This window comes from Neolamprologus multifasciatus, chromosome 23, assembly GCF_963576455.1.
Source record: "Neolamprologus multifasciatus chromosome 23, fNeoMul1.2, whole genome shotgun sequence".
In the NCBI taxonomy this organism is placed as follows: Eukaryota; Metazoa; Chordata; class Actinopteri; order Cichliformes; family Cichlidae; genus Neolamprologus; species Neolamprologus multifasciatus.
In genome coordinates, this window is record NC_140460.1 from 32,428,063 (window position 1) to 32,500,151 (window position 72,089).

Consider the following 72,089-nt stretch of genomic DNA (forward strand, 5'->3'; position numbering starts at 1 on the left):
AGTAAGCCTTGAGCAGGAGTGTATGAGTGTCTTGCATATTTAGAATTGAAAAAAATAATAAAATGACTTTTCTTCTGTGCTGTACGGCACCAAACTGCAAAAACCGAGGCTCCAAACTGAAGCAGCATAAATTCAGAAAAACGATACATTTGATTTCCACAGCTTCAGTTTTAATGCATACACATTATTTTTACTGAGAAGGTTCAATCGTCAAGTATGCTTTCATTCTGTTTTCCATTTTTTTTCTTATTTTCTTCACTCTCTCGCCCTTGGTTTTGACCTTTTCCACATCCAATGCAATATTTTCTGGAGCTGAATGTCAGCGACCATCAAAAATGACTCCCCAGCTAAAACACCATCAATTTCAGCCTTGTTAGGTTTCCACGAACTTGTGCGCGCACGCAAACACACAAGCGGCGGCGGGCCAGCAGCACACAATGTAAACCAATCCTCCATTGCTGTCAGCGAACAAGTGGCTACCTGCTGGGTGCAAAAAGGGCACAGTGAAGAGTGCTCTCAATCACTTTCAATTATTCCCCCCTCCTCTGTGCTTGAAGGGACTTTAAAAGGACAGTTTTTCCATGGGGTGTGTGTTTTAAGGGGGCTCTTAGGCCACCTCCTGACTGTGATGGCACTTTGATATTGATTTATTATCCTCTTTAACAAACTCTATGGCTGGCAGACCTCGCACCAGACCTGCTGGCATCAGGGAGTCATTAGCTTGGAGTATTGGAAAAGACTGGAGTCTGCTTAAAAGCAGCCGGGGTGTGGGGTGTGTGGGTGGGGTGTGTGGGTGGGGTGTGTGGCGCATTTCAAATGTGTACAAATATTTGGATCATTTTCAGCCACAGTTTCCTCAATAATCTCTTTTCTATATCAAATTTGCCCCGTTGTGATCTCCAGACAGTTCTTATATCATGCTAATAGTGTGGATAATGATAATAAAAGAGAGCGTATGGGTGTATGTGTGGCGGCGTGCAAGATCAGGAGCGTCCCTGCTTGAAATGATTAGAAGGTTGGGGCCCATTATGAGCTCCTCTCTGCCTTTTGTATCTGCTGTAATGAATATTGAGGGGGGTATTTGGAGCACTTTGAGGAACTAACAGCCTTTTTAATCCTTTAATCCTGAGGAAAACCAATTTCACCCCTACACACACACACACACACACACACACACACACACACACACACACACACACACACACACACACACATGGTTTGAAAGGGGTTTCACTGAACCTACTGTGTGTGTTTAACCTGCTCTCGTTAATTTCCCGGCTCAGAGACCTGGTGATCCTGGAGATTAGGTTCATTAAAATCACATATTGTACGCACAGTGGCATGGTGTCTGTGTGTGTGTGTGTGTGTAGCATGTGTGTGTGGATCAAGGGAGCAGAAAGGTAAGGGCCACCGTTATTGGGGTTATCACCCCCTTGTAGGTCTACCACACACATTAACACAAATGCGCACATTCATGTGACCCCTCTGCCCCAAACTACCTCCACCCCACTCACCCTCTGTGCCTCATTTCAACCCCAAGAGACTGCAGTAAGCAGTATCTGTTACAGTGTGCCCCAGACATGCAAACAACCTGCTGAGATGAGTGCTGAAGAAACATTAAGGACGTTTTGTCCTGCCTCAGGTACACAGACCCTCTAGCAGAGATTTAGCAACACCTGCTGCAAACCAGTTGTGTAAAACATAAAAGAAGGTGTTACTGCAGCTGTATTTCCTTATTATGGCTCTGATCACTGTTTCTACAAATTATAGTGTTGAAAAAATTGCCACCTTAACATGGAAGACGGGTTTTTGTGCCCTTGTGATATTGGAAGCTGTGTGGTCTGATGCATCAGCCCCTGCTACGGTCTCCGAAGGCAAAATGGTACTAGATGAATCAGATGGATATGAGTTTAGTACCTTGCTAAGGACAGGAGCCGAATCTGCCAGGGCACTTCAACAGGCAGCGTCTGGTGGGTGACCTGCAGTTCTGGGGCTCTTCCAGGCACAACCTAAACTGTGCTTTGGATACACTACCAGGGTGAAGCATTGGAATTGGGTGTAGTCTCACGGAGTGTGTCTTTGCCTCCTTCTTTCTAAATCCCTTAGTATTGTTGCCATCAGGCAGTCAGTTTTTCTTTGCTCCAAACTGTAAAAGTATAGATTTCCTTCCAATATGAAGTCTCTTGGCTGTCTGGAATCTAGGTGACGTTGTCTGTAAACTTCACAGTACAGTTCAATAAATGTCTGGAGAAGCCGTGAGTGTACAGCAGAAACTGAAAGGAATTAGACTAGACTAGAGTGTCTGTGAAGGTTCTCAGTCATCCAGGTCATCGTAGTCAAAGGAGCTTGCAAAGAAAAGCGTCTGGACATCAGGGGGTCCTTTTGTCCCTCTGTGGGGGGACACTCCCACTAGGTTTATATCTGGGACTCTCCACCATTTGACCTTAGAACTGAAGAAGCTTCTCGGATGAGAGGTGAAACGTCTTCAAGTAACTTAAAGAAGTCCAGACGCTTTTCTTTGCAAGCTCCTTTGACTAGACTAGAGTGTACTTCATGAAAAAAAAGGACATATGCTGCTCACTTCCAACACATGAAGGTCTAAAGGTTTAGATGAAGTCAGCTACAAGTTTCTACACATTTACCTTTAGAGTATCCTTAACTTCCTGAACTGAACAAATTAAGTCGGCTCAGAAGTGCAGTTCCTCTAATGGCCACTTGAGGTTGGCTGCAAAATCAAATCATAAATCAAGTATAATTTATCCATGTGGATTTTGAAGAGGCTCAGAATTAGAATGCCATTAGAATGGCTACTTTAATTGACAAGTGAAATAAAAAAAAAAAGGGTAGCTTTTGCCAATCAGTGTCTACTAGGCCTAAAATATGCTGACTGGAGCTTTCCGTTGTGCTTGTGCTTTTGCTGTTGGTGTCTTTTGGAATTTTTCTAATGGAATTATCCAACCAATATTTAGGCCTGCTGTGAGGTACATACTGTCCGAGTTTGCTTTTCAAATTGCTGAGGGAAATTATAGTATTTTATCATCAATCCATCCATCCGTCCATCCCCAGTTCTTCTTGGTGTTTGTAAGCCGAAGTCTTTTCCATATTACCAGACTTCTTCATCTCTAGGAAAGCGCCCAGACACCCTACAGAGGAGATTAATTTCTGCCCCTTAATACCGTACACTTGAGTGCTTGAAAAGAAGACAGCTGGACTTGTTCCTGGATTGCAAAGACTTTTCTCTAACAGTTTTCTCCAGTTAGCTACTGAGAACCTACATCGACATTTTTAACTGTAGTCTCATTTCTTTGTCACTACTCAAAGCTCATTGCCATAGATGAAGTTAGGACCACCAAATATGCTTTTAGTGTTAGCTTGCTAGCATTAGCTGATCATGTAACATCTCATCTAATCCAATCAAGAGTCCCAACACCAGCATGGTGACATCATCATGAACACAGCCTTCTTTCATACAGTCTGTAGTTCACAGTTAAAGACATCATTCATTCATAACTATTATTTATTTTATTCTATTTTTTACACACAGTGTCTTAAAAACATGATATTGTAGACGGGATTTTTTTTATTTTCTGCAAAACGAAAGCATCAAAAATAACTGCAGTGTGTGGCCTGTTGTTATTGGTGTGAATAAGAATGAATAAAAAACATGCAGACAACCAGTACAGTCGTTACCAATCCTATTTTCTGATACATCACAGGCCGGCAGTATCATTATAAATATTCTATCAATGACTGCTGCATTCTCACACATTTGTGTGGGAGATGAGCACATGCAGCTCACGCACTGCACACTGAAAAAGCTCGATAAGGAAGCAGGGAGGAGTGAAAACTGCTTTATGTGCTTTTGTGTATACTGTTTGAATGTGCATGCCCTGATCCTTGCATGTGCATGACGATGGCAGTGAGTGTGTGTGTGTATGTTTTTGTTACTCCCAGCATCACCTCATATCATTGCTCCATAATGGAGAAGTGTCTGGGGAATTTTATCATCGAGCCTGGCTGTTCGGGGGACTTAGAGGCCGGGGGCCCCGCTCAAAGGGCCCCGGTGATGCTGAAAAGGTGATGGAATTGAAAAGAGGATAGGGAAAAGCTGCTCATCTCTATAGGTGGGTGAGAGAGGGTGTGCAAAAGTCAAGGGGGCAGGACACAGGAGAGCACCAGACAAGAATCGTCTTCCCAGCGTGCCACAGGGCTGCTTTTACTCCCTCCATAGGTGAGGAGCAACATAATTAAACAGATAAAAACCAGCACTGAATGTGGAAGCCCAGATAAGCTCTAATGAGAAGGAGATGGGACAGAGAAAGAGAAGGATACATCCAAAGAGGGGGACAGAGAGGGGAAGGGAAAAGAAGGTGGCGAAGCGATAGACATGAGGAAAAAAGCAGACGAGAGGAGAAAAAAGGAGGAAGATTCAGATCAGAGGAGGGTTATTAGTGTGAGATGACACACACAAGGAGTCCTGGACAGGGAGTCGGATCTCCCTGCTTTCTCTTCTTCCATGTGCATGGCTGCTTGCTGCAAAAAGTGTCCCTTAGTCATTTAATAATAAGTACTGAACACAATAAACAAGAAACAAGAAAGTGTGAAATAACTGTTTTAGATTCTTTAAAATAGCCGCCCTTTGCTTTCATTACTGCTTTGCACACTCTTGGCATTCTCTCGATGAGCTTCTTGAGATCGTTACCTGAAATGATTTTCCAACAGTCTTGAAGGAATTCCCAGAGATGTGGAGCACTTGTTGGCCTTTTTGCCTTCACTCTGCGGTCCATCTCATCCCAAACCATCTCAATTAGGTTTAGGTCAGGTGACTGTGGAGGCCAGGCCATCTTGTGAAGCACTCCTTCACTCTCCTTCTTGCTCAAATAGCCCTTACTCAGCCTGGAGGTGTGTTTGGGGTCAGTGTCCTGTTGAAAAATAAAAGGCCCAAATAAACCCAAACCGGATGGGATGGCATGTCGCTGCAGGATGCTGTGGTAGTGTCCCCAACAGTGTCACCAGCAAAGCACCCCCACACCATCACACCTCCTCCACCATGCTTCACGGTGGGAACCATGCACGTAGAGACCATCCGTTCACCTTTTCTGCATCGCACAAAGACACAGCCGGTTGAGCCAAAGATCTCTAATTTGTACTGATCAGACCAAAGCACAGATTTCCACTGGTCGAATGTTCATTCCTTGTGTTTTTTGGCCCAAACACTCTTCTGCTTGTTGCTTTTCCTTAGTTGTGTTTTTTTTTTAGCAGCTATTTGACCATACTGGCCTGATTCACCCTCCTCTGAACAGTTGATGTAGAGATGTGTCTGCTACTGGAACTCTGTCTGGTATGTATCTGGGCTCAAATCTGAGGTGCTGTTAACTAGTGATTTGTGAGGCTGGTGACTCGGATGAATTTATCATCAACAGCAGAGGTGACTCTTGGTCTTCTTTTCCTGGGTCGGTCCTCATGTGATCCAGTTTTGTCGTAACGCTTGATTGTTTTTGCGACTACATTTGGGGAGAAATTCAAAGTTTTTGCAATTTTCAGAACTGACTGACCTTCAGCTCTTAAAGTAATGATGGACTGTTGTTTCTCTTTACTTAGCTGATTGGTCCTTGCCATAATATGAATTTCAACAGTTGTCAAATAGGGCTGTCAGCTGTGTACCAACCTGACTTCTGCACAACACAACTGATGGTCCCAACCCCATTAAGAAGGCAAGAAACTCCACAAATAAACCCTGACAAGACACACCTGTGAAGTGAAAACCATTTCAGGTGACTGCATCATGAAACTCAATGAGAGGGTTTGCAGTGCTGTCAACCCTGAAAGTAGTAAAGGGCGGCTACTTTTAGGAATCTAAAATATAAGACACATTCAGAGTTATTTATTTTTTCTTTGCTACATAATTCCATATATCTTGCTTTATATATTTGATGTCTTCAGTATGTCTCTACAATGTAGAAAGTAGTAAAAATCAAGAAACAAACATGAAATAAATGATGAAATACGTTTTTTTTTCAAAAATGTTCCTCTAAACATAGATTTATTTATTTTTTTACAAACCTGAAATATTCACCTTGTAAAAATAAAACCATGAGATATTTTTTGCAGCGTTCCCCGTCTTTGTGTCTCTCTCTGACTATCTGATCTCTCCTGCTGCCACCAACCGCTCTGTGGCCATCTGGGTACAACATCCGCTCTCTGGGAGGCATCTCTGTTTATCTATATCATCCTGCAGCAGATTAGCTAACACCTCTCACCCCTCCTGCTATGACCTGCCCTGCTGTCTAACCCCCAACACACATTCTTCTACATTTCAATAGCTCCATTTGTGAATGCTCTGAAAGCTCAGTTTTGTTATTTTGCTTTATCATCTGAAAATAAACAGCGAGAGAAAAGAGGTTATTCATTTAGTCTACAGTGCAGTGACTTGTCTGTTATTTTTCTGGGTTTTATATTCATTACAGATCATTTGGCTGTGACCAAGTTGGCAGCAAAGACACAAACAGAAAGAAGGGCGTATCTTTGCAACACACAATCCAATCATGATCGGAATTGTTCAGTGGGCGATATGTCATCACTACCTGCTGTGTAATCTGATTGCTGCACCTTTGCTTGGCGTCTTTGTAAATTGCCAGATCTAGATAGGTTGCCCTTTCTGTTAGGATGGTAAAACCTGGTGATTGGAAAATAATACAGGGTCCCTCAGCCTATAATGACAACAAGGTAGGGGCAGGCTTAGGGTAGCATTTTAGAAACATGCCAAATAATCATGTTTTCAGAAACTAGAAGATGCTGTCTTTCAGACTAGCATGCATTTCTCCTCATAAGATTACTATTTTTGTATACCATACATATTAAAATCTCGTATAAAGGGGTAAATATGAATCTTACTAACCCTTCCAATAAACGTCCACAAGCCACAGATGGATTACATTACAGGTATTTAAAAATCGAAATCCTTTAGGGTTTTCTCTTTGCTTGGCAACTCAAAGATTCAGCTCCCTCAACAGATTTTCTATATGACTGATGTCTGGAGACGGTCCAGGCCACTCCATGACCTTTATTGTGCTTCTTTTATAGACACTCCTTTGTTGCAGTTTTGGGCCACTGTCATGCTGGAAGACCCATCCACGACCCATCTTCTGTTTTCTGACTGGGGTAAGAAGGTTCTCGTTCAAGGTTTTTTGGTTCGTGTCTCCATCCATTGACCCATCAATGCGGTAAAGTCACGATGCTTCCACCTCCATGCTTGACTGATGATCTGCCTTCAGATCATTAACTAGCGCCTCCTGTGTAGTTTGGGGCTGATCCTCACCTCACCCTCATGGGGTAAGGATGAGCTGGAGCTCCAGACTGAGGCTGACTTATTTTGTATTTCCTTTATTTCCAAATAATGTTAACAGCAGTTGTTAGTTTCTCACCAAACTTCTCACTGATGGTCTTGTAGCCAATTCCAGCCTTGTGCATGTCTGTCCCTGCATGTCCTTGGACAACTCTTTGGTCTTTCCCATCGTGGTGGAGAGGTTGGAATAGAAGAGACTGATTCTGTGGACAGGTATGCTTTATATGAACAATGAATTTGCATCAGGAATATCTGTATCAAATAATATTGTATCGCAGTATCAAATATAAAATACCAAATACCTGTTTCCTCACTGATTTGACGCAGAAGTATTTTTCCTTGCTGATCTACTCTATCAGAGTTCAAGAATAAAAATGTAGATAATATTGTCTCTCTATAACTGTCTGATATGGGAATTCTTCAACTTATGGCATAAGCTGTTGAATATACTTATTCTAACTGGAACCAATTCAGCTGCCGGTGCTTGATGTAAAATAGTCTCTGATGGTCTGAGATGTGTATTACCTGGTTTAACCATCAGACAACATTCCCACATCTAGATTTCTTTGACTCTATTTTGTTTATATGCCACTGTTTAATCCAAAAGAGGTAATGGTATTGATTAACACAAACCAAACTGGTTGAATACTCAGGAATAAGGTGATCAATCATATCTTTAGGAGTCCTGGGCCACATATTTTACCCCCTGCATTAATCCAATCCCCATTATCAGGCCTAAGGAGGAGGTCGTAATGGATTTGTGCACTCTAACAGAAAATGGCTTTTTGAACCAACACACAATTATCACAAAGAGTTTTGGCTAACCATACCCATATTATCAACATAATGGGAAATAAGCCTGCAGCTTTTTAAATGAGTTAGAAAACGGGGGGTTAATAATGTGTACAGAAAGTTTTCAACTTTAATTTATCATTTTAGGAGAGACCATTAATCAAAGCAACCACAAAGTGATGTTTTTTCCTATTGATTTCAATCTATTATTTAATCCCCTTAGTTAATTTCCACACAGACTACTGTGCTTTTAGTTTGCTGCTGGTAATAAATAGACCTGCTGCATTTCAAATGTGAAAAACAAATGGAATATGCTTGTATGCCAGTGGCTGGAGTCGGCTGATTACATTTTTAAACTTTTGAAGCAACTAGCAGGGGTGAAAAATATAGAAATATCGAGTGAAACACTGATGTGATGCACATGTACATCCTTCATCACAAGTCTTCTTAACATGGCAGAAGGAAATGTTATAGCAAATATGAGTCATTTAACAGTAAAAATGGCGTTGACTAAAGGTCTGCTTACTGGTCTGGAGAAAGCTGGTGAAGGTCAAAAATGAATTGGTTAAAGGATATGATATTTCTCATTTTAAGGTGGAAAACATGATCTGACATCTTTAGCAGCTGTATCTGTGAAAGGGTCTTTAAAAAGTATTACATTTATCCAACCACAGGTTTCCAACCCGTCCCAATTCAACCCAAGTAAATCCAGTTTTTTGCATACATGACAACGTTATGGTCTAAGCCAGCGGTCCCCAAGCCCCGGGCCGTGGACCGGTACCGGTCCGTGAGTTGTTTGGCACCGGGCCGTGAGAGTTGAGGCTCTAGTGTGAAATTTATGGTTTTCAGGGATTTTATCGTTAACTCGGCTTCCCTGGCTCTTTTCCCGTGTTGTAGTTGTGTCTTATTTTGAAAGAAATATTTACATGTTACCATAGCGATCAGAGAGCATTAAGGGGCAGAGAGGAGGATGTTACTCTCAATGTTGTTGGCACATTTCAGGAGGACGCTGCTAATAAAGTTACATAATTATACAGTGAATTCACATTTATTATCATATTTACAAAATCCCACAGTTTTTGTCTCGGCCGTATCATTTTATTCTGTTATATTTATCCGCCACATGTTAAAGGCCGGTCCGTGAAAATATTGTCTGTCATTAAACCGGTCTGTGGTGCAAAAGAGGTTGGGGACCGCTGCTCTAAGTGACATAAATTTCATCATCAGGCGGTTGTGCCAGCGGCAACCTCCAGGTTAAAAATTAAACACATGTATTAACACAAATAGTTCTTCGAATGGTCTCCAGTGTTGGGGAGTAACGGAATACATGTACCGCCGTTACGTATTTAAAATACAAAATATGAGTAACTGTATTCCGTTACAGTTACCGTTTAAAAAGGTGGTATTTAGAATACAGTTACTTTGTTGAAATAAATGGATTACACGGCGGTACTTTCCTGTTTTATATTGTGGCGGGTCAGGACTGTTTGGGTTTTGTTTGACAGCTACGTTCTGTTGTTCCAGGCGGCAGCGTTACGGTTGCCATGGTTACAGGGTGACGCTCTCTCTGCGTGTTTCCTGGGTGAGAGAGCGCCTGTTGTTGTTGTGCTAAGCTAATAGGCAGAATGCTACCGGTATAGCTCTAAAGAATGTAGCATCATAGGCAGTGTAGTCCGTGCTGCTGGGAGAATGGACTGCCATACACGTTATGTGTCTGTGAGCGAGGGAGGGAGAAAAAGGAAAAGTACGAGCTGTCATCGAGCAGAAACGGGAGCTGGAAGCTTGTAAATATAATAATAACCACTGCAGCCAAGAAGAGTGCCTGACGAGCCCAGTTGTAAGTAAGCTATTAAGACTTGACTGTACACCGTGTTCGTGTTTTCCTCCAAAAACAATAAGCTCCGTTGGAGCAGCCTTTCAACGCCTCTCTCTGTCTCTGCTAGCAAAGTTGACCCAGCCAACAAAGTAAAGCTATTTTTCGGCTACGAGCCCGACACAGAACCCACCGTATTAGCCAGAGGTCCCTTTACTACGATTCGGAGCCGCGGACCTTCAGTAACAGTAATAAATCACAGCAATAGTACAGTAGTTGTAAACAACATGATAATATATTAAGTAATCCAAAGTATTTAGAATACGTTACTCTCATTGAGTAACGTAACGGAATACGTTACAGAATACATTTTGGGGCATGTATTCTGTATTCTGTAATGGAATACATTTTAAAAGTAACCTTCCCAACACTGATGGTCTCTCAGGTTTATAGCCTGGTACAAAAACCAGTTTAGCTGACTTTCCCTTTCATAACCACTGTGCTGTTGAAAGGTCAGTGCAGGCCTCACCTCTGATAATTGACTCGGCTTTTAGTCTTTACTCAGTTTTCCAAGTTGAGCTCCATTGTGTCGTGCTCTGAATTAGAATTTGTCAACACACTCTTATTTCATTAGATTATTGAAATTTCTTGATCTCTTTTTATAACAAAGCTTCCCTGGGACGACTCATCGTCACATGATGCCTTCTGGTTTTGACGTTTGGAGCATAGATAAGCACTAGTTTACATCGGTGAACTATTAAAGCCATACATGTTTTGTTTTCTTTTGTTCATTATTTTATATTCATATCTACGCTTTATGTGTGTATGCATGTGTATGCATTACAATAGATGATATATATAAGAGATGGACAAAGCTTCCTGCTCTGAAATGTAACATCAGTGTAGAATTTAGTGGTGTACTGAGTGACTTCCCTGTTTCATAAAGATGTGCGGCTGTGTTGTGGCTGTGTATGAATGTGTCCCCTGTATCGGCAGCAGTGAGCATGTCCTTTAAGAGAGTGTAATCACGGCCTAGTTTGACTGGAGAACAAACAAAAATACACACATTTTCAAACTTTGGATAGAAATAACTGTTGATGTTGTATTTTATGAACCCATCATGGCAGTCTGTTATTCTAATAGAAGATTTAACTCATGAAAAGGTTTGCAGTACTGAAGTACTACAGTAGTACTTCTTTATATTTGTTTTTATCTTACCGCGTGGATGACTACATGTCTTTTGAAATGAGGATCAGAAACATGAAAAAATTTGGGTTCAAGGTTACTGAAGTAGACCAAGAAAGCAAAAGTCCCATAAAAGTGTAAGAGTAGAGGAAAACGCAGGCTAGTAGGGATTTTATGAATCATGATGACTTGTCTGTCGGGTAAACAAAGCTTCCTCGCCTGGTCGCCTAATACTCTGAAAAAGTGCCAAATCAGCCGGTGAGCATTCCGTTGTGTGTGGGGATTAAAGCTAAAACCTGCGAGTCCGTGGCACCCCTGTATGCAAACACAGTCCGCTACATTAACCCAGTTTGATATCACAATGCATAATCTCTGCTTTTTAGAAAACACACACACACACACAAACACACACAGGCGTAATCTCTTCTTCCTGCAACTGTTGGGGTGTAACCTCCATGGCCTGATGCCTGCTGAGTGACGGGCCGCTCATCTCTGCACAGCACGCTGTGTTAGGCACATGAACAACGCGTACACACACTATTGTACAGCCACAAATAACATCTAGTTATTTTGTGCGGTGGTGAATTCCAACCTACAACAAAACCAGACAACACTTTACTTTTTTTCCCTTTTTTACCTCAAATATTAGATTACTCTTTTTCTGATGTTTTTTTTTTTTTAATGTTAGTGACCTAAAGTGACCCCTCCCACTCTACCACTACCAATCTGCAGCCTCTGCAGGCAGAAAATGTGTTTCGAATACATTTAGAAACATCACACAGAGGCTTCTGTCCATATTCCAAGGGAAGTGGGTATCTTTTATGACACGCATGACTTAAAATGACTCGAATTTGTCACGTTATGGGATTTAAATCAGCAAAGACACCAAATCAAAGATTTTGAGTGCTGACTCCACCTATTTCTGAACCCAATCCTGATGTTGGGACAGTCTGTAAATGTCAATACAACAGAATGCAAAGATGCACAAATAAAAAACCCCGATATTTTATTCACAATAGAACATAAAAAAACATATCAAAAGGTTTAAAAATGAGAAAATACATCATTTTAATAGAGATCATTTTGAATTTGATGGTGGCAACATGTCTCAGAAAGTTGGTTTTACCACTGTGTAGCATCCATCTCTTCTTTTAACAGCAGTCTGAAAACATCTGGGGACAATATGTTCTATTGTGTATAAAATATGAGTTTATGAGATCTCCAGTGTTGCATTCTGGTTTTATTTACACTTTACTAAGAGTCCCAACATTTGCGGCATTGGGTTAATAGATTATTTAGAGGTAAACAGGCACAGTTGGGACAAAGAACAACGTTGGAGTTAACTAATAATTAAAATAAAAATGATGTACAGAACAGTGGTATACACTGTTTTTGTACCTTGTTTACATTTTTCAGTAAGTTACATTTCTTTGTTGTTCCTATCCAAATTCTCCAATCATTTGTGGACATGACCCTGCCCCCCGTCCATGGCTTTTTCTGCCTCTGAATGGGACTTTTGGAGGTTATTTTCTGTGTAAGCATAATTAGTCCACATATATAAAAATGATACATTTGTTTTACATTATTTAAGAAAACCTTTTCTGCCATTTCACGAATGCAACGGTTTTGGCTAAAACCTTTTTCTGGGGTACAAACAAATTTTTAAGCGGGAAAAACCCGACACGTGCAAATGAGTGCTAGTCAAGCTGAGAAGGTTGTGCTAATGTACTTCAAGCTGTTTTGTTCGGTCTGAAAATGTCAAAACAAGCACAAGTGTTCATCTATTAAAGTGTTTTAATATTCAAATGATTAGAACTAAAAAATAAATATTAAAGATTAAAATTTAGTGTGGACTTTTTTGGTGGTGAAGAACTGTCTCTTTTAAAACTGAATGTTTCATTGTAGCGATCAAATGAGCCAGAATGAATGGGGATTAGCTTTATTAGCTGAATGCTAGCATTTTATGAGCAAATTTACTTTGGTGTATTCATATTTTCTTATCTATCTATATCTATATTTTTTCGTCTAGAAGCAGATGCAAATAATTATTTTAGCACTTTGAGCGCTATTCACTCGTATAGATTGACTAGTTCACATGTGAACTTCAGATGCGAGTTTACTTACAAAAATGAATCCTCACATTGATGCTGGATGACGTGGCTTAAAAACTTCAGCAGCGTCATGAATTGTATGCTAACTGCAGAAAATGTCTCCTTTATCCTTCTCCATTACTGTGAGAAGACGACCTCGACAGCTCTCTAACTAAATAAACAAATCCTTATATTCCCTCTGCTGACTTGTCTCTGCAGTGCTTTGTGGTTTCTTAGATTATGGCTGCATTTTCAGTCTTTTAACAGCGTTAAAGAACAAAACGAGGCAGGAGCGGACGGATATAAGCTTGGACGCTTGTCAAATCCTTCCCATTTCCAGCAGTTCACCTTCACTCTAACCTGCAACCTTGACGTTCGCAACGCAACGGTTCAGCAACTTCCCCTTCATATCTGCACCTGGCACGCATCAGACCTGTGAAGTGACAGCAAACACCCGTTAGTTAATATTTACACAGCATTTACAAAGCCACTTTTCCAGTCAGTTATAGGTGCTCTGCAGATGTTTATCACTGTGGGCATTGATCCATGTCATTCCATGCAAAGGTTGGCCTCTGGAAAGGTTAATTGGAAAACAAGGCAGCAGAACAGTTGAAAGTTTGCAGATTTAGTGTGTTTTCTGGCGCTCTAGTGGACAATGAAGGTGAATAAGTTAGTACGTTCTATAAAATAAAAAAGTGGGTGTTTCACCGCATACTTAATCTCGACATGCACACGTTAAAACATTAACAGTAAAATCTTTAATTTTAGGGAAAGTTGTAAAAAAATTAGAATTTCTCACATCAGAACTGTCTATACACCTACCAGTCAAAGCTGCCACTCCCCTGATTTTAAGCCCTAACAAACAGAGTCTAACTGATAAACGGTTTTTAAAACCTATAATTGGATATATCGATTTTTTTTCTTACAGACACTTTTCACTTATCTGTCACTATAAATACTGATACTGGTATATATTATTAAAAAGTCTTATTTATACCTTAAAATTGGGCATTTTAACATAAGCATCTATGCAGACTGACTTCCTTATGAAGTAAGCCTCAAGTGGCCATTAGAGGAACTGCACCTTCTTGACAACATGTAGGAGAAGTTCTTGGTTTGGATTAAAATAGACCTCATGTGGCCGACCTTAACCACATCCTAAAAAAATCTAAATTTCTAAGTATGACATTTCCCACCCCAAGAACACACCTCATAGAGTTTCACAGCTTTTATCATTAAATACAAGGCTTGCTGAGAGACTTTTTATTTATTATCACTCCACTGTGATGATGATTGTATGTTTCTTGATTATGATAAGCAGAGGACTACGTGTGATATAGAAATGACACCTGATGTTCGTGTGACACATTCACACCTGATAATTGAAGTCTCTGTTTTACTCAGATTTATTTACATCTGTGGTCAACAGCTGTAAAGTCAGGGTTGATATTAATAGGCTGCCACGTTGTAACTGCTAAGCCTGTTTAAAAACAGCAAATACCAACACGTCCATGCATGTTCAGCACACTTTGAGATTTTTTTTTTTACTGCAGATGAACCTGAAGTTGTCCTTTCTATGAATAGATCTCCAGGCTGCGTAGCAGTGCAAGCCCTCTTGAATGCTTTCCTAAAAGTCTGCTGTAATTATCAAAGCAGAATCCATAAGTCTTGCACAGTGAAATGGCAGACAGGGCGAATAGGCCTCTTTGTTTGGCCATGACAGATTTGCACAGGATTGGCTTCACACACTACCAGTTATTCAAACTTGCTAGCAATAATTCCACATGAAGTGAGTGAAATATTTATTAGTAACAGATAAGAACGTGACAATCAGTTAGTTTGGGGATCTCTTGGATCACCATTTCAAACTGATATCCATTGACGTCAACATAACTTTCATGTGGTTGTCAGCCTTGGCACGGGACAGCTCGCTAGTGACTTCTGCATTTCCAAAATAGGCAAAACTTCAGAAACTAGAAAGTGTAACCTTTCAAATGATTTATCATATGTTCATTTTGAAATAAAATCTTTCTTTTTTTTAACAGCTTTTCCATTTCTAATTGGTGAAAATGTAGAGGTGGATGTTAACCTAACCCTAGATGGGTCACCATCTAGGGTTAGCGTTAGTGAGAGGGTTACTAGGGTTAGTGAGAGGTTGGTGAGAGGCTGACAACAACGTGAATGAAAAGTATTTAAAGTGACCTAAGAACAACTAATTAACTTTCATTTTGGTGCCACACTTGGCCTTGTCCTTCCATGGACAGCCAGCACTGGGCAATGCTGGCTGATTTCTATGGCTGACCGCTTGGCTGTCACAGCATGAAAAGTACTGCCACCCCTTTCTAAGTCAAGAACTGTCCCCAAACACTGCCGTTTCCATGTTTGTGTTTAATACTATACTGTGAGAAGCTGGTACTAAAGCCAAGCCGAGGATGTGCAAGGCCCTCGAGCTGAAGGGGAGACACTTTAAAAGCAATTCATCACCTCGCTGTGGCCTGTCTCTCCTCTTTCCCCTTATGTCTCTCTCCCATTTCCCTCTCTTTCCACTGCTCCTGCTCATTTAAAAAAAAGAAACTCTCTCTCTCTCTTTCTCTCTTGTTGTTCCGCTCGCCTATGTCCTTAAAAAAATCTCCTGCTCTCCCCTCGCCTCCAAACCCCTTCGCCCCCACCCACCCCTCCACTGTCGTCTCTCGGTCTCTGTCTAATCCCGGAGGTGAAAGCTTGGGTTCTGTTTTTGGCGTATGGGTATCTGACCTCAGCATCGCCTCTAATCCGGCTTAGTTCACTTAATGATGCCACTTGTGGTGCTGCGAACGCCACCGAGAAGTCTATAAAAGCCTTCCATTAAAATGCAAATCCGACCTGGCGGAGAGAAGCTAAGCGACACAAAAGTGGGAGAATTTGACCGCAGACCCCTTCTTTTTCGTCTCTCAGCTATGCAGCCGATGCAGCGTGCGCTCCCTCCAATAATAACTGATCCTGTGATTAGGACCTCTGCTGCATGTTGCTGATGAAATAGACTCCTGTGCTCCCGCAGAACAAAACAAGAATGAGAGGGAAAACTCAACCTATTCCATTTCAGAGAAGAGTCGTGTAATTTTTTTTTTTTTTGCGCTGTTGTTGTCAGGAAATGAACAAATGGTTATCAATGTTCGGAGGGGAAATCTCCCATCTCTTGGCCAGGTTTTCCCAGCTGATACTATTTTCTCCGTACAAGGCAGGAAATGAAATTTCTCTGTGCGCTGTATCACCTCTCGTCCCCCCTCCTCCTCCTCCTCATCTGCTCTACCTTTTTATCAGGAGCGAGAGGAAGGAGCCTCCTCTCCGTCTCCAAACAGAGAAGTTGTCTTCAGCAATAACATGCCGTACACATCAGAGCCGATACACGCAGCAATAGAGTAGTTTCAATTTACAGAATTATTTGGTGACGGATTTCCGACCTTTTTTTTTTATTTTTATTTTTTCTAAGGACGGATTATAGCATATATCATGTCCGCCATACTCCTGTGTGGTTGCAGGTTTCTCATAGTAATTAGTAAATCTAAATTTATTCTTTATTGCTATATTTTTTTATGAAAGATAATTGCCCTGATTTTGAAATATAAAGTCTAAAAAAAACATTTTTTTCAGGTGACTACTAAGCACATTTACTACTCTATGAAAGCTAGATCTGTAATTAGCCATGATGCTTAAATGCAAAACGTAGATCTCGATTTTATAGAATTTCTTTCCTTCAAATGCCTGAAAGTCCAAATGACATGATGAGAAATATGTCAAAGTATTATTGTAGTCATTTTTTCATTTTTAAGAAACTACGTGGATATAAAGGTCTTCTTTTATACTGAATTGTACAAATTGTAGCTCTAAAGAACACACACATAAAAACAACCTCAAATATTGCAGCATGAGCTTGTTTTAAGATCATTTATGAGACCATTGGGATTATTGCGCTCATATATTGCACATTTCAGAGGTTATACATAAGACATAAGTAAGGATTACGAGCGCATCTAAAAATGCGCAGGCTAATATAAAAACACTTTAATAAGAGGATAAAAGGATTAAAAGATTAAAATTAAATAGAAGATGAAAATGTACAGCAAGAGCACGATACAAGAAATACAAAGTTGTTTTTTTATAATACATTCAACGTACTCTTCACTATATAAATCTTTCATTTTTTTTCACACTATAGCACACACCTATCACTCAAAACAATAAATAAAAAAACACAGCAAAGGCAGACTGAGAGATTAAACCAGTACAATCAGGTATTAATAGTATTAATGGCACAAATACAACAATGTTGCGCTCTCAGTTTATGAATAATGGGTAATCTTAGTCCTCAGCTGCCAAACTGCTAACATTTTTATCAGGTCGGGTTATGTTTCTCATTCCAGGCAACACCTCGGAATGGAAATTCTTAAGACAAACATTGTTTTTGGCAGAGCGGGCTGATGAGCCAGAGCTGTTGGCTCCATGGTGAAAACAAGCCTACTGAGAGTGAGGAGAGTGAATTTTGGGTCGCTTCACTGCCCCGTCACTTGCCAGTGACTGGCCTCATTCCTGCCTCAGAAATGTGGTTTTTACACACACACACACACACACACACACACACGCACACACATACACACACACACACACACACACACACGCACACACACACACACACACACACACAGAGTGAATGGATCTTCTTATCTTTGATATAAAATTATGCCTAACACAGTAGTACAGTTGATGGATATGAAAAACACTTCCTTTTTGTAGCTGTTCTTACAATATACTGTTGCATAAACAATGTTTATAAATTTTGTGCAAACACACACTCAGTACTTTCTTTATATATATGTGTGTGTGTGCTTATTTGACAAATAAGCCCAAGAAATGAACCACTGATAGTCGTGGTTGTCTTTAAATTACCAAAAGGCTTTCTCATATATATATATTTATATATATATATATATATATATATATATATATATATATATATATATATATATATATATAAGATTTAAGATATTTAAGATATTTAATCTTAAATTGATATTTAAGATTAAATATCAATACTAGTTAATGGAAAGTAGCTCACAGATCAAGTTCACTATACACTATTTTAAAAAAAAAGATTATTTATACAACATAATAAATTACCGATTGGCAACAATATATAAAAGTGAATAATAATAATAATAATTAGCAATGGATGATAAAGGATATACTACTGTTTAAACTGTAAATAGTTTGGCAAACAGTTGCTACTATACAATAACCAATCTGGATGCTCATGAATGATGGTTAATGTACTTTATTTAAAGCCCTCATGAGTAGGCAGATTGCGCGGCAGTGTCCCGTACGTCTTTTCTCTCTCATTGTTTTTATTAGTTTGATTTTACTTCGTTTATGGAAAATGTGATCTGGGTTAAAATACAACAGCTTCTCTTCAGACCCGATATATGCGCAGGACTGATGCCAAAAAACCAAACAAAGTCCAGTTTAAAATAATATTTCATTACATGATCTATGTGATGATATTTAGATATATTAAAATATCACTATTTATTTTATTTATTCAGTTTTAATAGTAACTATATATTACAACAGCTGTTATGAAGTATACATGTTATCTCTCTCTCTCTCTCTCTCTCTCTCTCTATATATATATATATATCTATATATATCTATCTCTCTCTCTCTCTCTCTCTCTCTCTCTATATATATATATATATATATATATATATATATGTGTGTGTGTGTGTGTGTGTGTGTGTGTGTGTGTATACATATATATGAGTTTTGGTTCATAATATCCTGTTACTGCTGTCAAATAAATACCCAAATTAAATTCTGTGTTCAAAAACATGAACAAACAGTCTGTCGTCTAATTAAAAATTTTAAAATTCTTCAAAAGTTCCAACTTTTCCACAATTTTCCACTTTAAGACCAAGAGAATAAAAAAACAGTTGTTTACTACAGATGAGTGTTTAGATGAGTGTATTCCAGACAGAAGCTCCTGCAGTGACCATGAAGAGACTTGTTTTTGTTATTTTTATGGCATGCAAATCGAAAATTCACTGCAACTTGGGTTTAAAGTTGCACTTGTATACCATCACAATTAGTGTGGTTTCAGCAACTTTCTCCACTCAAGCTTACAAGAAGAGTCAATGTGATATGTAGACTGTGAAACAACAAATCTGAATCCAAATCACTCAAATGAACTGTTCCAAAGGACTGAAAATGTCCCATCTGTGCTCATTTAGCCTTCAAGTGCCCAGGGGGAATTAGGGGAAATTAACAAATGGCATTTACTCAAAATGGCACTGCAACAACAGCAACAACAAAAAACACATATCATAAGCACACACACACACACACACACACACACACACACACACACACACACACACACACACACACACACACACACACAAACATATATAACAATACATTAAAAAACAGTTTAAATGTAAAATAAATATTTGGTAAAAATGTAGCTCCCAGCTTTATACTATTGTACTGTAAAATCATTGTAACTGAACTTTTACCTCATAAGTCTGTAAGTCCACTTTAAATTGTAATCATCTACACAGCAGTGTTTAGGTAAATGAGCTGTGTGTCCCTTTGAAACAGCAGTGTTTAGGTAGTTGTGGGAAATAGAGGGTGTAAAGTGGGAAGGGTACGACTAGAGAGAGAGAGAAAGATGTGGGGAGCATCTGCCTGCGGTCATGCTTCATTCACTTTCGCTATGGCCTCTCAGCTCTTTGAAAATGCAAGACGGTGAAAGAAAAAGGGAAAGGCTGTAGGGTTAAGGGAAAGGGGGGGCTGTTTAGTAGAGAGCTGGCAAGGCACATCATTTCCCCCTGATTTTTATCTGCTACATTCACCCTGTAATTCTGACCGTCACTCCTACCTGTTTCTAAACCACTTTTTTTGTTGTTGCCAGAACCCAGGGTCTCAGCGGAAAGAAGTAAAAGCTGCACAAAGCTCAGGAACGATGACCGCTTGATCAGTTCGCCTTCACAACCCAGTGAAGTGTTTTCTCTTTAGTCTACTTCTGAACAGGCGTATTGGTGCAAAAAGATTGATGGTCCTCAGAGGAGTCCTCGGCGTAAACGTGTAATCTTGTTTTTATAATTTGGACACCTTAGAATAAACCAGGCTGTTCTTTATGTTCTTAAGAACATTTGTTCCAAGCTTGCTTGCACTATAAATCGTACTATAGAGGAACGGATGCTACAAAATGTAATTCCCATCAAAAGAGGGTCTATCACGAGTTGTCTGAGGCTCCCCTCTGCTTCTTGGATGAGCCCGAGGTTTTGGGTGCTAGAAGGGGCGGGGAATTGATTTGTGTCTACGAGGGCTGACAAAGGCAGCGCTTTTGCATGTTAAGAAAAGGCTGTTTTTTTGGGTGGGAGAAAGACGTGAGGTCATTGCTGTGCTGTTTCTGGGGCCATTGGCGCGATGCTGATAAGGCAACACAAGCGAGCATGTTAGACAGAGGAAGATGTATCTACTTGTGATATAGCGTCGCGCCCAGACGTGCCCCACCCTGCCCCACTCTTATCCAACCCCCTACCAACCTCAAATCTATAGCATCAGGAAGCAAACTGTCATTCTTCCAGCGCCATTCCAATGACACGTTGACCTCAAGGGCGTCAACGTTCCGAACTTTTCCGTGTAGATATCACAATGCGAGCGACGCTGTTAATACAAAAGTAAGTCGAACAACCAAATCAGGACGGTCAGAAGTCCTATTGTTCAAATTGCTCACCTCCTTTCCAGCCGACTTTCTTCTGTGTTCTACAAATGCACATTCAGCTATAATCCCTTTATGCTTCTCAGGAAAGCCTTACACATTCAAACGTGAGGTCTTTGTCAACGCTTGACGTATTCTCATGTCGCCAGTTTGGTGTTGGTTGTAATGCTAATAGCCGTCAATACAATGACAACATAACTGAATAGTTGAAATGAGTGATGATGTCGAAATGGGCAAGATGCTGAATACGGACGAAAACTTGATGAGGGAAAGACATTTTCGCACCCTGGACAATTTCTATTATGTCAAAGATTTTTGGCAAATTTGATTCTCATTTATCTACAAATCAAATGTACAATGTGTCGTTTATGTATTCTTTAATTGGTTCATTGAAACCAATCCTGGATAATTTTAGCTTTATGCGGAACTTAAATCAACACAAAGGACAAAACAACATCGGTCTTACTTTTGGACTTTTCGAGCCAAACTCTCATGAAGGCCATCTTTCTTTCTCTGACTTCTCTCTGTTGGCTACGCTCTTTCATTTGTGAGTCCTTTTGTCCTTTTGCGTGCCTCCGTTTTGTCCCATTAACTCAGACGTGTCAAGGCATGCCCATTGCTAGCTGTGCCCAAGCCTGAGCATGGCAAAGCAGGACAGATGGTTGCTAGGGAGGTTGCCAGGGCGGATCAGTGGGCCTGTGTGTGTGCCTGTGTGTGTGTTCAGTATCTCAAAGCCACGCTTCACCGTTGGACAATAGCATGGTCGGCCCACACCGGGGTTGGCTGGTGGCACCAAGCCGCGACCCAATAATGCCGGTGCCGCTGAGGGTTGCGACCTGGAAACGGGGGCCGACTGTGATAACAGCTTGGCCGAACGGCAGGGTGGACACCTTGTCAGTGTCGCCACGTCGTAATGCGTGAATGTCACTGTCCTGCTTGCCCGCCTGCCCTCCACCTCTTATTTTCTCCAGTCACCCCCCCAAACACACACACACACACACTCCTCCTCCTCCTACATCCACCACACTCCTCCCTCTCTTCTTCCATCTTGAGAAAAACAACATGTCCTAGGAAGATATGAAGACCAGAACCAGGAAGAAAATAAAAGGACTCCCTGTTGATTTATTGTCCTGCTCTATTCTCAACTCGGTTTTGAATCCATGCCTTGGCAAAGGGCTTGTTCAGCTTTCATGACCCATTGTAGAGAGTTCAAGGCTTGACTTTTGGTTTAAGTCACATTGTCATTTTTGGGCATCTTTATTGAATATGTTCTCTCTTGACTGAATCCATAATACAGACACCAGTGAATTATAAGATTAGAAACCTGTGTTTATGAGCCTGCCTCTTCCTACTCCGAGCCGGTTCTCAATGGAACAATGATTCGTGCCTGGTGGATGAATGTGAATAAGAATAAACTTGCTCTATTGTTTGAGACAGTGCAAAGACCTCAAAGTATGTGTAAATTTAAACTTGGCTTAACCTTAACAGGACAGATTACACTCAGCAGGTAAGTCTGTGGGTAACAGGGGCAGGCTGCTGGCGTTGGCATGCCGCCCCACCAGCAATAACTCTAATGGAGCACTTTCAGAGCTCCTGGGAAGGCAAATCAAATGATGTCAACCATGTCATAATCCAAGCTGGACTCCACTGAAGAAACTACAATTTTAAGAGAGAGATGTGTGGATTGGTCAGGGCCCTTGACACAGAGCTCTTATCTTAAGTTCTCTGATCTGACATCTGTGATGTGTGATACACATGACCGGGGAAATCATGGTCAGCCTGCCAGTCTGGAAAATCAAAATGTAAGGATTTGTTCATAGTGCTTCTTTAGAAACTTACTTTAAGAGAAAGAAATTTTAGACCTTTCCTGCCTTATATTTACAAATAATAACTAATAACAAGGTTGCTAGTGACCAGTTTAAGGTTAGGACTAAGGGAACTATCAGCTCATTATATAAAGATGTGCCAAACAACAACAAAAGAAGACCTGGAAGGTAAAAATGCATGTAAGGGAGCTGCTTCGAAATGTAGCATTTTCTAGTTTATTAAACTGAGATTGCTTAGAAGGCTTAGAAGGCTAGGGCTAAAGGCCCTAGCCTTTAGCAGATTGTTGGTGACCTGGTAGATGTTAAGAGGTTAACTCTCTGAGGTCTTAAGCCATCACTGGTGAAAAGCCCAAACCTACCCCTAACCCTAGGCCTTCACACTATGCCGTCTTTGTTTTCCTACCAAGTCTTTGCATTCAGGTAACAAATAAAATAATCGTTCTGACACACTGGAAAAACTGTTCACATCTGTTTTGCTTTACTCCAAAATGTAGACGTTAGGATGGAGTTACCTGTGACGACTTAAACCTCACTGGGTTATTATTTATTTGCAGTGTTGGGGAGTAACGGAATACATGTACCGCCGTTACGTATTTAAAATACAAAATATGAGTAACTGTATTCCGTTACAGTTACCGTTTAAAAAGGTGGTATTTAGAATACAGTTACTTTGTTGAAATAAATGGATTACACGGCGGTACTTCCCTGTTTCATACTGTGGCGGGTCAGGCCTGTTTGGGTTTTGTTTGACAGCTACGTTCTGCTGTTCCAGGTGGCGTTACGGTTGCCATGGTTACAGGGTGACGCTCTCGCTCTGCGTGTTTCCTGGGTGAGAGAGGCCTTTTTGTTGTTGTTGTGCTAAGCTAATAGGCAGAATGCTACCGGTATAGCTCTAAAGAATGTAGCATCATAGGCAGTGTAGTCCGTGCTGCAGGGAGAATGGACTGTCATACCCGTTATGTGTCTGTGAGCGCGAGGAGGGAGAAAAAGGAAAAGTACGAGTTGTCATCGAGCAAAAACGGGAGCTGGAAGCATGTAAATATAATAATAACCACTGCAGCCAAGAAGAGTGCCTGACGAGCCCAGTTGTAAGTAAGCTATTAAGACTCGACTGTACACCGTGTTCGTGTTTTCCTCTGAAACAATAAGTCCCGTTGGAGCAGCCTTTCAACGCCTCTCTCTGTCTCTCGCTAGCAAAGTTGACCCAGACAACAAAGTAAAGCTAGTTTTCAGCCCGACACAGAACCCACCTATTAGTCAGAGGTCCCTTTACTACGGTTCAGAGCCGCGAACCTTCAGTAACAGTAATAAATCACAGCAATAGTACATTCATGTAGTTGTAAACAGCATGATAATATATTAAGTAATCCAAAGTATTTAGAATACGTTACTCTCATTGAGTAACGTAACGGAATACGTTACAGAATACATTTTGGGGCATGTATTCTGTAATCTGTAATGGAATACATTTTAAAAATAACCTTCCCAACACTGTTTATTTGCAGCTTCAACTGTCCTACATTTCCTATAGAAAAAGATATTTTCAATCAAATGAAACACTGTACAAACAAAACCAGCAGCTGGGTGACAGTGTTTCAACAAACGGCTTTGCTCTTCAATTACCGCATTCGAGCCCTTAAAACGAAGATATTTTTGTCTCTGTTTCCTTGTTACAATCCATGTCTGATGTCTTGCTCTCACAAGTAACTCCCTAAGGTTTTTCTCTGATGAATTGTAAAGCCACAATCTTTTAAAGTTGGTACTCTGTAACCGCAACATCATGCTTGGTTTTGACACTGATTGGGGATCAATTGGTCTGTGATTATGAGCTTGCTGACAGCGTTGGCTCAGGTCATGTGTCATTTTTGCAGAGAGATGGAAGATGAGAAGAGGGATGATGATGACTTGGGGTTTTTCTGGTTTCTAAAGCTCTCCAACCTCTAACCCTACAGAGCACAATGTTGCTTATCCAGGACTGCAAGAAGAACCAGGACAAAAAATGCTTTGATGATAGTGTTTTTGTGTTTTTGCAAAGTCCTCCATCAAACGTGTTACACTAATTTCTTTTCTGCAACTAAGTGTTTTCAAGGAAATGGACAGTGGTGAGGAGAAGAAGGGGATTATAGTTAGAGCTGGGTGCATAATTAGCACTTACGTGGTAAAGCCCGAGTAAAAGTCTGGCAAATCCTGCATGTACTAAGCTAGAAAGTGACAGCCAAGAATCTATTGATGAACCGTCATCCGCATGACATTAGCACCCGCTTTTATTGAAGAAGCGAGCTAGGAGAGCTGCCTATTGAAGCGCCTCAGGGTGCCATCAGATCCTTCGTTCTGATAGGACCACAAACCTCCAACCTGCATGTGTGAGATCTCTCCTCCGACTCACACCATTCAGCCAGTGACTGATGACGTTCCCCTCCAGTGCCAGGCGACATTACGGCACAAAGGGCCACTCCGGGTGAAACAAAGACCCTCTAATTGTGCCTTTGAGTAAACCGCTTGGTCAGTCAGCTGGTGGCTAGAGGGTCCCTCGGGTCCGGCTGTCCTACAGATTGGCTCAGGCTTAGGCTGCTGCACCAGGAGGAAAGTGAGAAAAAAGAGTCTTTTGTCTCCTAGTTCAGATGCTTGACTAATATTATGGTTGAGCGTGGAATTATATTACAAGTGAAACAATTACTGGGTGTGTATCCAAAGCCTGATATATCTTTTTCCTCCCCATTGTCTGTTTTGAGAACATCATTATAGTTCAGTTTTAGTCAGTAATAGTCGTTACGACAATAATGCCTATTCATCTACAGATGAAAAAAGCTTCCTATCTGAGTGGTGATCATGAAAACCTACAGAGCTCAGTGATTATTAATAGTTTAATTGTATGTTTATGTCCTGTCTTTAAGAATTAGTCTGTAGAGCTCAGTGGGCTCATGGTCACAGGTAAGTAAGGTTTATAGGTGATGACATTTTCAGGGTAAGGATTAAGTTCACCTTTTTTGTAAAACTCAGAAAAAGATCTTATGACATTGTCCTAAAGAAATGCAAGGACAAGATACATGTAAGAGAGTTCACTTTTTGAAACGGCAATCAATTGGCATGTGGCTGAAATGCAACCTCTGCAACGTTCATTCTGGCGCCCTCTTGGAATTCCTCCAGTGTGAAAACACGAGGACTACAATGAAAGCACTTTTTTAATCCGCCTTTTGAAGTGAGGACTTTATTAAATGGACAATAATAACAGGAAAATGCACAGACATCCGTTAGGCAACACAAATGCTGCACCTTTGAAGAGCCCAATCAAGGCTCATCTGAACTATAACAGTTAAACAAGAAAGCAAGACATGAGTGGTTAATAGTGGTTGCTTTTAATGATTAACCTTTTTTGTTTTTTATTAATAAGCATGTATCCTAGTGCTGCAGCAGCTATCATACATCCACTATGACCAACTACAAATGTATATTTGTAGCTGGTAATGGTGTAGGGAGTAGCAACTCCCTGTTTAGACTGTGCTCTAAATAGGGAGTTATATCATCCAGTTCATCCGGGACACTGGGACAGTCCTGACTGTGATGGATGGTGGATGCTGGTGGTCTGTTGTTGTGGATGCAAACATCCAGGCCATTTGGTCCTATTGTTAGCCATTGTAAATGGTGGCTATTGAAGGATAACCCTGCTTCTAGTCGTGAGGTCAATGAGGTTTGATGATGGTGTAATGGATACTAAATGACACTTTAAAGAGGGAGAATTAGGGTGCAGTGTTTTCACATCTAATAATCTTCATTTTTATGGAGACAAATTCTCTCCCCAGTAAAATGCTGTGGGAGTGGGTCCTGCTTCAGCTCACCTGACTGAGCAGGCAACCATATGCCACAAGGCTCAATGCAGTGGCTCGGGTTCAAGTCCAGGTGGGGCCCTTTGCTGCAAATCTTCCCCCACATGCTTTTTCTTCCAAGTGTCCATTCTTCACTGCTCTACTAAAGAAAGGCAAGATGCCTAAAAATATAATGGAAAAATAGACAACTTTGGGCAGTCAAAGGTTGAATATAAAAACCAAAAGTCAGCTTGGGTTATTCTTATAGCAGAACCTCACAGAATCTAGACCAGTGCCGTGACAACTTCCCCACATCAAAACATGTTTTCTCCAAAACCAGTCGGTTATTTGTGGCGTCTCCCATGTAGCGGCATGTCGCAAGTACAGTGTTTGTTGTTGCTGTGAAAAGACAGCCTGCTCTCAGATACATATTTGTGTGTGTGTGTGTCTGTGAGAGAGAAAAGCCTGGCTGCTAGGATGAAGCAGCGACAGACAACAGACTGAGAGGCAGTCTGCTCCCGCTGAGCCCTCACTGCTGTGCTCTGAACACGCCGCTAGAAAGTGCTCTTCTGCAGATTATACACGACTCCCTCGCTTAGAGTCCCCCGCGTTGGATCCGCATGCACACACACACAAACACGCACACACACGCACACACACGCGCGCGCGCGCACACACACACACACACACACACACACACTGTGCACTGCTCTGTTTCAGCCTATCGTGTGTGGAAATATAGCAAAGCGATTTTGTCTAACAGATATACACACTGCCCTTTTGTATATCTACAGGGCTTGAAAGTGTTTTAAATAAATAAAAAATGTAAATAAATTCAACATATTAGTGTTTTAAGATGATTACGCTACGTGCAAAACGTCATTTGCAGGGTCTAACACGGGTGCATTGATTTCATTTGTATCAGACGGATTTGTTTGACATGAGCAATAAGGGGCGGGGCCAACTGAAAATCAAAAGGGGCGAGTCGAGTGTCTGCAAAGCAAGATGGATGGACAGGGTGTTTTCATCAACTCTTTTCTCGTTAAATCTCTGTTTTATTCATACTTTAATAATTCAGTATCAGGTTATTATTCATCAGTCTATCAGCCTGTAAATAATAATAAGTAAATATTTTGGAAATTTTATTTGTGGATCTGCATACTTGTGTATATGTTTTATGTATCTTGTGCTTCCTTAGCAAGGTAATAAATGTAAATAACTGTCTGCAGAGAGATTAGGGTCTTCATGCTAGGCTGCACTGCCAATTGAAATCTGCTGATGAGGATGGTCAGAGGACCAACTGTTCCTCAGACAACACCACAGAGCTGCCAGTCCATCGCCATTTGTTATCAGCTCTCACACACACAGCACAGCCTGGTGGGGTTATTATAGTCCCGGTCCCCCAGGACTACAGTGTGTCTGTAAGGGTCTGCTGTGAGTGTGAAGAATAATTTTGCATTCCACATACTTCTGTGTGACAAAAAATTGTGTTCATATATGTGCATGCAGGGAAAAACAAATGTGAAATAAATGCATGCATATGTGTAAGTCCCACTGGGTGCTGACTGACGGACAATGGAGGAATTCCCAGTGGGCACTCTGACTCCCAGTGAGACTTTCCAGTCTCGGTGGAGTCCCATATTTCCCAGAGTCCCCAGTGTCTCCTCTATCACTTTTAAGACAGTAATTATTTCTTCGTTTTCAATTAGCAGCTGTCACCCAGAGTGGACATGGAGGCCACAGAGGACGTAGCTATTTTCTGTCAAGCCAAGATTAATCTTAATTTTTTTAATTCACAGGCTGATCATCCAGAATAAAAGCTTCTCCTCTTCTCTGCACAAAATGATGCTAATTGTAGCTGCACCTGTTGCAGTTACAGTAAAACCTTAAATATAGTTTTTAACATGTTAAAAAATGCCTTTGAATTTTAGTATACGGGACCTGATATAGCTTTTTATATAAGTGTGTTAAATAGGACTGAGTGTCTGTTGGTGCCTGACCATTAAACTATAATTAACTGAGCATTCACCAAATGGACAAGATAAACCCAAGCCCAAATTTCCTCTGATTTCAGATTTTTACGTGAAGCTAGGCTAACTTCTGACTGATTATAATTTTGTATTTATACCACAGAAATAAGGTCCAACAACATTTTCAACAAATCTCCAAGAAAATAAAATTATGCCACAATACGCTGAACAATTTCTTTAAAGGAATAGTAGTTTGATACTGAGAGAGAGTAAGCTAAGCTAATGTGCCACATATGTGTATATATTAATACACTCACTGTCAAAACATTGCCAAGCTAGGCTGACTTTTCTCTGGTGTAACTGAAATTATGAATCTGTTTAAGGCTAATTTGCAACATATTGAAAAAAATATTTAAGGTACATTACAAGTAGTTGCACTTATGCATTAACATCATGCACTAAGTAGCTAAAGTGGGTTTTAGCAGTTGAGGAAACCTAAGATCCATTGTAGCAATACAGCATGGGGGGGGGGGGGGATTACTTATTCTTGACTTGTTTTTTGAGCTTGGATCATTTTTTTTTTTTGTTTCTTTTTTTTTGATTTAGCGAAAAAGATATAAACAGCATGAAATATTTGGGTGATATGTGGTCTAGATGTTGATAAATTGATGTTCCCTATCCTCCCATATTCTCCATGTAACTTAGCATTGCCTGCCCAGTGCCAGTCAACTCTATTTTGAAATGCACATCACTGCAAACTTCACACTACTGCAAACTAGCCTAACTAGTCTAGACTAAAATGCACCAAACTGCAAGATTTAGACCACACAAAATTAGTGTACCTTTTTGTGAGACCTTTCAAACATAATACAACACAACACATCATGTATTGATCCAATATATCTAAACCAAATAGGATATTGTACTGGGGAGGGTGATGGAGGGGCCACTAACCCAAAGCCTCACGGGACTGTTCATGCTGACGTTCAAGTATTAAGTTACAGTGTTATAACAGCTATTCCAGTTATCTGTTATATTGTTAATTTATAACATAACTGCAGCTGCTTGTTCTGTGGGGCAAGCAATGCCCAACATAAATGGGATGATCTGATATCGTCGTGTTGGTGTTGTTCCCAGATCATCATGAAAATGTTGTTCCAGGTTCAACATTGCAAGTGACCAATCACATTGTTGTGACGTTATTCTTTTGCGCACCAACCCATTCGTGCATTTATGAAATTCCAATGTTGCAAGGACAATATCAATTCTGCTTACCGTTTATTAAAGGGTTACGGTTAGGGTTAGGGTCAGGGTCCGTTGATCAGCAGACAAAGGCGGTTTCTCGCAGCTTAAGTACAGTTTTTTGTTTTACACCGTTTTTTCCCGAAGTCGCAAAAGTATGACATCACAACATTCTGATTGGTCCCTTGCAATGTTGATCCTGGAACAACATTTAGTATGATGATCTGGGAACAACACCAACACAACGATATCAGATCGTGCACATAAATGAGACTGCTCTGGTCACGTTTGAGTTTTGGGGTGTTATGCTAATAAAGTTGCATTCCTGTAGTTGGCAGTTGTATGGAAAACAGGAACTGCAAATCAAAATAGAGATCTCTGTCTCCTTAGCTCGCTACAATTTTCCAGTCTATACCGTTTCAATTGCTGAGCAGTCTTTACCTTCAAAAATAATCCTAAACCATCCAGTTTTCTTACATCTCAATTTCTCAAACATTAATCAATAACAAAGCAAACATTAATAATTACTCTCCTAGCTAACTGCACATTATCTAGCTAACTGCTAGCTAACTCTACATTATCTAGCTAACTGCTAGCTAACTTTATACTATCTAGCAGACACATTATGTGTGTTTGGTGGCACTCATTGAGCTGTCTGACAAGTTGTATTTGAAATAAACCTCCACTTAACCCCCCCCCCCCCCCAACTAATTACCAAACAAAAAACATTATTGTGTTCATGCGTCATTGCTAGAAAATGAGTACTGCCACCACAACTATATTTATATCACAGGGATGAGCACAAGAACGGGGTATACTGAAGGCTATGTGAAGACATTATATGTTTATTACTGAGGAAGTATCTTCTCTAGAAGCAATGCACACGAAAGGCTGCAGCACATGAAGAATGAACTTGTCTGACGGCGATACGCATTAACCTGCTTATCAGATTTAATTGCTCACCAAGGTGCTGGACCATATCGTTCCAGCCCACTTCAACCCTGCGGTCAGGAGTGATCCCTGTGCTAAAACACAAGCAATAATGCTGCATATCTGAAATACAATGTTCAAAATTAAGGTCTCAGTGAACGAAGGAAAAATGTTTGTTTTTCTTGTTTCATTTCATAATCCATAAAGATAAAGCGGCAACATTTTGCTGCCAGCTATCAGCTCAAAGTTGTAAACAGAAAAATACGAGTTCAAGTCGAGGTGTTTTAAGGCTTCAGCGTGCAGCTGGTGTACAGCCTCTGTTTTCAAAATGCCCTCGCTGTTTCAAACTGCAGCTGCAGTCCGTGCAGTAGAAACCACATGTTTGCATACAGCCCCTCTGCATCATGGCCCATCATGGGAATGCGGACCATGTGGGCTGGTGGCTTTGGTAAGTTTTGGAACTTTTTACGTGAGGAGTTTCCGGTCGAGTGCTCTATTTCTGTGACGGACAGTGCAACTGTTTTTTGAATGCTGATTGAAAAACCCTCAGCGTTCTTTTTGAGCATTTTGAAACACTAAATAAACGTCACATTTGCACATTAAAGTGATTTCCAAGCAAATGTGAAGCACATGGTAGAAGTAGTTTATTAACACATTAAAAGGTTACAGAGACAAGCAGGAAACTGAAGCAGTGTGGCCCCGTTGTACTTCAGAGGATCTGGGACCTCCACGCCATTTCAATTCAAATGGGGTGGCAGCAGCCCAGCGCTTTGAGAGCTTCTCAGAGGGGCGATTTCTGGAGCGAATCCCTTGTTGCAAACTCCTCTTTAACACTCCCTGTCAAGGTTGAACCAACAATGCACTTAACTCCCGGCGGCTCCGGCAGAGCTGCGGCGGCAGAGGATTGCGGTTTTCCTTTCAGCTGAGAGTGTGTGGAGTTAAGAAGAATGTTGTGGAAAAGGGAGCATGAGTCAGCACTCTTTGATTTATTAAAGCACAAAAAAGAAGAAATGAAACATAATCAGGTATTTAAAAGATGCAGTTATTCATTTTTGTAATCATGTTTTGGAAGGAGAATGTGGAAATAACTAAATAACTAGAAATAAGTCGAACGTGTTGGCGGTGCTCTGAGTGCGAGTTGTGCGAAACTTTGCTGCATGATGAAGCGTAACTTGGAGATACTATCCCACTGCGAATAAACCGGTGTTTGTCCTCTTATGGGAAATGTTGCCAGCATTATATTTAATTAGCTTTCTTTAGCGTGTGTATAAAGAAAACAATTAGTCTTAATTAAAATCGCTGCATGCCGTTGTGTGGTTTCAAAGTAATAAACTGCCGGTGCACACACACTGAGCATAAATAAATAATTTCCACTTGCTTTATTGAGTAGTGGCTTTACATTTACCATGGGGGTAGCTTTATACAAGCTGCTCATATTTATCCTAATTGGCTTATGATCTTAGCATTAATAACTGTTAGACTTTAATCAAGGAATGTTAATAGCACACAGCTATATGTGCATGTCATTATATGTTATTAGTCACGTAGGTTATATAGCTCGAACCCGCGTGCTAAAGCAGCTTTTGTTCCTGATGGAAGCCTGTGTGTGTGTGTCAATAATTTATTTGTAATAGCAGAGATTTCTTTCCATTTTTTACAGTGTTGGAGACTCAGGCCACAGAGCAGCAAACACAATAACGGTGCAAGCGTGTGATGAATGAGAAGGGTAAATATTGTGTACATCTGAGAGCTGCTGAGGCGAGGCAGTAGCCTAAAGAGGTACTGAGAAGGAGAGGGAAAAAAACACAAATGCACACACACAGAGACACACACGAAGCACACATGAATTTGGTTTAATATGTAGCTTCTCCACTTGGGAAGTGAAGCAGAACCCTTGCTGTTCTCCCACCAGAAGGCTTGGAGAATATGGGCTGTGTATTTGTGTGTATGTCTGTGTGTGTGTGGGTATGCTTAAGAGTTGACTCTATTATTCAGTCTCTTCATATTCTTCAAATTGCTCCAGCAGGGAAAAGTGGCACAGGCCCCGGAGGACTGTAGGAGCTGGTGTTCTTTTTCTTCTTATTGTTGTTGTTATTTAACATTAGAGGAGGTGGAATCCACACAGAAATATATTTGGAAAGTCTGACTGTATTTTACTGAGGGATTAACTCACAGCTAGTGTCTTGGAAGAATATAGCTATAGACTGAAAAAGCCTTTGTTGCTTAGAAATACCTGATGCTAATGCTAATGCACAGGCGCCACTTTCAGAGTTCTTGTAACCCTTGAAAGTAGTCTTTCCCTTCTTTGTGTGTCCACAACGGAGGAGCTAGGGACCATCAAAGATCATAGAAGCCCATTTTTAGGGACAGCAAAGCTCTTTTATCTATAATGCATGTAGCTTATTGCTAATTCTATTGTAGCAAGTGGACAGTGCAACACATTAAGCTGCAATCCCCTCCTTCCCCTTGAAAGTTGAGAGACTCGCCCAAGGGGAGTCTCTCAACTTTTCTCCCTTTCCAACTCCAGTGACACTTTTTATGTGTTATTATTGCTATTGACAGCACAATTTCAACTTTAATCCCAAATGCCCCAAAAGTTGGGATGCCGGGTAAAATGTAAATATAAACAGACAGCAAAGATTTGCAAATACAATAAACACATATTTTATTCAGAATAGAACATAGAAAAAAAAATCATGAACGTAAACTTTCAGCATTTTAGGAAAAATATTTGGTCTTTTTGAATTTGATGACAGCAAAAGGTTGGAAAAGTAAATGGTACTAAAAAGAAATAGCTAGAGGAACACTGAGCAACGAACATGGTTACCTGGCAACAAGTTGGTAAGATGATTGGGCAGGTGTTCATCTGCCCGTTTCATAATAATATTCCTCTACATAAAATTGTAAACAGACACTCTGAATATATCATCACCTACACTACATAAAATCATGAAAAAGGTTCAGAGAATCTGGAGAAATCTGTGTATGCAAGGGAGCAGACTGAACATCTTTGGGCCCTTGACCTTCAGGCCCTTGGGTGGCACTGTATTAAAAACACGCAAGTGTCTGACATGGAAATCACTGCATGTGCTCAGGAACACTTTCACAAAGCATTATCTGTCAACAACAGGTTAAAGTTTCTATTATGCAAAGACGACGACAAAAACTGATTTTCAGGCTCCAGAAATGTATGATGTCAATAAGAGATATCCCTAATGTTGCCACCTCGGGCACACAATAAGCTCCAATGTTCAAACCTATTTCCAAAGGTATTGATTTAGAAGAAAGCCGGTTGTAAGGCAGGGAGGCAGGGCTAAAATGGTTTGTTTCAGGCAAATGGCAACATCTGGGGGGCAACAAAAAGTGACAACCACTGCGAACGTACAAAAAAATGATGGCTACTTGAGCTTGATTCAGTCCCCATAGACTTCCAGCAGTTTTACAACCTAGGTATAAACAACCTTGTACAAAAATGGTTTTGGCCTGTACGTTGTTTTTTTTTTCACAACAACTGTATAGTTGGTGAATATGTCTCTCAGTTAGAGCATTTCTGAGTGTTTTAATTGGTTAATCTGACCAACATGGCATCCTGTGGAGTACTGACCATCCAAGAAATTTGTGCTTTAGTTTTGATGAGTAAAAGTCTACTTTTAAATAACCTGTTGCTCAGCAGTAATTAATGAATGCGTGCATCTGCGTGTTGCATTTGTACAATTAATAAATGTAGCTCGCCAGCCAAACTTGCTAATGTTTACCAATAATGTAGCACGTCACGCTCTCATCCAAATATTGGGATTTTTTGCTTGAAAAACAACGTGTTGGCAACTAAGATGCTAAAATTGCAGTTAGCAGGTAACAAGGTCTCATTGAGGTATAGCCATCTTCTATATACAGTCTTTGGTTTGTGACAGTGGATGAAACCACTGCACCAAGGTCCAGTCTAATATAAATATGGATTATTTTTGATCTGATCACTCAGTCAAAGCTATTTTACTGGAGTCCAAAAATAAAAAATATGGAGTTGTAAGCACAATACTTCTCCCTTTGATGGGGTGATGTACAAACACAGTGTATTCACTGCCATTCATGGTCCCGGGCAGGACTCCACTCTTTTCCCAGACTAATTGCGTCTACCTCTTGGCCACATTGTCAAAGTTCAGGTGCAGTTTAAACTTTTACAACTTCAGCATGCGGGTGCCTTTCAAAGAGCTTAATTAAACTAATTATTCGACCAGAGCTGAGCTAGATTGTCAGAGTGATTAAAGTTTTAGTCCTGCTGATGGTGTATTATCAAAGCCTTATAATTTTCGTGGTTATTTAGAATTAATTGGAAATAATATGAACGGTGCACTGGGCACATAGTGTGGCCCTCTAATCTATGGCTTTTGTTAGTGGTTGAGATAAAGCTAACCTTTTCCCTCTTCATACAGGTTCAAGTTAATTAAATCTCCTTTTAATTGTATTTTAACACAAAACGCATATTTCCTCCATTAAATATGTCTCCTCAAGTCAAAGTGAGAAAATAACCGAGGCTAATAGAAGGAGTGAATCGAGAAAAGGGAGGGAGAGGGAAAAAAGTAGTCATTTTTGCCCCTTCTTCATTTTGCGAGAGAAGTGAAGTGTCAGCGAATTCAGGGTGGTGAGGGCAAAATTAATTATTTCAGCTTGATAAAGCTTTTCATCTCCCTGACTCCTTGCACTGAAAAAGCCAATTAATGATGTCAAACATGCTCTCCCTCTCCAGGGACAGCCTCCCCGCTGATGAGTGTGTTTACTGGGTGAGCTCTGTGCGTATGTGTGGCGTGCGTGTGTATGTGTGTGGGTGGATGTGTGTGTTGCCTCCCCACCCACCAAGGGACCCTTCCTTCCTAATCAGGGCCCACCTGTCAGGCCCCTGCCTCATTATCTATGTACAGAGAGGCCATTTTGTCAGGGCGGCTTCTGCAGCAGCCAGCAAGCCTTCTGCCCGCCACTGGGAATGTATGGCGCTGTCCTATGCAAGATAATTCACTTAATTATGGGGTAGAAGTGGCCTCAAGCAGGCACAGGTCAACACAAACTGACATGTAGCTCTCTGCATAGCTCATACAGCCTTAACTATGTGCAGGCCCAAAGACAAGAGGATACAAATTCCTGCCGTCTGAGGAAAGCTTTCTAATGAACTGACTGTGAAGATTCTCTTATCTCGTGCACCTCTTGAACTGCAAGGTTAGAGTTCAGAGTCAATTACAGCAGTAGCTCAGTAGTAGGTATTTACTGTCTTGACCTAGGACACAAGGGCATTCATTTACTTAAATGCTTGATTGAACAAGGCAGCAACTTTTTAAGCTGACAAATGAAGCCAGTGCAAATGTGTCAGAACTGCAGTTTCTCAAATGGCCACTGGGGGCTGATTTCAGTGAGTCAGCCTGCCATTTTATTTTGTTTTATGAAACCAGGTCAAAATCTTTTTTTTAAGGGAGACCAGGCCAAGAACATAATTACATAGAAACAAACACGAGAATCAGTCAACAACCTTAAAATGTACTCACATAAAACATCTGCACACCGACAAGGTAAACTGTTACGATCTCACCATAACTTTAAACTCCTTCAGTGTAACAAGGGCGTGATGCTAACGTTCAGATTGTAATTTATTCCAAAGATTTTGTGCCAACAGGGTAAGTAGCAGTAAATACTCAGAGAAACTGAAAAAAGAAGAAAGCAAAAAATATCTTCTTTCTAAAAAGAACATGGCAGCACTGCCTAGGTTTGCAATGTTGCATATAATCAAGCCGCAAGACTTCTGGAACAGTGTCCTTCGGACAGACAAAGGGTTTGGCCATGCACAACACCTCATTTGGTGGAAACCAAACAGCATATCAGCACAAACACCTCATAGCAACTGTCAAACATGGTGGTGGAGGGATGTTGATTGGGGCACCAGCAGTCACTGACACCATGGACTCCTCTGTAGGCTAAAGCATTCTAGAGGTAGGCCAGGATAACAAGACGATGATCCCAAACACAGCAGCAAATCTATAATGGAATAAAGAAATGTGGTGGTGTCACAGTGTTGCACTGGTCCAATCGAAGTCCAGACCTCAAATTGATTCAAATGCCTGATCTTAAACAACCTGTGCATAATGAATGCCCACAAACCTCAATAAACTGAAGCAATGTTGTAAAGTAGAAAAGGCTGAAACTTCTCCTCAATGACGTGATAGACTGATAAAGTCGTACAGAAAATGATTACTTCAAGTTATTGCTGCTAAAAGTTGTTCTAATAGCTACATGTACAGTGGGGCAAAAAAGTATTTAGTCAGCCACCGATTGTGCAAGTTCCCCCACTTAAAATGATGACAGAGGTCAGTAATTTGCACCAGAGGTACACTTCAACTGTGAGAGACAGAATGTGAAAAAAAAATCCATGAATTCACATGGTAGGATTTGTAAAGAATTTATTCGTAAATCAGGGTGGAAAATAAGTATTTGGTCAATAACAAAAATACAACTCAATACTTTGTAACATAACCTTTGTTGGCAATAACAGAGGTCAAACGTTTACTATAGGTCTTTACCAGGTTTGCACACACAGTAGCTGGTATTTTGGCCCATTCCTCCATGCAGATCTTCTCAAGAGCAGTGATGTTTTGGGGCTGTCGCCGAGCAACACGGACTTTCAACTCCCGCCACAGATTTTCTATGGGGTTGAGGTCTGGAGACTGGCTAGGCCACTCCAGGACTTTCAAATGCTTCTTACGGAGCCACTCCTTTGTTGCCCGGGCGGTGTGTTTTGGATCATTGTCATGTTGGAAGACCCAGCCTCGTTTCATCTTCAAAGTTCTCACTGATGGAAGGAGGTTTTGGCTCAAAATCTCACGATACTTGGCCCCATTCATTCTGTCCTTAACACGGATCAGTCGTCCTGTCCCCTTGGCAGAAAAACAGCCCCATAGCATGATGTTTCCACCCCCATGCTTCACAGTAGGTATGGTGTTCTTGGGATGCAACTCAGTATTCTTCTTCCTCCAAACACGACGAGTTGAGTTTATACCAAAAAGTTCTACTTTGGTTTCATCTGACCACATGACATTCTCCCAATCCTCTGCTGTATCATCCATGTGCTCTCTGGCAAACTTCAGACGGGCCTGGACATGCACTGGCTTCAGCAGCGGAACACGTCTGGCACTGCGGGATTTGATTCCCTGCCGTTGTAGTGTGTTACTGATGGTGACCTTTGTTACTTTGGTCCCAGCTCTCTGCAGGTCATTCACCAGGTCCCCCCGTGTGGTTCTGGGATCTTTGCTCACCGTTCTCATGATCATTTTGACCCCACGGGATGAGATCTTGCGTGGAGCCCCAGATCGAGGGAGATTATCAGTGGTCTTGTATGTCTTCCATTTTCTGATGATTGCTCCCACAGTTGATTTTTTCACACCAAGCTGCTTGCCTATTGTAGATTCACTCTTCCCAGTCTGGTGCAGGTCTACAATTCTTTTCCTGGTGTCCTTCGAAAGCTCTTTGGTCTTGGCCATGGCGGAGTTTGGAGTCTGACTGGTTGAGGCTGTGGACAGGTGTCTTTTATACAGATGATGAGGTCAAACAGGTGCCATTCATACAGGTAACGAGTGGGGGACAGAAAAGCTTCTTACAGAAGACGTTACAGGTCTGTGAGAGCCAGGGATTTTCCTTGTTTGAGGTGACCATATACTTATTTTCCACCCTGATTTACGAATAAATTCTTTACAAATCCTACCATGTGAATTCATGGATTTTTTTTTCACATTCTGTCTCTCGCAGTTGAAGTTTACCTCTGGTGCAAATTACTGACCTCTGTCATCATTTTAAGTGGGGAAACTTGCACAATCGGTGGCTGACTAAATACTTTTTTGCCCCACTGTACTTAGTTTTTCACAGGACTACATATGTTAGTCCTAATTAGCAGGTACACATGTCTGTGCAACACATTCATAGCTAATAACTTAGCTCTAACACCAAAAAACAATATGGCGGTGACCATAATGCTAAAGTCGGGCTTCTCAGTAATGATCCAAAAACCAATGAGTAATCTGACTTTTTATCTTTTATATGCAGTTTATCTATTAAACATAACACTACATAAAACCTGAACTTTTTAAAATTTATGTATTTATTTAACATTTTTTTAGATGGTTACGACACCAGTAGTTACGACACTCTTACACCAGTAGTTTAGCAATCAGTCTTAGTCACAAAGTATCGGAGAGATTTGATGGGAGCCAAAGTAATCACCAATAGGGAGCATAGATAAAACAGGATATACCACTGAAATAGAAAAATCCTCCAACTCAAACATGGCTAAAAATCATAATTTGAAGTCAACTGTTTCAGTAACCTCTTTGAATGAAGGCACTGGCCAGAGAAACTAAACTAAAACTAAAGAAAAATCATGAGTAATGCCTGCAACTAATAAAATGATAGGAAAACCAAAGAGCCACATCAGCATGTCTCTGCAGTGCTTTCTCATCTTTAAGTGTTTTTCCTCTTGGAAATTTCTCCTTTGAGTTCCTGTAGTTATATTTTCTTAGAAAGAGGCCACACATAAAAGGCCATTATATTCTGAACAGCCACCGTATGTAGCTAGAGCTCAATCATTAACATAAAGAAAAGTAGCGTGTGAGGATCATGGGAAGTATTCCTTTTGTTTCACCGTATTTTTAATGAGCAAGCTTAGTATGTATGTTCAGACAAATCAGCAGCAGCAAAGTGTGACCCATACAGAGCTGAGATGATATTTGTGTGTGCGTGCATGTTTGTGGATAAATTTATATATGTGTATGCTGTTGGACAGGGTGAGAGTGAAATATGGACTTGGACAGGGAGATGAGAGTGCTGGCACCGATCGCTGACAACACGATCAAGATGTAGTTGACTGGTGTGTGTGTGTGTGTTTGGGGGTTTTGAATGTGCGCGTTGGCGTCTAAATATCTACTGCACTCGCGCCCCGTCACTTCCCAGACCCCCCAAACTTCATTCATTTCATTCTGAAGGATGATGGTGATTTAAAGTCACATCCCACTAAAGCAAAACACACACACACAGACCCACACACGCACATTAACATCCACTCAGAAATAGAGATGCACACACACAAACACACTTATGGGAACCATGTGGGACAGACTGTCTCTGACATTACAACCATCATCTCACTCACTCTCCGACCCATGTCTTCCTCATTAAACCTTCATTTGGAAAGGTTCTGTGCGCTTATGTGTGTGTGTTTGGAGAAGTCCTTCTAGTCAGGCTCCTTCACCATACTGATAAAATTAATGCCTGCTCGTCTCTCTTTACATCTCTCCCGCTTTTCAAACTGATTTAGTCATCATTCAGCTGTATAGACTTTACACATGTGCTGGCATGTGTCTGTTTGTATTTGAGACATTTGAGTTATATTTCTCTCTGAGCAGCTATATCAAAATAACTGCTGCAACTGCTTCTTTTTATCCCAAATTCCTATAGGAAACAGAACCAGACGCAGGTAACAATCCGATGAAATATTTGACCTCGCTGAGGTGTGGTTGACTTGTTTTGACACCCAGGGATTTACTCTCCAGCTTGTTTATCACCCAGCACTCAAGTTAAATTATTAATAACTGCAGCAGGCGCGTGGAGAAAGTTACACAGCAAAGTTTGGTAGAACTCCAAATGCATGTTTTATCTTACTCCCTGGATAAGACGGAGCTAATAAAGAAGCTTGTAAGAGACAAAGGCTACATTCACACTGCAGGCAAAAGCGCATCAAATCTGATTTTTTTGACCCTATGCGACCCATATCCCATAATGGTATGACAGTGTGAACGGCACAAATCCGATATTTTCAAATCCAATCTGGGTCACTTTCGTATGTGGTGCTGAATCCGATACATATCCGATGTTTTAGAAAGCGACCGCTGTTTGAATGGCCATGTCGCATTAAATCTTTTACATCACTGACACAAGACAGACGCCAATTATCAGCGCCCGAGAAGACATCGCGAACATTTCCTGGACATCCAGCATAGATGTCAGTGAAACTGTTGGGAAGACAACGTTGGAGAAACGTGAACATTTTATTTATGCTGCATAATCTGCAGATTCTGACAGAAATCTGCAACTATCCTTTGAAGCACCGCTCCTCTAAAACAGCAATGAGGATAATTATTAGGTTATTTACTTTAATATGTAAATAACAAAATAACTTAAAGCAAAAATTGGGAAACGTGAAGTCCGAAGTCTTAAGGGCCATCAGTCAAACAATACTGTTTGCTCTGGGTCTAAACAGAGCGCGTTGTGTGTGCCGTCTTCTTTTGCGCATGTGGGCCGCTTTGAGGGTTCACACTAGAGCGCGTTTGCTGTTGCATTTTATTTGTAGTGTGAACAAGCAGACAAAAAAATCGGATTTGATCAAAAAATCGTAATTCAGCATTAACGTAGTGAACGTAGCCAAAGAGGTGCCTGGTCAGCCGTCATACGTATGCCAACCCTGGTTTTCTGAATTCTGGGCTAAATAACAGCAGTGCCCATAGGAACATCGGATAATCTGGGCATCCATAAAACTGAATCAACACTTACTACAGCACTGTTGTGTCACACTGCATTCATCTTGGTATTAAACTTTGCTGGTAATTGGCCTTTTTCATCCGAGTGTCCTTTACAACAGGTATTTGGCTAATTTTGGGGAATATTTGGGAAGTGTGGGTTCTGCCAGAATTTGACTGGCCCCACCTGCTGCCTCAATTATTATTTCTGTCTTAAAACTTCATTATAATCTTTGAAGCTGTTTATTATATGTGTAAAATGGTTAAAGGTAGGCAAATAATACAGATTAACAAACTTAACTGTTTGTGGTGTCATATGTGAAAAAGTTCCCCAGTGCTAAGGCCCAGCGGGGTGGATGGTGAGAGGTTTTTAATACATCCTGTTATTATAATTCAGTGATTTTCAACTGAGTTTGTTTGATTTTTGTTCTGATCTGTGATCCAAATGTTGCATATAGTATTAACACCAATCCTCTTCTAGTCCTCAAATATGGAGGTTTTGCTGCAGTTGGACAAATTATGTTTACAAGGCAAATTTGAGGTAAATATCTCACAGCTGTGGATTGATCGTTTCCCACTTTTCTCCACTGCAGTTAGTTGACCTACAGTTGTAATTTTTACACAACCGTGTTTTATGAACTTGTGATCTTCTTGCCTTAGAAGTGGTTGCTTCAAAGATGGAGACCAGGTCTGTGACCACTTACCTCTCTTCCACAGCACGTCTTTTATCCTGTCTTCCTGCTCTCACCCCAACCAGTCGCAGCAGATAGCCCCGCCCCTCCCTGACTCTGGTTCTGCCAGAGGTTTCTTCCTGTTAAAAAAGAGTTTTTCCTTTCCACTGTCACCAAAGTGCTTGCTCATAGGGGGTCATATGATTGTTGGGTTTTTCTCTGTATGTATTATTGTAGGGTCTACCTTACAATATAAAGCACCTTGAGGCGACTGTTGTTGTGATTTGGCGCTGTATAAATAAAACTGAATAAAACTGAATTGAACTCACCTATAGTTGTCATCTTTAAAACAATTCTGGTCCATGAAGACGATGAAATAAATTGCAATAAGTTGGCAATTACATGCAACCTGTTTATGATTAATCTGTATCAAAATGCAATCTGTTACAGTCCACTTACAGTACTACATACTTACATCAAATCCAGAAATTCCTCCAAAGATAGTGACGTAGTTGCTGCAGGATGTCAATTTAACTGCAAAACGACACACATAGCAAAATCGCTGGAACACAACCAGTCTGAAACTACATGGCTATAGTCCCTTATTCCAAAGACAGAAGTTGCACTCATCAGCACAGACTGAGTCACACTGATTTCAACATATTGGCAATTTGTCTGTTTTCATAAATTTAATGGTAATCAGTGTTGGGTAAGTTACTTTAAAATAGAAACTTAGTTACATTACTAGTTACTTCTATTAAAAGTAACTGTTACTTCAAGTTACTCGTTACTTTCAAAGTAACTAGTTACTAGGGAAAGTAACTTTGGTTTTACTCAGAATTCTCTTGTTAATGTGTTGCTTCCATAACTTTGCCAGTCTTCTAGCTTGCTTACTTGCCACAAGTGCACTGTGCCACCTACCAATAGAAAGGAAAAGATAATGTGCATATTTCCACGAGAGAAATCCCACGCCTGGACCGTCATTGACCGCTGCCATGATTCTAGCCTACGTCACAGTGTCATGTGCGCCTTTTACATCCAACACAAAAACTGCAGTCGTGGTGCTTTGATTGTACTTAGAACTCGGAAATTCTGCCTTCTGAATAGGAAGATGTAGGTAACACCAGACTGCAGATGAGCTGCATACAGGGCTGGACTGGGACAAAAAATCGGCCCAGGCATTTTGACTAGAGACCGGCCCACCATTACAGGAAAAATCATAAAGCCTTTGAATGAAAACAAACGCTGTTGTGACAGTGATGTTCACTGTTTTGATGGTATATATGCATCAATCTATCAATCGTTTGTTGTAAGACTCAGATAATTATTTTTTAAAAGCTAGATATTTTAAATGAGAATAAGAAAGAAAAGTATTTCTTTGTGCCCCCCTCTCCCTGTTAATGCCCTACCTGGCCCCCCTGGCAAAACTTTGCCAGATCCAGACTTGCACAGTTACCAGCTGTCAGCTACCTAAAAAAGGATCCTGGGGTTATTTGTCTCTCAGAAACAGTTCATAACTTCCCTTCAACTCATTCATGTCACCTAAAAGGTAAACCTGTTTCTCCATCACCTGTTCAGCTCTGATGATTCAGTAAGGACATCTCCTGGTTTCATCTTAATGTTTTCCTCTCACCAGATAACCAAACCGATATTATGACCAGCAGCTTTTTTGCAGCTGTGGCTCCAGCAAACATCAGCTGATACTAGAAATTAATATTAAATAAATTCTAACAACAGCTGATCAAGCTTAAACGTGCTGCCGTTGTTTAGCGCGAAATAGGCTGGTTTCCTCTTTCTGGCGCAAAGTGGGCGATAAACAAACAAGAGAGAAAAGCCGATCAGCTGATCATTGATCAGTTTCATGATTGAAGTAGAAACAGGAGAGGGAGGTGGGAGAATGAAAGAAGAAGAGGCAGCTGTGCAGTAAAGACACAGAATAACTCCAGCTTTGTGCCTTTTTCAATGTAGCCGAATTACGGGACAAACTGTTCCTTTTCACCTCAATAAGAAACGCGTAATATTTTCTCTGAATACCAGACGGGACAGTTGGCAACTCTAATAACTTATGAACAAAATAAAGTTCAACATCTTTAACATCATAGCACCCACCCAGCTGTATAGAAACTCCGTCATGCTAGCTAGTACGCAGTACGGAAAGAGTCAGAATAACGAAAATAAACTCCACCTAAACTTGGTTTATATCTGACCCAGATAGACTGCAGGTCATAACTTCTTACCTGAAGTTCAGTTCACACTTGGACTGGCGGCCGCCTCGGTCTCTTTTCCTTCTCATCCACCTGCTGGTCTCCAACACTTGCTAATGTTACTGAATCTGTGGAAGCTCCGCGATAGCCACCACACGAAGTAACGAGTAACGACCCTATCTAAATCCCAGTAACGACTAACGCGTTCCTGATTTTGGCATAATAACTAGTTACCGTGCTCGTTACCACAATAATAACGTAGTTACTGTAACGCGTTACTTAATAACGCGTTAGTCCCAACACTGATGGTAATTAATTGCAAACCTTATGCAGTCAGTCCGAGATAGTCCTTAATTACTTGCATTTGATGCAATCACTGAGCAACCACAAAGCTTTCCTACATGTTTAAACTAGTGTGACTACTACACATGTATACTATGCACAGCAATATTTGTTTTTCAAAATACCTAAAAAATCTTTCTAAACTTCTTTCATATCATAGGAGACTCACTTAATAAAAATAATCATGTTTTAAACCAATGTAACTAATCAGTAATCAGGTTACCTGTTAGTCCAAATGCTCTTCCTGATCTATTTTTAATTGAACTCTAAATTACGGACTGAAATCGAGTCGTTTTATTTTATTATGCAGACATGTCTGGGTGTCACGGTGTAGAGTGGCTGGTGACATTTGACAGTTTACAGTCTATGTCCATGCCCCCACTGAGAGTGTGTCTGTGCCTGCAAATGCCATCAGTCAATATTATATACTGTATGTACATATGTTGAGCTCTGTCTGCCTGTATGCCAAAATATCCACCTTAACAAGTCATTTAATTTAAGCTACTACCAGTGGAATTTGAAACTTGATGAGTTCTGCGACCCCCTTCATCCCTCAGCACCAATATTTTACACGAGCTGTCTCAGAGCTCTTCCACAGCCGTTCCACTAAGTCCTTTAAATTAATTTGAGAGTGATGAGGTTCAATAACCAGGATGCAGGGCTTTCATTTACTGTGTGAATCCATATTGTAGCATTTTTAAACAGCTCAGCAAGTGGAAGGAGTTGATTGCTGCAGAAATTTGACATCTGATGCAATATTTCTTTCATTATTCAGTGATGTAAGAATGAATGAGTCTGTTTTGCACATAAAACAAACCTACAAAATGTTTAACATGATTTATATATCCACTGTAATTAAGTTGTACAAGAGTAATAAGGTAAAGCTTTATTCAGCCAAAAGGAAATTGAACAACAAGAATCAACAGCTGTAACATGAGTAACTGGATTTTCTGAATTCCTTACTACATTTTTGTTGTTGTTGTTTAACGAGTTGATCTTTCCTCACTGTACTCAGTAATATTGTTATGGCCAACTTCCCCAGGTGTGGTTACACAGGCTTTACAAGCGCTTAAACCCAAAACACGTGTCCGGCACTTTTAATAGGTGTATCACATAAATGAGTTAAATTTTCTTGGATGAGTTAAAAACTCGATTATTGCAATTTATGTATATTAAAACTGTTAAAATATACAGATGCTAACTGAAAGGCAAACTGGATGATCTACAAAAGAATAATTTTCAGCTCCAGAAAATGGTATTACCCCAAAATGTGTTCTGTGAACATTAATCAGTAAAAACCATGTCTATAAAATATTAAATATGTCATTTATAACCAATAACTTTTAAAAACTAAAAGTGTTTTATGTCCACGAAAGAGCCTGTTTGAAATGGTTCAGAATAAAGGTTTCTTCACTCACTTTACATCATATTATTATGACTGGGTGTTGAATATAAATTAATAAAAATGTTACAGACAAAAGAAAAATAATATCTTGATTTATTTCTCATGTAGTATAAATTCTGTGTTTTCTGTAAAAGCATGATTCATTAGGGGTGAAGTTTGGCACACACACTGTAAAAAGCAGACCATCCCAGCCATCTGAAACAAAATCCTCTCCAAAAGAAAACCCCCCCAAACTATATTATTATTACTAAAAGACAACTGTGATAATCAAATACTCAGATCAACTCGGCTAGCATGAGGAGACACCAGAAAACCAAATAAATATTTATCCGTGGTTTGGAAGAGTCGGTGCAGTTTCATTTCATGACACCTCATGAAGTGCTAGACTCTGTTCTGCTGTAGAGCATATAAAGCTATTTGTTCACGTTCTCCAGATGACAATTCCTGGCAAAGGACAAAAGCCTGATGCTGATGCTCTGTTAATAGACACTGCTCTCCTCCTGGTTTCAATTGAGTGTCTTGTCTTTTGGCAGGACAGCAGAATTCCACATATAGCCACTGAGGAAAGTGAGAAATGAATTACGGTCACAATATGAGGAGATTATCCAATGATTTTTATTCATGTAGTGTTCCTGTTCGCTCTTTTTAATCTGCAATAATTCTCCTTTTGCACACAATCTGAGGATGTGTGTGAATTTGTAATAAAATTGAGGGGATGGATTATTTCTTGTCTGTAGTTTTTCCCTCTCTGTCTGTAATTCATTGCCCAACTTTTCATCACTTCTTTTTCTCTGCGTCCTTCTTCTCTCGCAAAGCCGTCGTTCCCAGGACTCATCGCAGCACTCTGATTGTTGCTGTTTGACACGTGTCAAAACAGGCTACACTGTTTCAGCCTGTGACATTTTCTTTTTTCTTTCCCATCGCTCCCCTTTCTCTTCCCCCCTCCACAGCATATTGTCTGTGTAATTCCACTGTGCCAAATTCCTCCATGTCCAGAGGCATTTTTTTAAACAAATGACAGATATAAACCGTCCTTTTGAGATGGGTGGCTCATCTCCCTTTTGAATCCTTGGTCTCATAAAGGGTTCTGTGTTTGTGTAACACTTTTACTTTTTACCACTGTGTTTTTTCTTTCTTTCTTTTTTTTTTAGTTTAACTTCCAAGACTTTAATATCCAGGACTTTTTACCCTTTGCGGTCATGGATAAAGTGAATAAAAATGCGCTTAAAGCTGAACAGCATAATTTTATTATCTTATTAATTAGTATTATTAGTGGTTAACTGGCTGTAAACCTTAGTGAATAGTTAATACATCTCACCCACTGTATCCATGGGATAACACTATACAGTCAACCCCTGGTATTTGCATCGATTATACGCTTATAACTGCCTATTTCAATTTCCCCGGGAACTTTGTGTTTGGAGTTTGCGCATCATTTGGTTAATGTTTTTTAAGAAAAAAACATATTTAATTGAGATTTTGCTCTTCACATTAATATTTAAAAATTAGTAAAATAAATAAATAAAATGAAAATATTTTAGATACGAAAGAATGTGCTGATTTTCTGTGATTAATTTGGAGTTACGTTCCACAGAAACATCCGTGAATACTGATCTGCGAATAGGCGGGTGGTGACTGTATCTATATGTTAGTTCGCTGAAAAGGCTGGTTTTGAATGATAGTTAGCTAATTGTTCTGACAGCTAGCTACACAGCTAAATCCTAGCTCAAGGAAGAAAATGAAATAACTGGAAAATAAGAATAACATCTGAAGCATTAAATAAATAAAGGGAAAAACAACAGAAAAGTGTTTTAAAGAAAAAAAATTGATTTTTTTTAATTGTAGGTTTGAAATTAACAATACATTTTTTTTATGTAAATTTTAATAATTAAACTCAATGTTATATAAGGGTTTGCTTATATAATTTTTTTTTCAGTAAACCAACTGTACTTGACTTTACGGAAGCCCGTTTCCTCCACTAAAAAAAACAAAGGATCCATAACTTGAAATTTCGACTTATTTCCTCAAAATTTCAACTTATTTTCTTGAAATTTCGAGTTATTAACTGTAAATTTTGACTTTTTAACTCAAAATTTTGAGAAAAGTAACTTGAAATTTCGAGTTAGCGCTGCCAATCAGTAATCTACATGAATGATGCCATTTCCTTGTTACCCGGAAGCTGAAGCCCTCAGGTATAAATGCCCTAGCTAAGCTACCAGTATTACATCCAGTCATGAATGCTCAGATTGCTGAGTATTTTTCTCGAGTTATGGATACTTGCTTCTTCTTTTTTTTGTGTGTGTGTGGCAGAAACGGGCTTTGACTACCTACCAACTTATAGCTCTGCTTATCTCTGCTTTCTGTGCTGATTCGGTTTTTGTAATGCTCAAAAGTAAATGGAAAGTCTAACATCATTTTAAATTGGATCATTCTTAATGCTTGGATAAAAATCCTTTTTGGACTGCAGGACTGCCTCAAGTCTAGTAACCACTGATTAACAAATGCTGTTTTCTCCCTTGAAATGCTATACGAGGCTGTCACCTTTAGTTGTTGCTTGGTTGTGGTTCTCTTTGTCTTTAGTTTTGTCTTCTGTAACTGCTCTACTGGGTTAAGGTCAAGCGGCTGACTTGGCTATTTAAAAAATATCCAATTTCTTTGCTTTGAGAAACTTTTGGGCTGCTTTTGCAGAATACTTTGGGTTATCATTTGGTAGTCTCAGTAGTCATTGTAGTCTCAGTAGGCAAAACCTGGAGCCTCTCTTCCCCTTCCTATCCTTACCTCCTGATTGTCATTCAAGGCCATTACCACTTGAATGAAAGTCAATCAACTCAAACTAAATGGCAATAAAAGTGAAGCTATCCTTATTAGCTCAAAGGACTCACTTGCTTCAGACTTAACAACACAAGTGCACCTTGTCTGTGGAACTTATCACCACTTCACCTTCTTCACCTAGCGTCTTTGCCATAGCTCAAATCATGGCCCAAAACCAATCTGTTCTGATCAGCTTATCAGCTATAACCATCTTGTGTTACATGTCTTACAATCATAATATTCCTGGATTTTAAATCTCTTTTTTATCTTGTTCTTCTTGTTAGTTTTGTGTTTCAAGGTCACATTGGCTGCTAAAAAATGTATCTCTGCAAAGAGTAAAGCGTTGTACAGATCAGATCCACTGGCAGCCATTCATGCACCTATTATAACAGTTCCTTCACCGTGTTTGCCAGCTTCTCCGCCTCCACGCTCTTCTCTTCCTAATGTTCTGGTTCTCTCTTGTTCTTGAGTGTAACCAGTGATTTGCACATCTTTTAAGCCCTCTATATTTACAATCATTAAGGCTACGTCCACACGTACACGGGTATTTTTGAAAACGGAGATTTTTCGTTTTAAAAAATAATCCCGTCCACACATAAACGCAGAAATGAAGGAAAACGCTGCTAGGAACATGCCAAAGCAACAGGTGGCGATATATTCCTAACCGTGCAGAAATGTTGGCCAATCAGAAGTCTAGAAGCCTCGGTGGGAAATAGTAAACAAAGATGGAGCATAGAAGCAGAACCGAGTCGTATGAGTGGAGGGACAGTAACTGTGTGTGTATATGTAAGCATTCAAACACTGCAGAGAGTACAATTAGCAGTAACAGTATTGTAGAAATTCATTTCACTGAAACAATAACGTGACGCACAGTGTGACGTCAAAAAAGGCGCACACCTTTGACGCTGCGTTTTCTGCGTTTTTCATGTCCACACGTAAATGCAAAAACTGAGTTTTCAAAAATATCCACCCTGGCCGGAGTTTTTAAAAATCTCTGTTTTCAGTGACCAAAAACGCTGTTTACGTGTGGACGAAAGGTGCAAACGCATAGAAAAATCTGCGTTTTCAAAAATACCCGTGTGGACGTAGCCTAAGACACATTGATTCTATACTTTGGCAGTGATAAGCCTACCTTTTTGAGAGTGTTTTTCACTTTTTGTTGCTTTTTTAGTTTTTAGTATTTCATTTTTTATTTGTAACAAGGAAAAAAAAAACCCTCTTTTATCCACTTAATTTCTCATTTAATAATGAGAAAACATACCTCACCATGAAGCTGCTCATCGATCACTTGTTAATTCAATATCTTTTTAAAACACCTTTAATCAAATCTGAAAGTAAGCACTTCAATTACATATTGATTGGTGATGTAAAAAATATGTCACTGTTCTTACAAACCTAACTTTATATAGGACGAATTTCATTTCAAACAACATATTCAAAGCTAATGTTGATTTCAATACTGTTTTCATTGTTTTTTTTTTTTTTTTCTGACTATACGGACAGAGTAGGAGGAGGAAAAGGAGGAGAATTAGAGGAAGGAGAAGATGGGAGTGGGGGTAGTTAAAACCTCAGTAGTGTCACAACTGCCAATTTGTGGCCAGTTTGAGATGTTGACATCTGCATTCTTTCACGTTCACTATAACGCTCTGTGCTGAGCCCAGAGACCAGCTTTAGATTGCTTTATTTATCTCAATGCTCCTGCGGTTGAAAAGATTTGGTGACCTCTGAAGTAGTGTGAGCAAATGTGTGTGACCAGAAAATAAAGTCAACCATGTCTCCAAAACGATCTAACAGAAAGAAAGTCAAAGCTATTATTTATCTTCACTGAAATTAAAATTGAAAACTGGTGCTCGGATTTGAAGTTTTCAGAGACTTTGATGGAAAACCAGTGGGCAGATGCTAAAAATGTGTCAGTCAAGTGAAAATCTATTCACTCAGATAAGAGTAATCAACACTTACCCTTGGCAGCTTCCTTGGTTTCCTTAAAGGTTGACGTGCTAAAGACCTGTTAAATGCCAAATATTACAAAATTATTCTGGCTGCAGCTTTGATCAGCAATATCTTCTCAAGATTTCTTCCAAACACGTTTGAAGAAACAAAACAACATAAATAATAAATTATAAAATGACATCTAAGTTTACACCATTTTTAAACACACAATATGTTTACAATATGTTTTTTGTTTCAGGACAAATATTCATTTTCGTAGCTTTATAATAATTTTTTTTATTATATTTGAAATTTGACTTCCTCCTGTTGGAGTTAAATCTGCAATGTAGCTTAACCTGTATTCAGCATACAGTTTATGATGTCTAAAAGCCATAAAAGCTCACATCAGCATTGCTCAAAAATTCCCTGAGTGTTCTCAAATTTCCTCAAACACTCCTTTCAGATTCCTGTTCCTCACAGGGGACTGCAGTCCTCTTACAAGTGCTGTCTGGTTCCCATGAGCTGTGAAACAGGATCATGACCAGACTACATATTTAACAGTGTTCTGGGTTGTCCCATATGGAAAAGATCTCTCTCTCTTTCTCTCTCTCTCTCTCTCTCTCTCTCTCTCTCTCTCTATATATATATATATATATATATGTGTGTGTGTGTGTGTGTGTGTTTTTAAACTAAAGACTTATATATTTGATCTTAGACCTGTAACAGTGAAACCAGATACAAGATCTGTTTTGTGTAAAATGAAACGTATGTAATTATAATAACTATGCCAAGAAACCACATAAAATATATTTTATGTATTTAATATCAGACTTAGAGAATAAAATCTCCAAGCCTTGAATGACAGAATGTACATAAGTCTGAAAACAAAAAAATTAAGAGTAAAAGCTCGGGATCTTATTCGCAAAAGTTTTGCGAGATCTCACAAAACAAACTCGGGATCTCGCAAAGCTTTTGCGAGATCTCGCAAAAGTTGAATTCCAACAATGGCGGCACCTACTTAGTTGTGTAAACGTCAGATACCTGCTCGGTTTACAAGACATCACATATTTGCAAAAGTGCTCCAACGTTTTCGGAGATCTGACACCCACTAGCTCGAAGCTAACGGGAGATCGAGACCTACTACAGCCGGGAGGAACACCGCTTTCCCAGCACATCGTGCCTCGACCTCCTGGTTGGCTTCGAGCTGGTGGCCTCCGAAGAATGCGGCTAAAACTTTTGCGAGATCCCGAGTTTGTTTTGCGAGATCTCGCAAAGGTCCGTCTTAATTTTTTTTCCTCCCATGTCCCCTGCGGGGCTCCGTACAAACAAACCCAAAGACGTTTAAATTCTGAATTTAAAAAAATCTGAGGCTAGCATACTGGTTGGCTAATACTGTAAAATGCAGTCCTTGGATATTGACACGTTGTTGAGGTCGCTACTCCAAAAAAAAGTTAACAAATTACACTGTACTTGTTACTTTTCTTGCAAAGCGTGCAACATGTTAATGAATTACTCGCCAGAGAAAGTTGTTACAATACTAGTTATACTATATTAACGTTACACAGTGAAATGACCTGAAACACATTACATATTTACCAGCCATATTTACTAGTTAATTATAGAAACTTAAACTACAGATCCATTCACTGACACAAGACCCTTTCTTAATGAGGACACACATTCGATCTTTCTAGTGTTTTCCTATGAACACAAATCTGACAAAAGAAAGCAACGTTGAAAACTAGCTGAAAAAAACTTCAACGCCACAGTGATAGAAAGATGCACAACTACAGACTGAAGCTACAATACTGCACGCTGAACTGCTCATTACTGCCTTTGTCGCCTCTTGAAGCTCAGGCTCTGGCTGCTGGGCTGGGGTCAGTATACAACTTTATAACTATTCTGGGTTCTTGGCTAGCTTTGTGTTAGTGTGTTGTCTGTGCAGATGCTTGCAAACAGGAAAATTTCTAAATAAATTTCATAAATAAATCTCTTGTATAGTATAACGTACTGTAGCCTATAAAAGGCTAATGATGGTAATTTTGTCTTCTTAAGAACAAAAATTACTTATATGATTTGTAAATGAACACAAATGTCCCTATGTTTGTCTAGCAAAGACTTTCAGCCAACGTTTACAGAAGTACCTCCAACTGACTTTGTAGCAGAGGTGGAAAGAGTACTAAAATATTTTACTCAAGTAAAAGTACTATTACTTTGCTGAAATTTGACTCAAGTACAAGTAAAATTACCCGTCTAAAAATTTACTCAATTAAAGTAAAAAGTAGCTCATTTAAAATGTACTCAGAGTAAAAGTTACATAGTTACTTTTTTATCAGCAGGAGGACAGCCTCTTCTGAGTAGTGCAAAAGAAGACAGTGGGATATAAATCTCAAAGTAGTTCTTTTTTAATGAAAAGAAAAACTTTACAAATTAAAGTGCAGTGGCAGTTAAACTGCAAGTCTATACATGAAAATGGATAATGGTCACCAAACCAGTCAACCAAACTTCTCAGGTATCACAGTGTTTTCAATACAAAACCATATCATTCTTTTACATGAGAATGTGTTCTAAACTGTCAAAAGGGAGAACAAGTACTGAACTGAACTACGGCAGCTGCTATAAAAATGTTTTTTAATTTTTTAAACTTGGCCCTGCCCTACTGTACCTCTAGATTAAAGTTCCTTTGTGTCCACCCTAGAGTGTTACTCTCTGAACTTCCTGTTAATTTTGAGGCGCAGTTGATTTTCAAAGTTAGTAGAGCTCATCCTTGCTCGTTTTGCAGTGAAAAGTAGTCCAGCACAGCTAAAGAGATGCTCGCAGGCAGCTGAGGCAGGCAGGCCAGTGTTAAGTTTGAGAGAAAGTTTTTTGATGTGTGGAAATGAATTCAGCAGATCCATCTTGTCCGAGACACAGGCAAGGTCCCCATCCAGCTCTCCTATACCTTGTGGCCTTTTGGACTTCATTCCTGATAAATAAGAAATAATACTCACATTTTCACTTTGAATTCTTCACAGACATTCCTGATAGCATCCTCCCCCTTCTCTTGTATGATCCGTATGATTCTCTCCAGAGCTATGTATGTTGAGTTCCTGACTTATTCCAGATTGCTTGGCATTTCCCAAAGGCTGCTCGTGATAGCCGTTTGTATGCATCATTCATCTCTTCTGCCTTGGCAGCATCTGTTGTGGCAACTAAATTTAATAGGTGGCATGCACACCTTTGATGTGGTGGAAGCTGGTACTCAAGACCACCATCTTGCTCCAGGATGGTGAATGTGTCCAGGTAGTCTGCTTTGGTCTCTTCAGTCTTGATCTGACTCTGACTCCGCTTCCTCAGGCTGACTTTGTTCACCAAACACACTGAATGCTTTAATAAAGTTTGAGCCACTGTCTGTTGTTGTTCTTACTACTTTCCCCCATTATTCTGTATTGACAATGAATGTCATCAAGGGCACCGGCTAGGACATCAAAGGTGTGGGACTCTTTCAACCTCTGGCAAGCAAGGGCAGTAGATCTTCTCTCCAAGGTTTCCTCATCTATGCAATGAGCTGTGACTCCTATGAAACTTTGCTGGTGTGCTGTCCAACAATCTGTAGTGGTGGCAACATGGCTAACTTTACTGAGGTGCAACATTAAAGTTTTTTTCATCTGATTGGCAGCTCCCTCTATTCTGGTCCTGAGAGTGGGTCTGGAAATGACTTTGCATTGAGGATTCAGTGTCAACAAAAGTTCTTTAAAAGAAGGTTGTTCAACCACAGAAAATGGATGAAGACCTTCACAAATGAAATTAATCATGAGTTTGTCAACCTTTGCCTGTGATACTCGTCTGTTTGCACCCAATGCCATCACATCACTGATTTTTGCTTGCTTTCTTGGGGGTTCTGGTTGCTCCTGGGTTCGCTTCCGCGTTGCTATAAAGTCACTGAAGGCCTTCAGCTTAGATGGATGTTTTCTCTGTTAACAATTTTTATAAAAATCAGCATGTAAATCAATTTTGTTTTCATTAAACTTTACAAATTTTGCATAAAATTTTCCCCCCATAAGTCCCTAATAAGACATCAATGCATTACATAGCTACCACTGGTAAATTATGCCATTATACCTCGTGTTTTTTTTTTATTGGACAGTAACAGGCTAGTTAACGGGAGGTTGCAGGTACTAATTAACAAGTAACAGAAGTCAGATACTTTGACTAATCTAAATCTAAAATAGTTAATTTAACTATTTTTTAAAATAAATTATTATTATTAACAAGCAGGAAAAACGTAAGTTAACACATTTTCTTTTGGCAATTTACCAACCCAGCAAAAAAAATGTAAGTTGCGTGGACAACAACGTGCCCGATTACAGCAAGTTGCTAGTACCCACCAACGTTAGCTGTGTTCTTCACAGATGTCTTAACTTAATGTGATTAATTTGAGCACAGCCTTTTTGCTATCATAACGGTACAAGTTTTATTTAACTTACCTCTACATGCTTGCGCAGGTTTGATGTGGAATGTTTAAAAGCTGCTAACTCGGTCTCTCTGGGCAAACACATCTTACAGTGCATAATAAAGCTGTTGCCTTTCTTGTACTTGGAGCCGAAATGGTCCCTTAAATACGGCCAGGGGTTTACATCGGTTTCTTCGAGTTCAGGGTCAGCAGAAATAGAAGGGGTTTCTTTTTTTACTGGATCTGTAACACCGATGTCAGACTCCATCTTTATCGTGACCTTAGTTTGACCTTATTTGTTCTGCTACCCATCATTACCTGCTGTATTTCCGAAGCGCAGTGTTTTTTTTTTTTAAATTTTTTTTTAAATTTACTCAGTAACGGGTGTGATTGAAAACGTAGCGAACTACAATACTTTTAAAAATATACACTTAAGTAAAAGTAAAATTACAGACTTGAAAAATGACTTTAAAAAGTACAAATACACAAAAAAACTACTCAATTACAGTAACGCAAGTAAATGTAATTCGATACTTTCCACCTTTGCTTTGTGGTAACAGCCGCAATGTTGGTTCAACTTTAATTTTGGATGCCAGCCGGCAGCTGAGCGTTACTCAGTGCTGAAACATTTGCTAAGTTGTTAATGAATGGCTAACTATGAAAAATAGCTAAAAAGCTTTGATACTTGATCCAATTTGAATTGTCATGGTCAGAAATGAATATTCTACATTTAAACATCTACATTAACATCTAATGGCAACTCAATAAATATCAAATGATTTGCCAGTGAAAGTTTGCTTTTTTAATGGTAGTGTGACCAGATCAGTAGGCATTACAGTCAAGTACAATATGTTTAAACATCCTTGTTAAGTAGAGCTTGTAACCTGTCAAACTGCATTTAAACCTCTGCCAGGCTGCTTAACCCCACTCTGTCTTTGACGTACAGCATTTGGCATAAATGGTATACCCAAACGAAACAGCTTATAAAAGACAAACTGCAAGGCCAAAATGCTTGTATCAAAATAACCACTTTTAGTCTCTAAAAATATGCAAACTCTAACCCTAAGTGGCTCATCAGAAACCTGGTGAATGTTAAGAGGTTAAAATGTTTGCAGGGAACTTTTACCAGCACGGTTATTGATTGTTATCTGGGGTCCTGAAGAATCATCCAATATCAGGAATCAGTGAGGCGTTATGTTTGAGTTTCAGCTGAACACCTCAGTAGGGAGATATTCTTACAGTTCATGAATGGAGCTTAAACCCGCATTCTCTGGCTGAATGATAGTTTCTTTAACCACAGGGCCATCCTGCCATCTTTCTTCTCAGTATTTTTGGGATGGTTTGCCAGTAACCATTGCCAGTGATTGCAGGCTGCTGCATTCGATGACCCAAAGAAAGTAAAGTGATACTCGTCTTCATATCACAACCAGATTTAAGAGGGGATTTAAAGAGAACATTTGCATTCAATACACTTTCTGTCTTTTGTTATTTGTATACATGTCAGTCATTCAGCTAGGTCCTGTCTCTGCGTCTCTTAAGTATAAGAGTGAGTACAAGAAACTAACAATCAGGTCCAGCCCTGTGTCTTCATTCCATATCTGCTGTGTGAGTGCATCTCACTGTGTCAACTCTGATTACTGTGATTTCCTTTCATTTGGCCTTCATCTCAGTCTACCGCACATACATAGAGATGCACAGACTGATACAAACTGCACACGAATGAGATACGGGGACCTACACTCATCCACCCACATCATTCCAGGCGCTTCCAAATGAAAGGGACAGTAGTGATGCCACAGGCCGCAGGCCACCCAGTACTGCAAATGAATACTCTGCAGTTCATCACATTTGATCTGGCTGTCCTCTGTAAGGCTAGCAAACATCTAGTGTGCGTGTATAGTGTAAATTAATTCCCCATACTTTTTTCAGTGATTGACGTATTTAATTAATAATATCATATTTTACACGTGTTTGACCTCACTGAAATAATTATGCTGTTATGCTACTTGCAAAAAATGTTAACATTTTTTATATTTATATACATATTTTCATAAATAGCGACACAGTATCGATACTGGGAACTGAAGTGTAACAAAATTTGATACAGCCAGTGAAGTTTTGTTACACCTCAGTTCCCAACGTGCAAAATTGTGTTGCATTTCCCTTCTAAAAGATTAATAAAATCTACATTCTAAAATATAAAATACTTGTAGTATTTGATAAATATTGAAAAATGCTAAATATGCTAGCAGTCACTAGAGAACACAGCTAATACAGTTCTGTGGTCTTTCTAACAGCCATAGCCTGTTTCCCAGTTGACAGCACTGCTGAGTGTAATTACCGTAAACAAATGGGTCCATGGTTGTGACAACTGTTAGCTTTTATCTCATAGCAGCGCTGCTGTTAGTGGTAGTGTTTCTCGAAATTAAGACCACATTTCACATAATCCCCCTTCTTCTCCTGTTGTAAAGAGGATGTTACTAATTGTTCTGGCTCCCCTTTGTTGCTCCATGTGTTTGTTTTCTGTTTACTGAAGAAGACAGCCATGTTGGAAGTCATTTGTTTTCCGTCAGCTTTTTCTTTCCTGACATCTCCAGCTCCGTTTGCGCAGAAAGAACTCCACCCTCTTCCTGCTCTGTCCTGGAATAAGCCTTCTGAGTGTTGGGCTCCAGTTTGCCATTCTTGACAGGAACGAGTAGCAAGTGTTCAAGTGCCAGTGATCTCTTCTGCGCAGCGTGTCCAGAAAACATTCTCAGTCTCCTTGTGAACTCGCTGTCCGGCTAAGTTCCCCCCTTCTTAAATATTGGCTGTAATTTTGCTGTGAGAGCTACAGGCTGGACACAGCAGCAGAAACAACCCTGGAATGTCATCCAGCCAGCCAGCGAGTCAGCGAGGCCAGGGTAGGCGAAGTGCAGTAGGGCCACAAGTCTTTGAAGTCTGCCTTGACAGTTGTGGACCCTGGATGCTCCCTGGCACAGCACAGCGAAACCTGATCATGTTTCATTATTTTGATGGGAAAATCAGACAAACGGTTCACTTGAGGTTTATTTTTGTGCTGCTAACCTCTTGTCAAAGCACAGCGAGCCTCGCAACAGTATGCTGAATGGCTTAGACACACACGCACTCTCTTTCCTGAATAGCACGCAAAGCAGAGTTCACTTTAGATTAAGCAACAAAGAACACATTCATCTTTTTCTAGTTTGATGTGTTCCGGTCTGTTCCCTGTTTTGTTTTATTGTGCACTTTCCTATATAGAAAAATCTCTCTCTCTCTCTATCTGACACACACACACACACACACACACATTCCTTCATAACATCTGTGGCACTTGATTACATTAGTTTTGTGTTTAACTTAAATCAGAAACTTGTGCATTTAAAGGTGAGCATGTTTTATGGCCATGCCGTTTACTTGCTAAATTAATTCTCTTCATCCTGAGCCAACTTTATTAATTCCATAAAATATAATTTAAAACTAGACTTGGCTTTAGAAAAAAAAATCCTAAACTGTATAAAAACTTGTCTTCTTATCTTCTGTTTTTATGTGTTTTAGCAAATTAACTATTAATTATTAGTTTAATCTTTTATTTAATGCAATTCTGCACGTAAAGCTGTCATTAAACTGTTTTACTTGTTGAAATACAACCTTTAGTTGCTTAGCTTCAGTTAGTTGGCCTTTTCCTTCTTTTTTAGCACAAGGCTCCACCACAAGCCTAAACTGTTGATAGGAGGCAGGATGGATCCATTGTTTTAAGTTATTTACGCCAAATTCTGAATGTACGATCGATATCCCATAAATACGGAGGTAGTATTCCTGATACTAATACCGATAGAGATACTTAAATCTTACAAAGGTAACTAATGTAGTGGAGATCAACGTGCCATGATTTATGAGATGATTCATTATCAATTAGCAAATTCTAAACAGATTTTCATGACCGCTCACTGTGATTTTTACTTTCCACAATAATTAACACAATAAAGCAAAGCTGTCAGCTTTTCATGTATTTTGTGTGTTTTTTGGAGAACTGGAATGTAAATGTGCTGCTCTCTAAAGCACTTCGATTCAGCTTCTGCTGTTTAAATGTGTTATAGGCTATAAATAAAATAGATGGGAAGGTCAACGCTGACATTTTTTTCTAGCACATGTTTGAGCTATATTTTTTCATTTCCTAAAAAATAATAATAATAATAATTTAACCCAATTAAGTGGGCTAAATACTGAACATAGAAGATATAAACAAGGTATCGTTCCTATCATGCTAGTATCCGGTCATTAAGTCTGGCGTCATTAGCTGTGTCTGGGCCCAAACTCCACTTCAGGTCCCAAAGTCAAACGATCACTGCGGGATCATTGAGAGTTGAAAAACTGCCTAAATTCTTTTATCTTTAATAAAATGATCAGTGTTGCTGCTCTACCAGGTGTAACAATTAAGTTTAAAATCCAGGCATCCATGAAAACAGGATTTATGAAGTTTTACAGAGTTAGAAGTTAGCAGGGAGTTAGCTCGCTAGTTTACACCTAAACATGATATAGCATGTTCTGACTGAGGGATTTCTGAAAAAATTAAGACGTACTGCTCTGCTATCACTTCCAACATAAATGAAGACAGAAAACTAAACCGCAGTGGCGTTTGTAGGGTTACTGAAGTTGGGCTAGGTGGTTTATAATGATGTGCTACGTGATGGCTAGCTACACAGCTACGGTTAGCATAAGATAAATACAATGAAGATGGAGGATGAACACTAACTTTTTTCACACGATAAAAGTTAACGTGAGGGATCCCAAAGGTTAGGGACAAATGCAATTGAATGGCAGGATGTAAACAGACCAAACTTCAGTTAGGAGAACAACTGAGATAATCCATCCACAATAGGAGGTTAGTCATTAATATACTGCTGCATGGGCTGGGCTGTAGTTACATGTAAGGTTTTAAAAACTGGGCTTTAAAATGAACAGTAATAAAAACCGAGAGAGGCCGACAGTGATCACGGACTTTTTTAGGGGCTTGTTCAGATTAAATAGAACAAGATACAAAGCATTAAAACATATTAAAAACGCAACAGTCTTAATAAACACAGAGTAATTTGCACCCGGAAGCAGGATTCATACGTCATCACTTAACAACCGGATACTTTGGATATCAATACCCGAGATGGTATTGAAACTCCAACCACCTCTAATCTCAGACTCAGAGATAATCTTCTGTCTTGGTTGTAAAGAGTGGTTATTTGATTTAGTGTTTCCTTCCTATCAGCATCAACGTGGCATCTTCACCTGGTGAGCTGGTCTCTGTTTTTTGGACCATTCTCTGTCAGTTTGCCCAATTAATTTTGAACATCTGAATGGGGGATTCTTACAGTGGCCCTGAAAGGTCAGAGATGATAAGTGTTTGGACAGTGACACCGCTATTGTACTTTAGTAGCTGTCTACCACCACAGCTGACATTAAATCAATATACGATTAAAGTGCTGACTTTCAGCTTTAAATGAAAGGATGTAACAAAAGTATTGCATTAACTGTTAGATATGAACTACAGTGACCCCGAAAAGTCAAATGTACTGGAACTAAAAAAACACCAGAATTTGTTTGTGTGTTTTGCATTTTATTTGTGAGCTTTTGTGGCATTTTCTTCTATTTCCCTTGTGTTTTATTCAACATCCATTGTATTTTGTGTGCTTTAGAAATGTCTTTCTACTTGCTGGTGTTTTCTGAAGTTGAAGCACATTTGACCTTTCAGGTCCAAATGTGCTAAAAAATAGCGGTAATTCCTACACAGTTAATAGAATACTGTAGCTGAGCCCCTTAAACTGAAGCTGAATGTCACCTTTTAATGTACAGCTACAAAATTATAAAAGACTGTCTCACTTTCCAAACACTGATGCATGTAGAAAACTGATGCAAAGGCAATCCCTCCTGTTTACGTCATCACACACCCTGAACCTGGTAAAAATAAATAAATAAAAAGCCTCTCGACCTCATGAGAGTCAGTAAGGCATGACAGCTGTCTAGTGATCAGTAGATGCCTCCAAACTCTGACTGTCACAATATAGTCGACAGTGTGACAGAATTTTAAAGGTGCATTTAATGGCATCTATTAAACATTGAAAGCTTTGCTTAATACCTGTTTTCCCCACAGTCCCACAATTATGAAGCATGTGTGAGTGGAAGGCATGAAAGGTGAAAGAGGGGGTTCTGCTCCTGTGAATGACAGCGTACAAGCCCCTATTAGATGTTATATTTTTAGTGCCTTGTCCAATCAAAATGTCACTCACAGTATGAGGGGAGGGTCAGAGAAGGACACATTGTTGTTTTTTCCTTTGATTGACAGGTTACAAGCTCTTTTTGGCTTTTCCGTCACTCAAATTTCTGCTGTTTGTCACTCGCAGCTTGTGCGATGTTGCTTGTCTGCGATCCTGCTGCTGCTGCCACTAAGCATCCACAGTGTTTTTATTTCTCTGTTGGTGACAGTAGCTTGATGTGACTTTCATTCATTGGCTGAGATGGGGTGAATCGTGCAAAACAGCTGTTGAAGCCCACTTGAATGGTTTCCTTTAGGATGTAATGAGATGCTGAGAGTGCAGCTAATCTCTATTCTTCTGCCTAAGTCTGCTGTTTAACCAGTGGCATGAATATATGGTGAGTCAATGGCTTTTCCCTCTGCCCTGGAAGCTGTCTAATCACTTCAAAGGCTAAGGCGTGGGTGGGTAGTGCTGGTGGTGGATGCAGTGTTTAACTTTTTCTTTTTTAACTTAACCCTTAATCCCTGCCTGCTAAATCTCTGTTCATTTAATTTCTTCTGTCTTTTCTAATTTTGGTCTCTGGGTTTTCTAAAAATATTCCAAGCCTTTCCTTTTTTCTCTGCACTGTAAAAAAATCAATAATAACTTTTTTTAAAAATTGAAAGCTGTGATCTGTGTTAAAGTTGCATTTTACCCTTTCTCCCAAAAAGTCCTTGTTTCTTAAGTGTGAATGTACAGCACCTCTCTCTGCAGCTCTACATGGTTTACTGCCTGCCTCTCAGTCCTCGATCCCCCTACCCTTAGACTCCCTCTTTGCTAACCTCCTCCCTGTATTTGTATGGCTTAGAGAGACAGTGGTATTGGTTACAAAGCCTGGGAATCCAGGTAAAGCATGGAGAGGCTTTATCAGCTTGAGCATGAAGGGAAAAAGAAAAAAAAAAGTGGGTGTGTCTTTTAAACATGAGGGCAAAAGAAGTGGATCAGAAAGGCAATGCTCAGACAAAAAAACAGGATAATCCGTGAAATCTGTCCGGGTCAAGGGTCAACTTCCAGCCAGCCATGTGCGTCTAGGCGTGTGTGTGTGTGTGTGGAGATTACCTTAAGGAGGCCATGGAGGAAATGAGGGGAGAGTTTAAAAGGGGGTGTTTATCCTCTTTAAACTCACTTCACAGCCAACACGCTGGGGAGCCCCGAGTGAGGAAATGGGGGTGGGGCTGTTAGGCTGGGTGGTAGTGGTGTGTGCACTGTCTGAATTTCCAGCATACGCACAATGCGTATGCTAATCATTGTGAATTTTAATTAAGTTTCCCCCATTTTGCAATCAAATGGAAAACACTACAGTAATTGTCCTTCTTTACATCTGGCGAATAGCTGCTTGATATAGATGTTTTCATTAAAACGTGGCACTCTGAGTGTCTTTGTGTGGTTGTGCTGTATGCACTGTATGTGCATGTTTGATTGGGTGATAAAGACCTTGGTCTGTATGTGCAATCCCATTAACAAGCATTTTTGTGTTTCCTTCACGTTTTGCACTGAGAAGTAAAAGTGAGAATGGAGAGGCCCCCTGACTGATAAATCTGTCTCTCTCTCTTCATGTGTATGTTTTAGAACACAAAAATTGGTCTGATGCACATTTGGAATATGTTTCTAATTTAAATACATGAATTAGTATGGAGACACAGACAGGTCAAAATTAAATATGAACATCCTTTCTGTCTGGTCTTATTGTTCAGTCTTGAATTCATTAATTTATTCAATAGTGGAAAAAATATCTTGCATCACTATCTGATAATATTCTTGGTGTAAATGAGGTTTAACTGTGTGACTTAGTTTGCAAATTTTTATATATATATATATATATATATATATATATATATATATATATATATATATATATATATATATGCACATTTTTTCCTTAGTTAGTCGTGCAGTTTTTTTCTTTAGAAGTTACTTAAAAATGGCTCAGTTTTTAAAATGAAAACCAGCAACTTCTTTTTTAGGTTGCAAATTTTAAAAAAACACTTTCATTAGTATGGAGGCTAAAAATGTCATAATGTGTTTAACAGCACATTATGAAACAGGCTAAATGATCACACACGTAAAAAGACCAAATATTAAATTACATTTTGACTAAGATAAAAAACTCTTTTAATGTAAAAAATTGTAAAACTGTATTCGGCTTATTTCTTTTTGACATAAACAGGTAATTTCAGGTGATTAAAAGATATCTTTATGTTAAAAATAGTTAATTTCAGAAGACTGTTTTCTCTCTTTCATTTTATTTTTCACTCAAGTAAAAGAGAAACGCAAACAGAATTTAGGGATCACCTGCTCACTTACTAACACTGACACAGCAGCTAATGACTTATAATAATCACAACAATCTTTGGAAAGCCTCATATTTCACTGAATATTACTTAATAAGTACTTAAATAAATACCAGCCTCCTTTTATTTAGTAATGTTTGTGAACTTAATTTTAATTACGTTGGGTATCCGCAACTTTCAGTCTAGATTAGCTTGAGTTTCATTCATAATTCAATTAATTAAGACTTAAAAAAAATACTGGCAGTAATTACTGGTAAAGTACAATTTTTATTACAACGGATTTTATTTTAAAACCTTACCAACCTAAAGCTCGCTTCGCTGCTTCATAGTGGTGTTGTTTTCTCTGTGTATCATGTTCTTCTTCCACCTGTAGGAGTTACTCCGGCCTTTGCAGGTGTCTCAGGGTTGAAGGAGTAGAGAAGGTCAATGGTCAAATGTCAAGGGTTTAAGGGCTGTAAATGCTCCCACTGGGCCTGACACCTGTCACACATGTGGGAGGTAGCATAAGCTGTCAGCCTGTGTGTGTGTGTGTGTGTGTGTGTGTGTGTGTGTGTGTGTGTGTGTGTGTGTGTGTGTGTGTGTGTGTGTGTGTGTGTGTGTGTGAAGATGGACACCAGCAGAACTTCAGTGGGAAAGGAAAAAGAATGAAGGAAGGCATGTGCAGAATGTAAGGGGTTTAAAATCACTTTAGACCGTGTCAAGAATGTGTGTGTGTGTGTGTTTCCAGAGAGAGAAGCAAAACACCTTGCATGCTGCACCTGTAGCTGGGCTAAAGTTACTTCATATGGACATTTGACATCAGACTTGGAATGTGTGCTTTGCTGTCAGTCTGTGGCATGAATGGGGATGTGCCTGCTGGCTAATTTACTACATTAAATAGGACAAAAAAAAGAAGGGCCTAGTAAAATATAAATAAATACATAAATAAAGAGTCAAAAATGTGCACAGTCTAAAGCAGCTGCACAATTATTACATGCATTTAAGAGCAAAGGGTTACTAATTGCATTCCTTAACAATTAAACTGTAATTTAATAAATATTTAATATTTAATAAACTGTAATAAGTAATTACATAATGCATTACACTGCTTTAAAACCACCTGAACAAAGGATTTGATTATACCACTGTGTACCAACCTGTACAGTAACGACTGTAAAGCTTTTAAATATTAACAGAAATTGTGGTGAAAAATTTATATTTTACTGTTTATATCTCTCTACAATAATAATACAGAGAAAACTAATGATTAGATGAGCCTACATGAGCAAGCACATAGCGGCAGTGGGAAAGAAAAACTCCCTTTTAACAGGAAGAACCCTCCAGCAGAACCAGGCTCATTTTAACCTTTAGTTATTTTAGTGAGGGCATTAAAATGTAACCAGCTAGACTGGGACACCCCTGTATACAAGTATTAACTCTCCCTCAGGTTAATTCATTCTTAATTAGGAACTAATTTAGAACTGATGCTCTGCACTGTAAGACAAACACGTGATGAAAGTCTACATTTGAAAAACTCCGACGTCCTTAGAGGTGAATAATGACTGTTATTGAATACCACCTTTTGTGGAAATCTGGCCATTGTCACGTTAAAGGTTATGGTCTTGTGCTTATAGCGTCGCTGCTATAACTTAACTTCAGCTGTGCCTTTGTTCACTTTCATTCTCACTGTGGTGGATCACGTAGAAGTGAGTCAGATAGAGATTTCAATGACTTTACTTACATTTTCTTTGCTGTTTTATTTTGGAAAGCACGTTTTTCTTTCCACGCACTCTTTTTGCCGTTATTACCACCAAAGAAAAAAAAGTTCAAAATATTTTGGCTCATGCATGCAGACTGCGCTCTGTGGAGTCATGGGGATAAAAGATGACACGTATCCCTACGAGGCAGATGGTGGACGTATCTCATGACTTACAGTTTACGAATGTTCAAAACAAGGCAGAAAGCAACAGCGCTTTGTTTTTAAACTGAAGATTTTTGTGTAAATATATATCCATTTTCCATCTTGGATCATTTTTCTAAATATCTTTTCCCCCATATTTGTGTATGTAGCAAATTAGACTTGACAACTCATGAAATTGGTGTTTTAACATGGGGGTGGGGAGGGGTTTCCTTGTGTTGGCTAGCAGCGAGCTTGTCTCAGCCCTCGTTTGTAGGACAGGAAAACTGCAAGCTGCCCTGCTGCAGCTTAGCTAGCAGCTTCTGTTAGCAGGAATGAAAATCCTTTTTCTTCCTACAATGAAAATCACTTCAAGGCCACCTGGCTTTGTTAAATGCACGGCGCTGAAATGGATGCAAGATCAGTCGGCATTACATGCAGGTTTGGTTGGAGCAGAGGAGAGATTTGATGTGTGATTAAAGGGTCTGTGTTTTTCTGTGTTCCTTAATGAGAAAAACATGTGACTGTGATGACGTTTGCGCTTCTTTTTGAGTTTTTACACACACTAATTTTACATCTGATGAGTAGCTTAAGAGTCATGATGACTGCACTCCATAAAATTCTTATGTGTCTCTGGAGGAGAGTTTGTTTTTTTTTAAATTTAGGGTTTCTGTGCTGTTACATAAGATGCTTTTGAATTGCATTGTGGGAAACATATTTACTTCTTTGTCTTAGCTCTCTTGTCCCTTTTAAATCATGTAAAGTGGCAATAGGCAGAAAGGATGTATGATTCATAATTGAAAGAAAGATAATTTCCCCTCCTTTTCCCGCCCTCTTTAAGCCAACTTTGTTGTGATTGGCTGGCTTTCATCAACAGAAGCAGCTGGGTGGGCTTCTGTGTTCCTGAGATGACCATATTAGGAAAAGCTGCTCTTACTGACATCACACAGAATCAAAAGCAGAAAAAATAACTGTCAGAAACCTGTCTCATGCCTCAGAATGGGCTTTCACCACCCTCATACATTAAAGTCTTTCATCTTATTTTTTCCTTTTTTTTTGTTCATTTCATAAAAAATCCTGTATTACTTGAGTAAATTAAGCCCCAATTAACATAAAGTTAGTGTTATATTTAAAGTGATTTTTTTTCTTGTTTGTTTATTCAAATATACGTATTCAGGACATACCTGTCGTAAATTATTATTTGGTGTTGAAGCAATCGTTAGAGACCTGAACTTCTTTGCTCATTCCCTTTTATGATTCAACAAAAAGCATAAACACTATAAAGTGTGTCAAAAACACACGTGTGTATTGTGAGTTCATGCATTTTGCGTGTGTGTAGATTTCCTGAAAACGCCCAAAGCCTTGTAATACAACATTGCTGGTAATTAATAAGTCAGGGAAAGGCAGAAAACACATCACTCAGGGTTTGGAATAATGCCATTCTTTGCTGTGTATGTGTGCCTACAGTATGTGTGTGTACAAGCTAAGTGGGATATTAATACAGTGACCCCGGGAGGCAAAGTGATTAAATTATAATCAGTGCGGATTAATTAATCTATAATATTTATTCCTATTATGGCGAGGGGAGAGGAGGCACAGAGCTTAGAAAAGGTTATGTGCGCACGCTCCTCGCTCTTTGTCTCAGAGAAAACCAACGCTCGGGGAGGGAGAGGCAACAAGGCCCCCTTGACAACGCAGGCAGAAGGTTATTGCTGATATCAAACGCCCTGCATGCAATTATCTGTCACAACAAATAATTAAGAGGGCTGATAATGAGGAAATTAACATTTCCATTGTGGAGATGCTTTATTGTCTGCTTGGGTCACTGCAGAGGCGGCTTCAAGAGGGGAGTAATAAATTATCTTTCCATGCGAGGCTCTGCGTTGTAGTCTTTAGACAATGATAAGCAGACAAGCACAGGGACGTATTAGAGAAGTGTGAAGGCATTTTTGTGCAGAACATCACTACACAGTGCGAATGGAGATCTGTGCATTTGGGAAAATAAGGGCAGGCAAAGCAAGTAAATGGAAAAACAACAAATCTGACCAACAGTCCAATCCATTCTGTTGCAGATTCACATTTTCGTGACCGTTAAGTTATAAGAAACGGAAATAGAAAAGATAACATGGCATTAACAGTTGGATACAAAAATCAAAAGAATTGGGATTTATAATAAATAATTATAATAAGTCACATAGTAAGAACACAAACCCCTGCCATGTCAGATCACTCTCTGGGCAGTGTGTACTTTTAAGCTAATAGTACTGAATTTTCTATATTAATGATCTTTTCTTTTGCAGTGCAGTAAAAACCAGTGCAAAGTGCAGGTTTTAGTTATTTGTCCTGTTGAAACCCATTTAATGCCTGTATCTAATCCCTAGACTATTTTACCTTTTATACATATCTTTCCTGGCTTTGTGCTTTTAACATGTTTTACTTGATATGCATTTCATGCTTTTCCTATGTATTAGTGACACTGACCTGTTAGCATACTTGGTACTTTGTTATGATCCTACAATATTTAATAATATTTAATTTTTATAATATTTTTGTCTTATTTTCTGTCTTTTATGTGAAGCACTTTGGTATACCGTTGGTTTTTAAATGTGCTCTATAAATAAAGTTGTATTGTATTGTATTAGATTGCACTTGGCATAATTTTGGTTATAATTATGTTTTATTATTTGTTATTTATGTGGAAAGAGTACAATCTGTTTCAATATGTAGTAATAAATATAAATAAGTGACAAGAGGTTTTGAGCACAAAAAAACTTATTCAGGAATGTTATACATTTATTCTAATTATTATTTAACATTTACAACCTGTTATTGCGCTGTACATTACAAAGGAATAATACGATTAATTAACTATATACCATATTATATTATTATTGTTACAACCCAGCTCAAAAACCGCAACATGAATACACCGAACACCAGAATTTCAATGAGAAGACATTTTATCTTAAATTGCAGAGCAAGTTGGCTAAAATAACTGGTACCACCAAGGCAAAGACTAGTGAGCCTTTCTGAAAGCTTGCCTCAGGTATGCTTGTATCCTGACTAGGTGTGATCAATCAGCAACAGCTGAGATTAGGGGCTAAAGAGGGGCACAACAATTATCATCACTTTAGTCTTCAAATGTGTTGACCTTGAATGAACAGTTAAATGTAACATGATTTTTTCAAAATGCCTGTATAGTACTTTCTATATGTGGACAACACATGCCACACTTGTGATAAAGTTTTTTTTTGGTCAATTTTCAACCAATAAGTCATTATGTTGACCTCGAGACAAATGACAGAATGACACATTTGTACACATGCAAATGCTGCCAAAAACAAAATAATACACGATGTCGGCATTGTTTGGACCTACTTTTGTCCTATCACAGATGGGATGGACTCCTGACCCACTGTGAAACCAGCTAATAATAGATGGATACGTAAAAAGCTAAAACTCTGGCTAAATTCAAGGTCCTGCAGGACTTTAAAAATCAAAAAGTCAAACACAAATGCAAGCTACAGAAAAAGTCCCAGAATACAACTTTATTAATATAAGTTAAGACTAATTCAAAATCACCTTATAAGAAAATGTCTTTCATTTTGTTCATAACCAAATTAGGATTTCAAAATGTCAAATTATGATGAGCTTGCCATTGCATTGTTTGTCTTATCAAAGTGATTTAAGGACTGATTGGCATCAAAGCAATCCCAAAACAGTACAGACGGCTTCCTAAATATCAAACGCCTGCCCAGATATCTATCAAAAAAATAATAAAACAATTGAAATGTCTTGACTGCAGCGATGGAACAGAGATATGACTCCATCTGTGGATGAACTGTGGTTGTTGGTAGGTGGTGGTGGGGACCGTGGGGATCTCTGGGTGGGATTTGTGTTTTCACAGGAACTTGACCCCAGACACACACACACACACACACACACACACACACACACACACACACACACACACACACAGAAACAGCCTGGGTTGCCATGTGTTTTGACTGACGTATCTTTGACGCTTTGTGTGCAGCCAAGTTTAGCTCTCCTCTGCATGTGTGTGTGTGTGAAAGAATATTTCCTGGCTTTTGAACTCCTCCTGACTGACACAAATAGGTTTGAAACAGCCCTCCTATAGGTCAAAGTGTGTGTATGTGTGTGCATGTGTGTGTGTGTGTTGGTATGACAGCACTCACTCTGGCCCCCTCCCTCCTAACCCCTGTGGCTCATACTGAGGGTCATTTTAATACCCCAACATGTTTAGGAAGAGTCAGTGGCACTGCATTGTTCGCCTACAATGGAGGGCAGACGGCAGGAGCTGGAGGTCGGAGGGGAGACAGGGAGGGCGCCGGACAAAAGGAAGAGCGAGCGCTCACGGTTCGTCTCCTTTCACCCGCCATGTCTAGACACCGATGTTCCAGAGTCTTGGAAGAAGGGCCGAGGAAAGGAAGAAAGAATGGAAGTGGAGGGAGTAAGGCTATTTTGGTGGTCTGAGGATGGGAATCACCAGGGTTTTAGCTGCTATTACATGGTGCAGGAAGTAGGAGCAGAAGACAAAGATTAAACTAAATGGAGAAAGTGTAGTAATGGTGCCTTCAGTGACTGTTGGAAAAATGATGGACAAACATACATAATATGACTGACACTGTCAAAAAAATTATTAGTTAGAAAATAAATAAATCAGAGACTGAATTCTTCATCCTGCTGTTTTACAACAGCACCACTCTTCAAACAAAAAATATTTATACAAGGTCTTGAATAATCAGGCCCCATCTTATATTAACGGCCTTACAGTACCGTATCACCCCATTAGAGCACTTCGCTCTCGCGCTGCAGGCTTACTTGTTGTTCCTAGAGTATTTAAAAGTAGAATGGTAGGCAGAGCCTTCAGCTTTCAGGCCTGCCTTCCTCCCCTCCCCTCACCCCAACCCTCCCTCAGGCTGGTTCTACTGGAGATATCTTCCTGTTAAAAGGGAGATTATTATTGTAGGATCTTTACCTTACAATATAAAGCATTTGAGGCAACTGATGTTATGATTTGGTGCTATTTAAATAGAATTTAAATTTTATATTTTAAAATGTTTTAATTTTTTTGTTGATGACAGCTGGATATGTAAAAAGCGAAGTTAGAATTTGTTGTAGCACAGCACAAGAACGGCAAACAAAGGATATAGCTAGCTTAGATTCACTAGTGTTGCCGTTAAATATAGAGTAAAAAAACAATTTTAATGTTATTTATTAGAAAATAGCATATTATAAATATGAATTACATAAACATGCATTTATTCCCAATATTATCAACTGATTACTAATTTTCAGTTACTTATATTTACTGATTTAAATCACTAACCAGTCACCTGATAAGTGTCAGCTGATTAGACAGGCCTCATATTGACCACTGAGGTAAACAGTGGGCTGGCAACCGACACTCACCAGAGTTTAATGGCAGCCAGAGTTGTTTGTCCTGCAGGGGGCAATGTAGCAAGGATTATGCACTTGAATTGGAAGGGGTAAGAAAACAGATTTAACTTGACTGCAATATGCAATCTTCTGACATGTAGTGGTGAGATTTTAAGCGCTGTGCCTTTAAGTTACGGCCATGTTTTGCTAAGCTAATGTCTCCTGACTGCATCACAGTGATACCTTTTCAAATAAACTCTTGTATAAGCAGATGAGAGGACATTGACTCAGTTAGATCACTTTATGAATATGCCTTAAAGGTTCTGGATTGAACACCACACAAGTATCCACACTGTGATATCCTTAATAAAGTCAAAAACTTCACTTTTCGGTCTTTCGTCTTCTCTTTGAAATTACGATACTGTACACATAGCTGTGTGTTTAGGGGGTGGTCACGGGTGGCCATCTACACTGCTGGGTCAGTTTTTCTCTGACATATATTAGTTGTTTTTATTATGAATGTTATGAAGTTCATATGAATATTCCCATCAATCACAAACTGTGCATGATCCCAGTCAGCTGCTGTTCACCCTCTCTTCTAGTGACATGAGCACAGAGGTAGGCTGATAACAATGGTAAATGTGGTCTGGCATTAGAACACTTTTATCTGAGAAAGTCTTAAAACCAAGTAAGTTGAACCATTTTACAGCTTAAAGGGGTTGTTTTCAGTCAACATGCTTGCTAAAAACTGGTCTCAAACCCCAGAAATGTGTTATATTTGTAATGAAACAAGAGCAGAGACTTCTTCCTGTTAAAAGGGAATTTTTCCTTTCCATTGTCGCCAAGTGCGTGCTCCAATGGGATTGTTCGATGGTTGGGGTTTTCCCTCTGATACTGTAGGGTCTTTACCTACACTGTAAAGCATGTTGAGGCAATTGCTGTTGTGATTTTTTTCAATATAGAAAAAATTTAATTGAATTTGAAGTTACTTCCCCAAACAAATGATACAAAAGCCACCTGATAACCGACTTGTCAACTCATTACCCTCTGAACCAGGTAAACACAAAAGAGTACAGAAGTGTAAACGCTGCCGTGGTGTGTGTTGACTCAGCAGTAATAATAATAAATGTGAACATCTGATAAATATTTGA

General features: G+C 39.6%; 1 long non-coding RNA gene across 1 annotated transcript; it reads left to right on the forward strand.

The window, feature by feature from the left end:
* Positions 1-793: 793 nt before the first annotated feature.
* On the forward strand, positions 794-11,399 carry LOC146492028 (uncharacterized). Its single transcript, XR_014872453.1, has 2 exons — positions 794-9,444; positions 10,396-11,399. It is a non-coding gene; the product is annotated as an uncharacterized LOC146492028 (long non-coding RNA).
* The last annotated feature ends 60,690 nt before the right edge of the window (positions 11,400-72,089 follow it).